Raw genomic sequence first — 60948 nt, 5'->3', positions numbered from 1 at the left:
GTTTTGTTCTCCTGCGCAACAACTACCTGCTGTGGAGAAAATGTGAGGAAGTCCTTTTCGTTTCTCTTTTACTCGGCGTCCATTGTTTTTTTTTGTTTTTTTTTTTTTTTCTTTAGCGAAGTAAAGTGAGACAAATTTTCATTTTGTACAACATTCTGTACCAGAACCAAAACGCCTCAGAATTTTTAGAATGAGTGAGAAGACGAAGTTCCGCTATAAAACTTACACACAATAGATACTGTATGATAAAATATAGAGAACAAAACATTACAGTAATACAGGAATGTTAGCTGTACCCTAAAAGCAATTGTCACTCAAATATTCCTGTTTCTGTGGCATTTTGTGCCCCGACATTTGAGAACTATGAGCCACGACGCACTTCATATCTCCTCATTCTCTGTCTGTCAAATTAATCACCATGGCAACGGTAAGTGATCGATAGATACAACTTTATTGTCATTGCGTAGTACAGGTACACAGCAACGAAATGGAGTTTAGCATCTACCAGAAGTGCAAACAGTAGAGAATTGTGCAAATGAGCAAGAACAGTTAAATATAAGAAATATACAACAAGTAAATAAATAGAATGGCAGAGAGTATGTACAGAAGCTGTTGAGCAGGTAGCACTAAGAATGTATATATATATATAAATATAGAGTATGTACAACAGTAGCAAGGATAATGCACCGTGTATCATATGTACAGATAATATACAAATTATACATACATACATATATATACACACACATACAAATGCTACACACCCCAGAGTACAATACTAATATTAAAAGACATAGTAAACAGATTTTATTTTATGTGCGTATATAATTGTTACAAAGAAATAGCTGTTGAGCAGCTGCGCGTCAGAGGCAGGTTTGTGGCTCATTCCTGGACACATTGTTAATTATTCATAATTAATAATGACTTTTATTTTGTGCTGCAGACACTTTTAAGAATCAGCTTGTTCGAGGCTACACAGCGCGCTGCCTCCACTTCCACTGTACCCACGTGTCGCTCTCTGGAAGATGATGAAGCAGAGCTGATCCACTTTTATTAGGCTTCACTAAATTGGGGACAATATTCTACTGTCAGTTTTGCGATTTTGAGTTTAATCGGCAAAATTAACAAGCAACGTAAATATATAAACTGACAAGCAACAGAAATGCATTTAACTGTGTCCGCTTATGGGCATTTATGAACTCTTAATATCTGCAGCAGTTAACTGTGGACGTTTCAGAAGACAAGTCAATAATTAAGTCGACCTGTTCATAAGAAATCAACACTCGATTAATGTTTTAATCAATGAATTCGCAGAGTGCCCGTTTATACCTGGCCTGCGACAGCGGCGCAAAATAAAATTTAAGTCAACACAGAGATGCAAATTGTTTCAGAATAAAATTATAAAGGGAAACGTCTAGTAGCCATTTTGCTTAATACATTTTAATGAATATAAACGAGTAAATGTTCTGTGATTTGTGTGAGTTGAAGCGCTGAGCACCTCGACAGCGCATCTGAGCTGCAGACGACTGGGTGTAATAAGTGCATGCGGCCACTAGGCGGAGCCATTTATCAAGGAATCAATTACAAGGCAAACGTGAACTACAAGAAGAGGTTTAAAACGGTTGTAGGGAACACATTCCGACAATTAAAGTGACGCAAAACCTTTCAGTGGTCTCCCTCGTGGGGTAACACGTCCCACATGTGTTAAAACAACACAAAGAGCCGTGCTCTTGATGAAAGGTCCTGTATTTAGAGGTGTACCTCTGTCAGGACGCATTGGCACATGTCCGTCTCCGCCTGCTGTCCAGAACGTCACCTGTTCCGCGCACACGTGTCTACGCGCGCGAGTCAGTGTGCGTGTGCGTGTGCGTGTGTGTGTGTAAAGTGTAGTAAATCGCCTGTTTGGATTCACGCTCACACTCGCGATGAATACGCTCTGCTGATGCACCCCCTGCACAACTTTAATAAAAGAACCGATTAATCAGTGCGCACAATAAAACATATTCCAAGCGCCAACGTTCCCCGCTGTCCCATTTTTTCTGGAATCATTTTTGGACGGCGGGAGATACGGTATGAGCGCAAATGTGTCCTTAAGTTAAAAAAAATAAGAAAAAATTCTGCTCAGAATGACATAATAACAGGTTAAGTTCGAAAAGACTGTCATCAATAATAATAATAATAATAATAATAATAATAATAATAATAATAATGTATCTGTTTATCTACCTCCGGCAGGTGAAAGAAGGAGAAATATATCTCGTTTCTGTACCTACTTTCTTACCTCCTTGAGCAGCACTTGACGGTTGGTAAGTGGGGGGAAACGCGCCTTTTGTTTTTACCTGGCAGTTACAGTAAAGCCCCGCGTCCAGGTGTCTTTGAAAACGCCACACAGTGGAGAACCAGCCATGTCACTTGTACAGGTAATTTTAATGAACTGCGCTCCTCACAATTCCATGGCAATTTGATAGCCAACTAAGCTTAAAAAACAGAAAAAAAACAGCAATAACTGTTTTACCATACTTACACAGTAAGCTTGTTTATTTTGTCCAAAAAATGAATATCGTATAGTATTTCTACAGTACTTTATGTCATTACTTGTACTACAAGGACAAGAACAACAACAACAACAACAACAACAACAATAATAATAATAATAACAATAATAACAATAATAATAATAATAATAATAATAATAAAGCATCTGAAAAGTACATCTGACTAATGACTCATTGTTTTACTTTCTTTTTATCAAAATAAAGTTATTGCAGATAACGACTGTAACTCCGTATTCCACATCATTTCAGCCTTTTACAAATTACATAAATAAACATTCTTTTTACGTCACTAGTTAACTGCAAAGGTTGTGGTCCTGGTAAGAATGAAAGTCAGTTATTGAAATATGGGAAAGATTTAATTTATACACAACTATATAGACAGTTCAATGGGCCTTCTGCTTTTTACACACAAAAAGAACATTGAAATGTAAAATGTAATAATATAGATGTGTCCGCGTGCCCTTAATGAAGGCATTTGTGCGATATTTTCCATTTAAAAATCCATCTTCTTACTTTCTGACAAACACATAGAAGGGATCGTGACAAATAAATGAATACGGTTCCATAAGGGTAAGAAGTGCGAAAAATCATGAGTGGCATGCAGTGATTTTCCACGTCCCATCTTTAAAAGCTTTGATCACAATGCTTAATGTTAAATTAAACTATTAGGTTTTATTCCAGTAAGACACGTATCTGTTAAAGGGAATACAAATTTTGGATTAATATTAAAGCATTTATTAAGCAGTACAATGAATTATATAGAGCTACATCCTGAACCCATTTTCCTACAAACTGACGACAGCTTCACCCACTAAATTAAGAGAATTCCAAATAAAACAAAGGGAAAAAAGGCACAGTAAGGAAAAAATGCAAATATACCTTTGTGCATATGGATCAGTATTAAAAAATAATACACACTGTGGAAGCAGCTGCCTCGGGTTTGTCAGAACGATGCAGCTCTCGTCTCATTATGCATGGACAGTATTCCTGGCAGGAGCCTCCGCTTCTTCAGCACGCGCTTCTCCCTCATGCGTACAACACTGAGGACACACACGGATATATGACCAAATAATAATAATAATAATAATAATAATAATAATAATAATAACAATAATAATAATAATAATGACGACAGAATAGATTATATATTTTGCAAGAGGCGATAAGAGGAAAAAAAAAACAGATCCGCAGTAGTCAAATTACTCCGGCTGCTTGCAGAAAAGACTATGTAAGCTAGGATTTGCATATTTTGATGCACTAATTTCCTTGATGTATTTAAATATGGCTGCGCGTGGCAGATGTGCTGCACTACGTCACTGAACGTGACCTCACTGTACGATCCGAACGTAGATTCCATCGAGTCCCACGGAGTGGCTTGTAGGGTACTTGACTTTTTTTTCTTTCTTTGAACAGTTAAGGGAAATATTGCATATAATTATATGCTTATAAAAGTTCTATACACTGTGTCGGTGGGAATGACGTTGTCATAAAATGGTGCACATGATTTGCTGTTCTGGATAAATAAATGGATGGCCTCCATCAGCAATAATCCAGCACACAGTACAAAATTGACACTTTAGTCATTTCTCCAAGGCGGATGTTTAGGGTTGGATAAAAACCACCAAATAACAAATGTAAAAGATACATTTGCTGGCAAGTGTTTATTGTCAAATGTCGTTGAGTGGTTTTATGTATTTTGATGAGAATGATGCACCTAAAATATTTCGAATTTGTTAAAGATAAATAGTCCTTATGATAATAGTGGTTGCTTTCGCTCCTTTCCACCGTGACAGATGGAATTAAGCCTTTGTCTTAATATCTTGTTGGGATAGCAGAAGTATATTGTCGCAAATGGTTTATTATATGCCTCGTAAATATTTGTCTCATCTCTCTGCTACATTCCTGTTGTATACTTTGCAAAAAAAAAAGTCCTTAAAATCTGAGGTGGTTCCATCTGCCAACACACCTTATCATAAGAGAGAGTTGAGGAAAATCCCGTATTTGCATTATAACTCTGTTTCTGGAATTAGCGAACGTGCAGCACGACAGACGATCAGTCATACCTACAGGATTTTTCCTTTTTTTTTTTTACTGTACAATTTTTTTCAGTGCTCGTGTGATCCTACACGGAGGTATGGCAGACACTTCAGTAACACCCTCCCCCGCCCCCTGCCCAAAAAAAAAAAAAAAAAAAAACTTGTAGACTCCTATAACGCAATTGTTTCCCGACTCTATTTGGTGGGGCGGAGAAAAAGGAAAAAGCGTGTGTGGAAAGTTAGTGTGTCCCCGTCCGTGTCCCTGTCCGTGTCCTCCGCCCTCGCAGTCGCTGGCCGATCGTCCGCACTCCGCACTCCGCCCTCCGCCCAGCGGCTCGAATGGCGCTCCGCTCCGCTCCGCTCCGGCGCTCAAACAAGTGCGACGCCTCCGCTCTTAGCGGCAATTTCAAACGGCCGGCTGGATATGTGGCACCGAACTCCGGCGACATTCACACACACACATCTGTGCACAAGGGACTTGTTTTCCTGGATGTGTCCTGAGCCCCAGACGGCCCGGCCACGGTATCATTTGAAGACCAGGGAGAAAATGTAAGTGTTTCTTTTTTTTGCTCCTCTTGTGCGAATTGTGTGCGAGGCTACACACCCCATCGGCAGGGTGTGCGGAGTGTTGACGGTCGCGACACACATTTCAAACATCACTTAGGAACATGTCTTCCCCGTGATTGTTTTTTTTTTTCTTTTTTTTTTTTGTATATACCATTCATTTAGAACACAGCACAACTGCACCTGATACCAGCCAAGGGTGTTACACTTTATTACTCGTGACAGCAATGCAACAAAAACAAACTCATGGAACATGCTATATTTATCTGTTTGACCCGAAAGCACTGCTCGAGCTTGTTCTTTTCCGTAAGAAGCTGAACTCAGCAGGCCATACATCACAAGTAAGGTAATCCCCAACACCAAATGTTCTCCAGGATGAACAGCAAGGTGTACACATTCATACAGCTGGCAAAAAGTGACAATTATTAGTCCTTTAAATGCATTCCCTATGAGACCACGTTGCTTTTTTTTTTATTGGGGAGCCACGGGTTTTGGAAATTAACACTTTATTAGTGCTATACTAATGTATTCTTTATGGTGTACCATATCTGCTCTGACATCCCTTCCAGAAACAGTGATTTGGTTGCGGATTTGGTTTCACAATTGACCACATAGTGCAATGACTGCCAGGCTAATACTGATATCTATTTTATGAAAATAAGCCACATTGGAATTGCAAACAAAACACTGCTGCTTTTATTCTGATCTCATAAATGAAGTTTGCTTATTTAATACGACACATAAATTCTTCCAACATATTTGCATGTATGTTTTTTAATCATTGTTTTGTAATAATGATATTTTTTTAAAGAAATTGTATCTTTTCTTAAAAAAAAAAGGTACAGCACTTTAAAGGAAAAATATATGTATTTCATGCGTGTGTCAAATTGATGTGACAAATGCTGGGGCGGTTCTTAGTCGTTTCTGCCCTGTTCTTGGGTTTATATACAGTACATGGTTATGTAGAGCATGCAAGAACCTCTTTGCATTAGTATTATGAACATGTCCGCAACATCACACCAAATCTGGACGCTTTACTGAATAACATAACATTTCTTATAACAATATAACATTTCTTAAAAAGGCTAAATGTTTGCTAATGTTGTAATGTCCTTTTAATCTTGATTTCAATATAATCACTGATGTTATCCAGCGCTCCGCAGCTAATAATCCTTTGCATTTAGTTTAACTTGATTTTCTGTAGACAATTAACTTTGTAAATGTGAGCTAACAGGCCTGAGATGTGGCACCAAGACTATAGATATGTGTTTTGCCATAACAAAATAATCATGTTGCTCAGATAAAGATTTACACGTAGATCGGCCCTAATATGGTGTTGGCCTGTATCCTGTGCTTTTCTGCGTAAGACATGGGTCAGAAAAACAGTGTCAGTCTCATTTTCTTTCAATTTTGAAGCATTTAATGAGGTCAGCACTGCTTAATGGTAACAAAATGTGCCCTTAGGTGTTGCTGTGTGAGCTGTTGGTTACTGGGTTACACTAACTTAGACACTTGGTGGGTTACGGTGGCAGTGAATGGATTTTATTTAAGTTGCACCAAAACCCCGAGCCTTTTCAGCAGTTAACATGCATAAAAATTATAACTAAGATCGCAAGGATGCAGAGGTCATTTTAGGACGAAGATGGATGGGACCTCGAATCTCAGATTTGTCATGCCAGCAATGATTGACAAATCAATGTTTTTTTTTTTTTAAATACAGTGTTAGCACTTGACACGTTTATTTGTTTAGCTGGTACATTTCGGTAAATAAGGTAACACTCCCACAAGACGATTCCACGTGTGGAACACGACACTGCACGTGCAGTCTGCAATTCCAGATTATTCAAAATTCCTTTATAATAGAGCGTGATTAGTAAGCAAGCGGCAGGAAATGAATTTAATCTGTCTGACCCATCGACTCCATCGCTTTTTTCCCCTTTAGTATTATCTATTCATGAAAAAGGTTAATGACATTATGTTGTAAGATGTGTCCTGCGTCGCGACTTTTTAAACACGGAATCCCTGTTTTGCCGTCAGATCGCCCCTCCCAGATCCCCAAAAATGGCATCAGCTGAGAAACAACACCAGCTTCGAGCCTTGACTTTTCACTCCCATATGCGAAGGGGTCAATTCGCAGTTAAACCCGGTTTTTATTGCTTCGCGGTTTAGTTTCGGTTAAATTGCCGCCGCCGCGCACGTGCGCGCGATCCGCACGCGTGCTCGCGCGCCCGCCTAGGTCTGCCTCCTCGCGCTGAATGCACAAAAAAAGCACAATTTGGTCGCGCCGAGGTAACACACTCGCGCTGATTTTAAGTGCATCAAAAAAGGTAATGTCAACACGGTAAGGCGCGCCGATGTGCAGCTCGCGCAGCCTCTTCCTCCAGCACGCGGTTTCCTGCGCAGACTGCATTATGGGCATGCAGCAAGGAGCATGCGGCATTCACCTGCGAAAGTGTGCAGGTATCGGCTGAAATGAGCGCGGCAGAGCGACGCAGCCAGCGGCCAGTGTCATGAGGCGTGGACTCACGGCGCTCTTCAGCCCAGTTCTGCCAAAAAGAAGCCCGAGCATCGCGCTCGGACCGCGGTGCCGCACAGTCGTCAGCGAAGCCCTCGTCCGTCCGTTCGTCCGTCCGTCAGTCCGTCCGTTCGTCCGTCCTCGCAGCCACTTGATTCTCCTCCGCCAATAGCACGTCTTCGTTTCGGAGCAAAAATGCTCCTTTTTTTCCCAAGCCAGGCAATAACACATATTTTTTCCGCGTTCGTGTTTTCTTCGTCCGCCTTTATGTAATGCTTGTATAGGGGGTGGGGGGGGGGGGGGAGAGCATCGATTCCAGTGCGCTTCATAATGGCGCGAGGAGAACGCGCGTTCACGCGCCTCGTGCATATAAACATAAACGTGCGATTCGGATATCTCGTGACATCATCATTACCTTGCGCTCGCGCGGCTTGAGACCTTTGACCTCATCGGGTTGGTCCAGATTTTTGGCACCGCAAAGCCCCCCCCCCGGCACCCCCCACCCACAACCCCCCCCCCCCCCCCCCCCCCCCCTTCTTTCAGTGATGGCCCTTTTTTCCTTCTTTCAGACCGTTGGCAGCAGCAAGCCAGCAGGACGGCATCTTTCCTTCTTCCCAGCTCTCCTGGCTCTCTGGCACGAAGGGGTGCAATGCTGCCTAAAACCAACACACTTCTTCCTCCGCTTCTTCTCCTTCTTCTTCTTCTTCCTCTTCTTCTTCTTCCTTTGGTGGAAGGTGCCATCAGCCCTGCCACCATTTGGCTAAAACGATCCGCGCGTGACTTGAAACGGTCGCGATCTCGTTCCTATTGCCGCTCTTCCACTTTTTTTTCCCTCCCCTGGAAGCTCCTGGCTGTCTGTGCAGGATATCGCCACCGCCGCGACGACTTAATAGAGGCAAAGGAACCTTTTTTTGTGAGTGATGCGATTTGCAATGCAAATACGGGCCTGCGCGAGGAGGACTGCACCTTTACTGTACTGTTCAGTACGTCACACCTCTGTGCTCTCGCTAAATATCCGAATATTGTATATTCCATGGGATTACGGCTCTTGCTGTTGGCAAAGAAATATATATACATATATGTATATGTGTGTTCTGCTCCAGCGGGGATATATCTGTGACATGGTGATTCAGTAGGGGAAAAGGGGACTTTAAAGTTCATACCAAACTTTAAATGGAAGTGGCCGCGTTGGTGGGATTTTAAATGTTACACATTTTTATGGTTTGCTCAGATCTTTGAGACAAACTGTCGATCCAAGAGTGTGGAACTACAAACATGACTGGATCGATTATTAACTTTTTTTTTTTTTTTTTTTTTTTTTTTAAATGAGGAATACCGCGGAGGGATGGGAAGTGAGTTGTTATCTTTGGTTATCTAGCTGTATGAGTGTGTTGGTCGTCATAAAGCTAGATAACCGAAAGTAAGAACTGCTTCGAGGAGCGTCGCCGCAAGAGCCTGGAGCGCGAAAGCGCCGCGCGGGCTGCCTTGTGTTCACTCTCTGAAAGCAGCTTCTCCAGCGGGTAAACGAGCTCAAGTTGCGCCACACGAACGCTCCGACACAAGTGCTTGTGTGTAAAGTGCCAAGTTGGCCGAGAGGTTCGCTCAGTGCAGCGCACGGCGAGCTTCTTCTTTTCCTGGCGAGATCGGCGGCACTCCGTTGCGTTTCCACGTAACGCGCCGAATTTATACTCTCTAATTTTCATCATTGCCATTATTGTTCTTTATTTCGGTGCAAGCGACGCGCGCGCGCGCGCACGCACACACGCGCACGCACACACACACACACGCGCGTCCGCCCGCACACTTGTTCGTCTGTGTGTTTAAGTTGCTTTCGCCCGTGCCCTAAAGTCACACGGAGGCTGTAATTTGGAGGAGTGTTAGTAGGTAGTCCGTAACTGTACATTTTTCTCACTGTGTTTTTAAAATAGAAATGTGTCGCGTTCCCTTAAAAAAAATCAACTTGAGAGCTCAATAAATACAATGGACACCGGGTGGTTTCTCCGTTTACAGAAATTGCCCAAGTGTTTTCTGGACTTAGCGGAGTGTCATCGCAGAAACGAGATTGACAGTTAGTGGGGGACCCACGTGCGCGCCTCCCTTTTTAGGCATGATCGCATGTGTCCGGGAAACGGCGCAGGCATTTCCACACTGGAATAATTAGGACGTATTTGGACCTGAGGAAACTGGAAAAGGGGGTGGACGGGTGGGGAGGGGGGTGGTGGAGCCAGGAGTGCGGGGCTCGGCCTTGCCTTAATTGATTCCGTTAAACGAAGTGCGGGAGATGTGAACGAGCGGACGCCCCCATTCCCACGCTCGGGGGCCGAGTGGCAGTGCTGTGTGCTCATAGCAAATATGACAGACAGTGTGCTGTCAGGGCTGGGGGGTGGAGTGGGGTGGGGTGGGGTGGGGTGGGGTGGCGACACAGGTCATTAAAAAACATCAAGTGCGACTAGACTCATCTGCATGACTTAAGAAAGTGAGGACGTTTCTCATCCTCAGCACATCCAACGGTCTGGAAGGAGTGATGTTTGGAAAAGTAGGAGCACTAATTCAGGGCGGTTAACACGTCTGAAAGGCGCGCGCACTTAGACCCCCCCTCTACAATTTGGGGAGCACAGGCAACACTCGTGTCGCTGGAATTTAGTGGCTGAAAAAAAATGAGAGTTTATATGAGCGGAAAAAAAAAAGACAACGTTCATGAGACAGGCAGCGCGTCGCGTCTTTTCTTGCACACTTGCCGAGTGTGTTTGGTCCTGGGCTCTAGATTCCAGTGGAGCATCGCAACTAGGGAACCTTAGAGGGTTTATAATGCGTTTATTACGTAATTTAATAGCAAAATCTAAATTTAAGCATGATGCACACAATATTCCCTGCAAATGAATAGGCGCTTTAATTTAACTATTAGGCGAGTATGGAATTGTGAAAGTGTAGCACATTGTACGGATCTTAATGCTATATAAATTTTCTCATAAAATACATGCATTTGTGCAAGAAAAATGGGCTCAGAGGGGCGAACGCCGTGGACGTGGGCCGTCGAGAGAGCACGTGCCAGGCCCGGACCCCCGTCGAACTCGGGTGCGCAGGAGGAGCGCAGTGTGTGTGTGTGTGTGTGTGTGTGTGTGTGTGTGTGTGTGTCTCTTTGGGGGATGATGCCCTCCCCCAGTAAACAAACAAACAAACTTGGTCATTTGATGGGATGTCCGAGCAGTCATTGTTGAGCCTTTATGAGGTTTCGTGCACTTAGGGCGCGTTAAATGTTGGCTGTTTTGGGTTCCGATCCAAACCGGGCTGAGTTTTAAGTGTCTCGTTAAAACCGCCCAATAAAGAGAGTTCAGCGGACCGCTCCAACGGGCTCCTTCTGCCTCCTGCTTTTATGGCATCTTGTAAATGATGTTCGTTCACCCTTTAAATTTCTATTTTTGAACGCGTTCTCTGCCTCCTTTATTGTGCAGTCTATGTTATGTGTATGTATGTGCATATGAAGCTTTTTATAACTTCCTTTTTTTAGAGACATCATGTGTAAAACTAACTGATTGCTGCTGAACTGTATAAGATAAGATCAGATAAGGCATGCTCGATTATATTTTTCCTCAAAATCCAGGGTGAATCGGAATGAGCTTTTGCATGTTAAGTGGAATGAACTTTGGGATTCAAGTCCAATGTTAAAAAAAGAAAAAAAAAAAAAAAAAAGAAAAAGAAAAAAAAAGGGGTAGTGCTGGATTCTAACACCATCTGGGCGAACACGTCTCTCCCCCAACTTTCTCACACCGCTCAGACAAAACTAGTGTCTCCTTTTCGCAGCGCTTGTCTGCGCAGGGACACAATGGCGGGTCATTATACGTTTGCGGAGGGAAAATTTGCGGACACAATATGGGCAGAGCGGTGAATGAGCGAACTTTCATTGTGTTCCGCTAAGTCGATTGAGCCTTTCAATGGTGACATTGTTTCCACGACCGGGGCCGCACTAAATGTCACCGCAGTGTAAAGAAAACCCTCAAGTCCGCAAATAACTCACCAAATCTTAATCCTTTCATTTTCTTAGCACGAGTATAAGCAGCGGCATCATGGGGATAAAAATACACGCTTTTTGACGCTGAGGGAGTTCTGTAACGACGCATTCCCGCAAAGGGCTTTTTAAACTGCCACAAATGATACATTTTTCAATGTTCAGAGTTTACAGAATACACTGTAAACTGAGAGAAATGCCGTATTATTAGTTGCAAAGAAAATTTTCCTCAGCAAAATTATTGTGGGAAACTTGACTGTCTCTGACTGAGAAAATAATTTGTTGTTATTTTATAATAATATTTATGAAAGGAAACTTTATATTTCGCTAGTTTATGTACTCACTGCTGGAGTGCGACTGCATGGTGGTAAAGCCTCGCTGCTTTCCCTACTGTATAATTTTTAAAAAAAGAAAGAAAGAAAGAAAGAAAGAAAAAGCTGAAGGTGTAGTGTGTCACTGGAAGAGCCCAATTGGCGACGCTCTTGTTTTACTTCCGGTGTGCGCGTGAAGCGCTGGTCGTTTCCTTTGCGCCAAGTGATGGGGCCGCGTGCAGCCATTGCGCAACATTTAGTATTTATTTAGCACCTGAGCGCTTTCTGTGCACAGTCTTTCTCTCACTTAGTGGCTGGGATGCTGCCACTTACAGTGCACGCATGACATGACATGTTGATATATTACACGTGAAATATTTCTACAGTAATTTGCCCATGTTTATTTGGAGATGTATTGAACAGCTGGATCTTTCTGTGTTTAATTCTGCGCTTACAGTACTCATTCCCTGGAAGTGTACATTAATTTATAGAGGTTTCTCTGAATACAATGGATGTAACAGCAGAAGTGCAGTAGGCTGGCTGTGGAGGTTCACGCTGAATTTGTACCAGTCAGTGCTAAGGTGCCTAATTTCACGATTGCTAAACATGGAAGTATAGGAATTTTGTATATTTCTGAAAAACTTAAGAATGAAAAATGGTCAGTTCTTACTGTACTTCGTACCAATAGGTAACACAAAAATAGTTGAAAACATTTCAGGTATGTTAGACATTTTTCCCTAAGTTGTCATTCAAGTGAAAATAGTGCTGTTAATGTTGGAAGTAATACGTTTTATCTAATATTATAATATATTGTATCTGATTCTGAATATAATTTTGGAAACAACACAAACACTTCGCTGTGTTGGGGATTTTATTTCTTCCTAATGCAATTTATTGAAATCTGAAAGGTATATGTGTTTGCTTGGTCTTTAAATGTAGTCTTTTAGCTGTGGAGGTTTCTATAGGAACTGGGATTAATTGTGTCATTGTTACATTTTTCTAGGAGTTGCTCTGACTTTCTGCTTTGCTATATAAACATGGGTTTGTAGCGTGGTAATCCGTCTGCCAGTTGCTGGATGTGAACTTGAACTTTTGACTTAACCTAACCCTAGTCAGCCCTCATCCCTGGGAAGGATCTGGCTGTCATGTGCGTTGCGTCTGCTACCATTCTGTGGAAGCGTTTTACGTTACTCTTAAATTGTGATTGTGGGGGAAACAACACTAATGTTGATCTATAGAAAACTCGCAGCTGCATATTTAATTTCTGCACTAACATTAACCACCGTTGTTAAAAATAGCAGATGTTAAGATTTTACATGATTTAAAAACGGCTTAGTGCCGCTGTGTCTCTAACTTGTGTGTTTCCTCTGAAATGTGTGTGTTTCCGTGACTCACCTTATTACAGAATTATGACGCATACTTTATTCTGTCTGGCCTGTTTTTATGAACACACAAACCAGACATTCTGTTTTAATAACTATGCAAATCTATCTTTTTTTTGCTTGCTTTGTTTAGTTTTTGGTGGATGCAACGGGCTCTATTCCTACTCTTTATCACTCCACTTCAATGGTCAGTGACAGGGTATTAGAACATTTGAGCTTTTGCAAAAGATTTTTGAATTAGATGCAGTTGTTAAAGAAGCAATCATTGATGTGAATTTTTATATCCATCTTGTCCTGGCTCAGTGTCGTTGTGCGCAGAGGGCTTTCCCTCTGATTGGTGTTACCGTGGTAACAGGAGATGAGCTCACAGTGTGCAAGCTTGCATCAGCAGCACTGGAGTATGCTCGGTTCTTGTTGTATACGTAATTGCCTGGAGCATATGCTCAGCTTCGCAACTTGTGTTATGCGACCGCATGCAAGTTGACAACGGAGCATTTCCGCTCATTTTAGCCAGAAGTGATTTCAATAATGAAGACTAGAAAATTTTTCCCATAAAATGTCACAAATTATATTCAAGATTTTCATTACTCATATTTATATGAAACATTGTCTTCCCTCACCTGGGAATGCAGCTGCACCTAAATTTGCTCTGGAATCACGTGAAAGTGACCTTCAGCATAGTGCAGTTTCGTCCCTATTCTGGAAAGTCGTGCATAAAATAAATGCGATGCTTGCCTTTTGTATATTTGCACACAACTCTTGCAGCTCACCCCCCTCAGCCAGAAGTTTGCACGTTTGCATCTCTTAATTTTTCTCATAACGTGTTATTTGATACTGATGCAGATTTTAATTGAGCATTTTTGTCTTTGCAAGTGCACCATGAACACTTACTATAGTACAGCAGCATGCTTGTTCTTTCAGGTCAGCTTGCTTGGCTTCAACCCATTTTTGTAATGTGTGTTACAATCATTTGCCAGGTCATTTCCTTGTATTTTTTTAACAGGTTCATTCAGAGCTGGCTTATTCAAATTGTTGTGTTATTTTCAGTATTTGCAGTATTAACAGTGTTTGGTTTAGAGCATCCTTCCATGCAGAGTCATCTCTATAACACAGTGCTGTTGTGTTATTTCCCATATTAGCTATTCTTAAATCAAGATTTTTATGGTGTGTAACTTGTCAAAGTTTTCTCTTCTAATGTTGATGCTGAAGTTTTGACTTCCATCATGGCACAGTGGCCGCTGTTATTTAAATCAGCTTTATGATACAAATGATAGCTGTTGTTTCCTGAACATGTTGTTGGAAATTTGTGAAATCTGTGAATCTTACTTTAAAATAATCTTTTTTTTTTTTTTTTTTTTTTTTTGCAAAATAACCTTGATAGCAGGTTGTTTTCAAGGATGCAGGCCCTTCCAGATTTTTGTTCAAGTTTATATGTAGTGAGAGCCTGAACTTTTTAAAATGCAAATAAGCCTGCAGTGATGTCAGTCATATTGTATGTTGTGGACCTTCAAATTAGATAGTTGCACGTTTATCATTGAAAAACCAATCAATTCTTCACTGAAAAAACATTTTCATGTCATTTTAAAGTGTCAGCGTAGAGCTGACTTTTGTCCTGACCTTTTTGTTGTAGCAGTTTTATTTTACCTTCTAAATTGACATCATTACAGGGTATCCCAATGGTCCATATGTCTCAATAAGACACTGACAGCTTAGAAACTGGAAATTACTGGAAATTCTTGGGATTTTTTAAAAATCTTCCTTTAAAGCGAGTGTTTTTCAGTCCTCTGTTTACATTTACAGATTATATTTGTCAGTTGTTTAATCCTCACTATAGTTTTTACTACATTTTGAGATGCTGATCAGATAGTTTCTACCTTGCTGTTTAATTCATATTCCTTTTATGAGGGATAAGGTCCTCATTTTCATCTGAAAGAAAATGTTAAGAGTCTTTCTCACCTGCGACCAATTTAGCAAACTGTGTTGGACTTGGAGGAAATGGTGACACTCCTGAATTTAGCAAGTGGCTCATGTCATGTTCATATAGTCGTATCACAGATAATGCTTTTCGCATCAAAAATACACAAGTTTATATATTGCATGCGTATTTCCCTGTACACTGTGTTCAGAAATGTTGACTTTTGTAATATTTTGCAACTGTTGTTATGATGAAAGCAATTATTAAGTATATTGCAATGTAGTGACACATTAAGAAATGCATTTTTAAATTCTCTAGGTTCAAACCAGGGAGCAGCATATGCTTTTTTGGCCCACTTGACTTTGATTATGTAAATGTGCTTCTGAAAAATAAATAACTATAATTGCATTTTAAATAGTGGAAGCCGTCAGTTGAAAGCACCTAAATAATGCATTACTTACAAATGTATTATTTATGCATACTAATTTTAAATAACTGAATGGCCAGCCCTTCCGCTTATCTTTATCCACGAAAACATTTTTTCTAGGTTAGAATATGACAATTGGTGTTCCTGTGCGATTATTAGTTTCGTGTGGAGTCATACAGAACATGCTATTACTATTCTATGGCGTTTTACCTGATCACATTACTTTTATTTGCAAACAACAACAAGCATTGTTTCAAATATATATTACTTGAAAAGACAGAACATATTTAAAATTGACATTTGAATTGCAAGAAATCAATTCGTCAAACTCAGTGGTGTTTGATATGTAATACACACGCGGTGCTGCACTCTTGATATCAAATATCAAAATATTTTAAAGCTGCAGATTAATTTCACATTTAAACTGTGTACAGTAAGCGCCACCCGTACAATAACGTTATGCAAGTTTGGTGAGAAAAGGCAGATATGTATGCGCATGCTCATTTCCTTGTTGAAAAAAAAAATTAAAAATTCAGTTTGAGGCCACTTCACCTTCACGTGTTTGCGTCACCCCCGAAGACGAGGTGAAAGGCAGCGCGGTGATTTGCCTAGAGAGGAAGCGTTGCTTTTAATGGGCCACCATCTTAAGACTTTGGCGGCAGTGAAAGCGAAGGCGTACATTTAAAATGTCTACTTGCGTAGAGCGTCCGCTTCGCATGTGTCAGTAAACAATGAGCGGCCAGGGCTGCAGAAGGCAATTATTCAATTACTGTCGTTGCTGCTCACGCATGCCGAGCGGCGTATTTACATGCATAATTTTCTCCACTGCTCTCACGGTTCTCATTCGTGGCATCCCATGCCTTGCGTCTCGAACCCTCGAACATGGACGCGCTTATCTGGCGGAAGTCAAAAGCAGTCAAGTGAATATGTTTGGGGTAGATGGGCTTTGCATCAAAGAACTTTTCAGGGACACAAATACCGTGCTCACGTGCACAGTATTTAGGTGAAAAACCACTCCTGCAAAGTGTGTGTTGGGGAAATCGATAATAGATTTGAAATTCCAGATTTGTGTTTCCTTCAATGGTTAAGGCTCTCATTGCTTTCCCTCATTCAGACAGTATAAACTGGCCATGTATTTATTTAAAATATACCATGACTTAGGGAGCACAGATTTTGTAGCGTCTGAACTTCACAGATTTAATTTTTTTTTTTTGGTTGTTCGGTGATGTAATAATTGATAGTGTATCATTTTATTGTTACATTAACACACATGGTTCATATTGTCACTGATGTTAGAAACACATTACGACCGAGAAAGAAATTCTAATAGTTTTTGGGAAGAAAACAATTAGTATGGCTCTTAGAAGGCCGTAAAGATGCTGCTGTTGTAAGGCATACGGAAGTGCGCCGTCCTTATGTTTCTTGGTAAGGCCTCACTGCTTAGGGGAATTTAAGGAGAGCTTACACATAAAAAGGAGTATATTCTGGTGCTTAGTGTATCCTGGTTCTTATCTGGTTAAGTATGAAACCACCTGCTGTATATGTTTTAATTTGTATTTCAGTGCGTTTTTGTACAGACCCCATTTGTGCCAAAAAAAGGATGACAGGCATTGCTTCCAACATCTATTTTCACAGTGTGAGTCAGTCAGTGCCATAGTTTCAACTGACACTCATCCTGGTAATTTGAGATTTTTTTTTTGTTAGTACAGTTGACCCTTGAACAACACGGGTTTGAACTGCGAGGATCCACTTATACGCTGATTTTTTTTCAGTGAATATATTGGAACATTTTTTGGAGATTCGCGACAATTTGAAAAAAACTCTCAGGCGAACTGCGTAGCCTAGAAATACTGAAAAAATTAAGAAAAAGTTAGGTATGTCATGAATGCATAAAAAATGTGTAGATACTTGTCTATTTCGTCAATTACTACCATAAAATATACACATAATACGTATAACATGCACAGTGTTTTCTATTATAAGACAATATTGATGTCAGTACTGACAGAAAAAGAGACGATTCGGCTTGTAAACAGATGACGTAAACTTACGGCATTATAAATACAGTACAGTACTGTAAATATACGTTCTCTTCCTTTTGATTTTCTTAAATTTTTTTCCTCTAGCTTACTTTATTGTAAGAACACAGTATATAATACATATAACATTGAAAATATGTGTTAATCAACTGTTTATGTTATTGCTATGGCTTTCAGTCAACAGTAGGCTATTAGTAGTAAAGTTTTTGGGGAGTCAAAAGTTATACATGGATCTTTGACTGTGTGGGGGGTCTGCGCCCCCAACCCCCACGTTGTTCAAGGGTCAACTGTAGATGCCTTATGTAGATAAGTTTAACTGCGTTACTCTTTTTACTTACCCAAGCAACACGATGTGTTCAGTCTGTAATGGATAAACAACTGATAATTTAAATGTCAGTAAAAGCTCACTAATAACTGTTATTATAAGGGATGAAAAAGTGATGATGTCAACCAGGTGAGAGTATTGATCAGGTAAGCTGTAGACACCGTGCCAGGCCACTGCAAGAACTATATCTGTTCAACAAGCTAGACCAAAATCTAGCCTGGATTATTAGCAAAATTTCTTTAAATTTACTGAATACACGCATATGTTTTATACATTGTATATATTCTTTGTATTTTCTTTGTTGTGTCGTTGAAAGTTGTATTGTGACATGGACTGGGCGTCACGTTTTCAAAGACAGATTTAAGAGAAAGAAGAGAACAGGTGAGAGAAAAGTCAGTTATACAGCTCTGGTGTTATAATTGCAGCAGCAAAGCATACACATTTTTAGAGCTCCTTAAAATATCTGAAGAGGAATTTCTTTCCAATTGAATGTTATGGAACATTGCAGAAAAGTAAAACGCATGAATTTATATTTCCCCGTATCATATGACCTCATTCCAAACTCATAACAAAAAAAAGATGTTTTGGCAGACTGATGTGTGTGTGTGTATCAGAGAGCGAGTGTGAGAACGTGTGAATACGCAAACAAACAGGGTTCAGTGGTGCAACGAAAGATTCAACTCAAGGGATTGTTGGCATGGAGAGACCTGGATTGCTGATTCGGGAAATAGCTGAGCATGATATCACAGATATTGCCTGTCTTTTATTAATTGAAATTAATTTGTTGTGTGAACTCAGCCCTCAGATTAATGAAAAGGAAGGCATAAGTGTATAAAGTGTAAATACAGAGCACAAGAGTGTAGAGTGTAGAGTGCAGTGTGGTGGTGTGAGCTGAGGGTGAAGCACTAGTGTAGCCAGTCAATGTTTGGCAATGCGTGGACATACACTCTTGCCATGATACGTGTTAAAGGATTAGGCATTGGACAGTGCATTTTGTGTGTGTGAACATAGCAAAAGAGCTCTGATCTGAAGTGTTACAGATATCAGACTGCTATTTTGTACAGTCAGAGGTTTTCCGCTTCGCTTTATTTACAGTACATAATCCAAGAGTGTGTGTGTCAGTGTCAGGTGGATATATTTATATACTGTATACACATATATATGGGGGGTTTGGTGGCGCGGAGGGTTTGCCCGGTGCCCACTGTGTGGCGGGTTTGAGGTTTCGGCCCTGCTTGGGGTGCCTTGCGATGGACTGGCGTCCCATCAAGGGTGCTCCCCCCACCCTTCAGCCTTGTGCTCTGTGTTTCCAGGATAGGCTCAGGCTCGCCATGACCCCACTTGGGATAAGCAGTTGTTGACATTGGTGTGTATATATCTATATAGACATTTTACATTTATTTATTTAGCAGACACTTTTCTTCAGAGTGACTTCCAATGAACTCATGTAGTGTTATCAGCCCCCACACCTTATTCACCGTGGTGACTTACACTGCGAGTTACACTACTTACACTGGGTCACTCATCCAGACATCAGTGGAACACACACACTCTATCTGTCACTCACACACTATGGGGGGACCTCAACAGCATGTCTTTGGACTGTGGGAGGAAACCAGAGCACCCGGAGGAAACTCACGCAGAGAACATGCAAACTCCGCACAGACTGAGCGGGGATCGAACCCACGTCCCCTCACACCACCCAGGCGCTGTGAGGCAGCAGTGCTACTTGTGCCACCATGTCATCCTGTGTGTATCTATGTATGTGTGTATTTATGTGTGTGTGTGTGTGTGTGTGTAGTGGTGAAAGTGCACCATCAGTCAGCGTGCTGTTGTTGTGAACACACAATTCTCAGTACAAGTAATGGCTTGTAGCTGAAGTACAAAAGATGCAGCTCATAAGGGACTTGGGCGAGATGTAAGAAGACAAGGCACACAAGCAAAAGTGGTGGTCTGTGCGAGTGTGAGGCTTGGAGAGTGTCTTATTTTGTGTCCTGTGGGCCGGGGGAGTTGTATTGTTATTGTTACCGGCTGGTACAGACACCCTGGGCCGCATGAATCACAAAAACACGCGAAAGCAGCTTCATCAGCAAGGAATGTCGACTATCCATGGCTTCACTTCACGTGTTTCCAACGGGCTTCCTCGTGTTTTGGTGTATCTGCTATGGCCGAGACTAAACAATTTCTTCAAATATTTAAATTGTGTAGAATGTTTATTTTGCTTGTTTCGGGGAGACTGGTTGTGTTCTGTATCAGTCTATAAAATTCTATGGCTTGTATGACCATATGTTATGTTTTATTGACTAATTGTACTTTTTTTGTAGTGTACCTAACCATCGTAATAGTACAGAATTATTTTTTATCACAAAGACACTTGTGAGTTCAAAGAAGCAGTGATTTATGTCAGAATCACTTCAATAAATACAAGTGCAACTGCTGAAATGTGCATTGATTCTTTTCTGTAAGTCCCCTGTCATATTTCGTTACGTAACGTTAGAGCACTTTCGGAAATGTTCCAGTTTTAAGATAATTAGCCTTGCTTTGTTTTCCTTCGAGCCAGATGGGATTTTGTGTCAGCACACTAAAATAATGACCGGTGCATTATTCACATGAAAAAGACCACACAACAAATCCCAGTTTACGTTTTTTTTTTTTCCGTCATTGCGAATTGCAGTGGTGTACACCAGGGATTTACCTGTTGACCTTCCGCTGTGGTTTTTTTTTTTTGTATGATATATTTTTATTTATGATATTTTGGCTGTTCGAGCTGCTTTCCATTTGCGAACGTGTGGCATTGAAGCCATTTGTTTGGTGGTGTTCTCCTGCTTGCAGCGAAAGAAATGAGGACCATGACTTATCTACCGGACGAGGGAAGCAAAGCTGACCTTTCATGACTGGAGCCAATATGAGGTGAGTTGAAGGTAGAGCCAAAGGGCATGGAAACTTACAGCAAAGTATTCCCAACAGCCTATGATTTTTGGGGTGTCTCTCTGTTTGTTTGTGTGTGTATGCGTGTATGTGTGTATGCTTGTCTTTGTTTCCATGTACACTTTGTGCTTGTGTACACTATGTGTGTGCTCATGTCTGCAGAAAGCTCTTTTGAAGGTCTGAGCAAGACTGCGTTGTATGTCCTCAAGGGACACATTAAATGTAGAATGAAACAGTTTCTTGGAATTTGTAAGGAAAATATAGGCATTTTTAGGTCTCATAACAATAACACTGGTTTTGACTGGTAGGACAGTGCTCCTGTTAAACTTCTTTGGACGAAATGTTTTAGATATGAAAATATTACCAAAAAAAAAAAAAAAAACACTGACCATCTATGACATGTGTTTGAAAAATGGGCTTTGCGTTCAGGAACATCTAAAAAGCCTTAGTATAATAAAGCTTTAATAAAAGGAATCGTGGGTCACATTCTGCTTTGAGAGGTATGTTAGGTTTCTTTTGTAACTACATTCCTTAACCTGTCAAGAAGAACCTTAGCGTTTCTGGATATTAACCCTGACTTTCAGAATGCGAGAACTAGTTTTTATTAAATGATGATTTCAAAGTAAAAACGTGGTATTTATAGGGCTACGCTGGTGGTGAAGCTTCCAGGCACCGTAGGAGATTGACCCCTGCAAGGGCAAACCCAAATGTTTTGCTCTGCTCTTGATAAATCAAATTCTTTTTTATTGTTGTGAAACGAGAGCTTTAGTTCTTGTGTCTTTCAAAAAAAGTAATAAATGAAAGTGTACAGGTATGTGGAGCTCTCCTGCTCTTCTTCTACCAATGCATCAGGCTCCTTTGTGGAGAGCTCCAGGTGGACACACTCAAGTCCATGGCTGCGGGTTCCAAGTAATCATGACCCGTGAGGACTCTCACATTTTTTAAAGACTAGACCTACGGTACATTGAGAAAATACCGTGTTGGAGTTACTGACAATGGCAACAGCCACTCACAAGGCCTTTCTGTTGTGTGTAAGAGTCCACACTGTTCCTCATGAAAGACAGGAGTCAAGAGCAAAGTACACTCTGCTGTTTGCCCCTGCAAAACCTTTTACCCTCTATGGCAGAACTAGCAGTAGTAATAAGAGCCTTTCACAACTCGATAGTTTTTGCTTATTGAATTAGTCTGCACAATGTGTACTTACAAACCCGGCCATAAGCGAAAACGCTTCGCTTAGTACATTCAGCCGCATGTAATGTGCAATAAAAAACTGACAAACTGCATCTCAAAAAGGTGCCTTGACCGTGCGAAAACGGTGACGTGTTCACGGTCTCAACAAAACGCCAACTGTGTAATGTCTGGATCTCAGGTGAGATTTGATATTTCATATTCAGGTGTGATTTGTAATGTATCTGTAGACTTTTGACAAAAAGTTAATAATTTATATTGTATGTTCCTATCTGTTTGCATATGCAAATGATCAGTATCCTTTCAGTTGTGGTCAATAGATAATGTCGCGGTTAGAGCCGTTCTCTGACAATTTGAAGGTTCCTGGTTCAGATCCCTGTCTGTTGCAATAATATCACACACTCGGCTAGAATTGCTCCTATAAAATATCCTGCTACTGAAATGAGTAAAATTGTAAGTTGCTCAGTGCAGAGATGCTGTAAGTTGCGTTTGACAAAGGCGTAAGCTAAACTGATGTTAATAATGTGCGTACAGTCCCTTTTAGATGGCAGAACGGGACTAGCGGATGGATGTGTTGCCAATACATGGAACGTGACCTTACATAAAGTGAAACGGGCAAAGAAAGATGAATTAATAAGAGAAATAATATTAGCATCCCTTCCTCATACTAAATTGGGTTAAATGGAATTGCCCTTAGAGGGTATTAGGCACCTGGTTATACTGCTTTCATCAAGAGAGGAAAGTGGGTCAGTATAAAGGTTACCTTTTTTCCAGTTCATGCAATATTTTGCACCGGTTTTAAATGTTTTAAAATGTTTTAGATGTGCAGTTTAAAAAACAGAGGCCAGCGAAAATAGACGTTGTTTGAATGACATTTTTAGCTGTTTAGTTACGCTGGCTGGTTATGTGCAAATGGGGTTTGAAAACTGTTTTGGTTTTAAAAAACCTTGAAGTAATGATGCATGTTGGGTTTTTAGAAGAGATCAGTCTTTATTGCTGTGGCCTTAAGAATACATTTAAAAACTTTTTCAAGATTGTATTTCATATATCTCTCTAACTGGACATATGGTATATACATACACTAACTGGTTCTTTTGTAGTTTTACTTGCCACTATTAATGTTAAACACTGTGCTGTACGTTTATATTATTATATTTTAAAAATACACAAAATAATGTTGAAGTTGCAAATAATATCCCATTTTTCACTTAAGTTATGAAATGGTTTGATTTATGCTTTAATATATTCGAGGCCACACAGTGTACTGTAGTTACACTGCCTTTCCTTGCTCGCACAGAGCTGTTATCTCTTCAGTATTTTTGTTTTTAAAATTTGTGAGAAGCATTGATGAAACACCGAATGAAATCAATTTTATATTCTCGGTCTCTGGACGTAGTTTACTTTTCTTTGTTCAACAAGAAAGCAATAGAGAAAAAATATACAAGTAGAAAACAAGAGCTATCTTTTTACAGGGAACAAAATCATGCAAGTGAATGCAAATCACTGGTAGCACACATTGGAATAAGAACGTGGTATTTCCCCCACGATCATAATCCCAAGCCAATCATCTACAAGCACTTCTTAAATGTTCCTGATAAAGTCATATTTCTCTTAAGAACCCAGGTGAATTTATTCCTTATTTCAAAATTTACCTTCACTTCTGTATTTATAAAGCAGCATTTAATATTCCTCCTCTAGGATGAGGTGGAGGTAGCAATGAAAAGGCTCTGTCCAGTTATTAGAATAATTACAAATTTGTCCTGTAGTGTTGCTTTTATCCTCTTTTTGCTCTGAATCAGAAAACTGAGTTGTTCTGTAAAGAAATACTGATTTGGGTGACGGCTTAATAAAAAATGCCTTGCATTTTACAAGACACTGCTCGGAAAAAAAAATAGTGATATGGTTTTTTCAACTGTATCTATAAATGTAAAACAAATTACACTGCTTTCTGATGAAACTTGATCCCACAGCTATAAACAATAAACAACCTAAGAATTCAACCTAATAATGTCGTATGATATGTTTGTTTCATTGCCAATTTCCCTAAATGCTTTCCCATTATTGGAACGGAGCTGTAAAATCCTAAATAGAAATCAGCAGACCACAGACATGTTGCAAAACCATCAGTGATAAAATGATACAGGTTAATGAGAAAAAAAAATGAACAAACAAAAAAAAAACTATATGCACATACACAAATATCTATTTTAAAATTTTCAACAATTTTAACTATCTTTTATATTCTATTTTAAGGCTTACTGGACAGAAATTATAAGGCATAGATTGCACTATTTTCATAATACTTGTAAATAAATACTAAGGGTACCATATGTATTTTTTTTAATATATCTGAAAACATGGATGTGTGCGCGTGTATGTGTGTGTGTGTGTGTGTGTGTGTGTGTGTGTGTGTGTGTGTGTGTATATACGCGTTTGTTTCGTCCCCCATCTAAATAGAGGAGAAAACAATGTGTTTTTGGACCTGTATATATTTCCATAAAGATCAATGATGTGTCTGTACTCGCACATGAAAGAGAATAGAGCGTTAAACCGGTGCCGGTGCTGCCAGCGCGGTGACATGCTTGTGGGTGTGTGGCACAGGCGTCTGGGCCTCTCGGCAGACACAATATGGTGGGCCCCGCAAACAGGGACGGCTTGTGGGGGGAACGCAGACAGACACTTACAATAATGCATAATAACGTTAACATTCCTGCATGTCTAATGGCGGGGCTGCACCCGCTACCGCGGCGACGGCGGCGGCAGAAGGCTTCCCACGACAGACGATGACTGGGCCGTCTCGGTGAGTGCGCGTGACAGGCCATCAGCATTAAGCCCAGCCTTAATGATTTATTAATATGCACCAGCCTTATCTGCATATTCTATCCTTAATGCCTCCTTTCACGGTGGGGGCACGCTGTCTGCTGGGCCGCGGAGGGCGGGAGCGCAATTCGGGGGGCGCCAACCCGGTGTACCGTCCTGGGGTGTACAGTCCACCTCGCTGGTGATGCTACCTCTGTGTAAATTGTGGGGGTGGAGGAGAGTTGAGCAGCTATGTGGGTGGGGGGAGTGCAGACCGTCTTAATGAGATGAACGGCTCCCGCTACTAAAAGATGTCCTTCTCTTGATTTGCATTTGTATGACGGCCGGTTTTTTTTCCTTTGTTTTCTCCCCCCCCCCCATGTCTATTTAATTGCGAGCTCAGCACAGAATAGAGTCCTTTTTTTTTCTTTGCAGGTATTATAAAGCAGCAAGAGGAAAGCAAAGGTGGCTCGTTTTATATACAAGGAGAAAAATTATCAGTAGGAGAAAATGACACAAAAAAAAAAAAAAAAATGTCTCCCTGAGGACTGGGTGAGGATCCTTTTCTGTGGGCATCCAGTGTGTGCCTTACAGCCTTGCCTGAAATCCTGTGTGTGTGTGTGTGTGTGTCTTGCATGGCTCCGGGTTTGTGTTATCTGTGCTTTTTTGTGAGCCGCCAATTTTTTTTTTTTTTTTTTTTTTCCCTACATCAAATGTCAAGTTAATTTATAAGGTGCTATCTGTTGTATGTTCCCTTGGTTTGTGTGGCAAGGTCCTTAACATACAGGCGGCAGAGGCAGGGGGTGAAGGTAGGGGTGGGGGATGGGCGACTGCAGACAGAGAGGCAAGAGCACATACAGTGTGTGCCAGTGGCTGCAAATTGGCTGCCTCTCCAGCGTGGCGGCAGGGTAGGGGGATCCTCCAGCTCATTTGCATGCAGCACAATCTCAGGGATTAGACTCGACTCGTATTCATAGCGGATTTATACCTGGAACGCATTACTTGCCTTGCACACCCCTTTCCTTATATATTTAATTGAAAACGAAATTATATTTTTGAGTACTTGTTACCTTATTGCTGCTGTTATTATGCCTTAACAGATGTATGTATATTGTCGGCCCTCTTGTGCACCAGCTCTCATTACTAGTGCCATAAGCGATTTCATTAATAGCAGTGACTTTCTAAGAAACGCACATTTTTTTTGCACACCGTATTAATGTGCGCACAACAAAATTTTAAGGATTTTTTCTTTTTACTATCAGAAACAAATGCTCCCGTCCTGTTGTTTTTTATTTCTGTTTGTACGTTCGTCATCTTAGGTTAACATGAACACCACGAAACAACACTGATATGTGTTTACAGAATTCTGGCCTAAAACAGACGGTGATGTACTGCACGTTTTAGCGTGCATATTACTGTATTTTTGAATGTTATTCTACAAGCGTTCCAGTACAAGAAAACGGCAGTATCTTAAACAAATGTGTACGGTCCGTAGATTAGCTGTGTGGACAGCCAATTTCAATTTGCATTTCATTATACTCTGGTAATTTAGGAGATTTTGATGCCATGTGCTCTTGTAACTACGGCAGGCTTTTGCAACAGGCATATATTTCCTTTTTGCCGTTTGCTATTTGCGTTAAATTATTTGATAAACGTTTAAAGGCACATTAATACTTGTTCCAATTCGGAAACCTTTGATGATATCTCTGCCTAGAACGGCCCACAAATAAAACACAAACAATAGCCCTATTAAATGCAGTATTTTCCCTCTGTACCACAGTAGAATGCACACATTTTTTTGTGGAACTGCTGTTCCGTACCGTTCACTAAGGACTTGCAATTTCAGCTTTATCCCTGAATATGTAACAAGTTCCTTTATGATAATATTCAGAAGGGTATTGAAGTCAAGTTCTCTAATATGATCGTAAGATGACATTCGGTAAGGTAACCAACCAGGTGACTACGGCTCTTAATAGTCACATGATTTCTAGAGGCGGGGAGAGAGTTGCGAGGGGGAAATCGTTGCATATTTTGAAAACAATGATAGAGAATTCAGACTATTCTTGTGTTCATTGCTGCCACACTGTACTAGTTATAACAGGAGTGGAGAACTGAGGTTTAATTTGTATTGATGGAAGAGATTCAATTTAGCACTGTTTCCAGTATCTATGCAAGCTAAGACTACCTAGAACAATTTAATAATACAATTGCATTTTATAATATTTACACTGAGACAGGCCTTCATGAGAGACTCTGGAATCAATAGAATATTAGTGAATGAGCAGTGTCAAATGATAAAAATTTAAACTGTTTTATATCAAATGGTCTTGGTCATTTAAAAGTCTGTTCATGTGAACTTCAGCGTACGTTTCTGATCTGCAGATGGAATTTCTTTCAGGTTTAGGTGAAGGTTTCAGGTGAAGACATCAGTAGTCGTGCTGCGCGCTCTATGTTGGTATTTAAGTTTGAGTGATCGCTCTTGAGTGCGCGCCGCAGTTGTTGATTAAAATATTATGACGGTCATATGATGTTCATGAAAGGAAATCTTTAGATGGTGTTAAACAGTGAAAGAAGCCTCTCCCATGTTTGACAGGGGAGTTTGCTGTTAGGCATGCCGTGTTCACATTTGTATTTGCAACCTTTGTTTCCGTCATACTAATTAGTTTTGTGCACATTACGAGGGCGCTGTAAAATGTGCAGAAAGGGATTATGTATTTGTCACTCCTGCTTTCACTGATATATGCTTTTGCCCTACAAATGTCACATTTCATAATCCAGAAAAATTACACCAGTCCCGTGTAATTACGCATATTCATGATGCTTGCGCACGTACTTCTTTGCGCCGTATTTATCGGTGCGGCGAGCGCCGCAGAGATGTCAGAGGACCAAGAACTTTGAATTCCCGGGCGCAAGCGCACAGCTCCGAGGTGCTTGTTGTGTTACAGTGTTTCAGTGCCTGTTTTGTTGGATGTGGGAATGCTTCTCAGAACCTCGGTTGATACCACGCAAATAGCGGCCGTATATCACACACAAAGGAAAGAAAACCGAAATGAAGAAATTGCTTTTCTCTTCAATTATCAAGGTCATTTAGAGGGAAACACCAGTGTGGTGGATTTAGATGTTTTCTCTCCTCTGCCATTTTTCCCATGATCATCTCTCCCTCTCTCTCTCTCTCTCTCTCTCTCTCGCTCTCTCTCCCTCTCTCTATCTCCTCTTTTGGTCTCACACACCATACGAAGGGTTGGATTTGTTATGCATGGATATTTCTCATGCTGTAGACGAACCGCATGCTAACCAGGGCGGGAAAGCTTTTGCATTGGAGATGAAGATGAGGACTTATCCCAATATGAGGCAGGAGGGAAAGAGGGGCAGAGGTGGGAGGGTGAGAGGGACGGAGGGATGGAGGGATGGAGGCTTCCTAGTGGCTGGTTCAATGGTCCATTGTGCTGGAGTGGAGAGCAGAGTTAATTAGAGGTCCTAGAAGTAATTAACGGCCGAGTTGGGCCTGTACCTCTGCTTGGGTAAACAGCGATTGTTCTTAGCACGGGGCAGCAAACAAGAGGCAACAATGCCAGCATTGTCCCGGGCCTCTCATTAGGGGCGACTTGCGGACGCAGGCAGAGGGGCTCGCAAGCGGGTGGGAACCTGACAGGGGAGCAGGCCTGAGGAACAAGTGTCTCCTGATCTTATTACAACTGGCTCTGGCTTTTGGCATCCGCTGTGCCAGCTGCTCTCAGGGAAGCCAAGCCTGTCATGCTATCTTCCCATCATTCACGCCCGGGAGAGGGTGTGAGTCCAGGCTAGCTTAATGAACATTGAAGAAACAAAAATACAATAGAATATATTTCGCTCCGCCAGCTATCGGAGAACTACAAGCCACCCGAACACACTACTTATCGCAGCGAATGCAAGCGGTTCTGTGCTTGCCGTTCGTTTGGATTTGATTGGTAACGCTCGCCAACATGTCCCTTACATGATAATTTAAAACGCCGCCTCCCTCATGAGGTTTGGCCGCAGCAGCAGAGTTACAGCACGGTTAACTGCCTCCATGCTGCTGTACATTTAGCAGAGATTTCCTTAAAAGTGCACCACCGATGATGCAACGCAGGAGCACAACATATTTATTTAGATTTCTTAATAAAATTACCTTTTTTTTTTCTAGCTTTCAAACACTTGTCCCATAAAAGTGCTCCCTCCCTGCTGTTCTTTAAGGCACTTTTCAACTTAGTCCGCCTTTGTATTAACATAGGCGCTTTGGTGGCGAGAATAGCGAGCCCCCATCCTGTGCTGCTTTTAATAAATAATTCCTGTGTAGTCTCATTCTTTTCTGATCTTTAGGTGTACATTTCTCTGATTACACGCCTTTAAGCGTCTCGTGTGTTGTGTGTGTACATGGGTTTGTTTAATCATATATTTAGACCGCCGTGATGTCTGACATGCGGGGCTGTCATTACGGAGGTGACGCGTCTCCAGTGGCTGGGAGTGTTGCCTCGAAATGAGGCCTCGGCAGAGATACCTCACTTCAAAGTTTCACATAGGAAGCCAAGTCAGAGAGGGAAAGAAAGCACAGTGTTTCCCTCTTAAAATGACTCTGTTCATCATTTGCCGTCTTCTCTTTATTAAACAAAAGTATGTGCACCGTTAAATAAATCCTTCGAAACTAGTTTGTGTTTGCGGTGATTTTGAAATTGAAGAAGCTAGAGTCTCTTACATCCTTGACTGAGCATGAATTTGAATAATTCCCATTTAATATAAATACTGGAGGCACCTAGAATCACAGCAAATTCCTTGTGTGCATCAATAAAACTCATTCATTCATTCATTCATTCATTCATTCATTCATTCATATCCTTTGATCTTAAATAATTCTACTATTATAGATGCTAGACATTATACTATCCGGTATCTATAAAGCTACTTTTCAAAACTGAAGTTTTGATATAAATCTGTAAGTATTACTTGGGATATTTTATTTCGGTAACATTCAAAATAGTAGCAAGGTGTGGAATTTTTCCCCTTTGTTTTTGTTATGCTTTGTTAGGACTATTAATTACAGCAGTGCACTATGATTCTCGGGCTCTGGTACAACCAACGATAAGGACCATTCATGCATTAAAAAGGCCCAAATAACTTTATTATTATCTAATTATGTCCCACTACTTACATTTATTCTTGGTTCTGGTGTAGGTTCCAGGCTTTTCAGGAGGAAAAAAATTTAGGTTGAATAGAAGCCTAAATGCACTTCTTCTGAAAGAGGTGGTGATGCCAGTGGAAATGCTGGATGGCCTGAATGAGGTTGCATGCTTCAGAGGTCTGGGTTTGGCAATGGTAAGAATTGGTTATTTTCTCTGCTCAAGGTATTTAAGGCAGAATGAGCACGAGAATTCATAAGCTCCTCAGTTACTGTTTTTAGAATTATCCCGCTGTATTTTCTTATTGTAACATCCAGAGGTCCATTTAAGTATTACTAACCTATTTACATTTCCGTACCGCTCTTCTGTACACTGGACTGTACAAGTTTTATCATCCCTGTTTACATTGAAGTGCATTGTGCTGGATTTATTTTGTAGCTGACATAAGAAACAAGTGCTTACATGGCTTGCGACAGATTCATGGAGTGTGGTGACAACACCCTCCCAGCCCCCACACGCCGTTCCAGACAAAACGCACAAAGTCGTGCATGCGCATACGCAGGTACACGCTCGTGCACACACCCTCCGTTCTACAGTCTTCGAGACGGGGAATAAACCTTTTGTTTGCATCGGTTCTCTTATTTACCTGTTTGCGCACTGATAATGTGCACTCCTTTGCACATATGGAAACATTAGCGAATGTTAAATTCTTATAATAAAGGTTCATTTACAGTCATTGCTTTTGTGCTTTGTGTTCTCTGAAGGGTCCTTTCGGTGAAGGATGCCTGCAAACTCGCTGATCTTTTAATTGTAATTGTATTGGTGCGAATGCGAGCACAAACACATTAACGCTGCAGCCTTAATGGCCAAATGGGACACGCTGGAAAGATTTAGTGATGCCTAGTGAAATATGTGTATGTGTCTGTATAGAGGATGAGGAGCTGATTAAGAGGCTCGAGGTACCTTGAACGCCAAGCTTTATTGTTCAGTACAAATTATGTGTAACAGATGTATGTGGTAGGGTTTCTGGGTGCCTGAAGTTTTATGTTGTATTGTAGTCCCTGCTCCTATTTTGGGACATTTTCAAAATATGAATACGAGTAAGTCTCTTTTTACATTTTTTTCCATTATAATGACATCTTTACGGACTGCCTCCTCAGTGACGAAGGTTATTCTAAAAGCAGTGCTGGAAGTAGAAGAACAAAAGCCAGCCTCATTGGTTCGGTCTCTGGTTAAAGCTGTATGAAAGAGAACATCAAATTCACAGTGTTGGCTCACGATGTGAGTTTATGCATTTATTACAGTCCCTCTCCATCCCCAGTCTTTTTGTTCTGTCATTTTCCCCTTCTTTGTTTCCTTTTCTTGCGTCTGATGCTGCTGCATCCCACCCCCATGCTTCATACAGCCCGAGGCCCACTTGTGAGCTTGCACTGGTTTCTGATGTCTTTTTAACTTAATTTACTCCTCAGCCACATAAAATTAACTATTAATTAGCACATGGAAGCTGTGCGATTCGTGTGAGGCAACAGGGGCACAGTTGTGGTTTAATGTGAATTTGCAGTTGGTCTAGTTATGGGACCAGATTACATTATTTTTAAAGAAGATGTTGGAATTACATTTTTAAATATATGGATCTGGTCATTCATGCCAACTGTATGTTCTGCAAATATTAAAATATTTATTGGATCAGTTTTGATACTACATTTTTGTTTGGGCCAATAAAGGCTCAACTTTTCATTTTCTGAACCAAGAGTATATCTGGAGTCAGTATTGATAGAACATTGTAACTGGTTATTCGGCACGTGTTTATGAATATGGGTTTGGCCGTATGAGTATCAACATACGGCAAAATCCACTGGAACGTGTATTTTATAATCAGAAAGGGATTTTGAGAAGGGCCAGTATAATAGTTACAAATAAACTAGAAAAACATTAATAAATTTGACACATTTTCCTTAGTATGTAGTTTGTATTTGTAAGCATCAGAGAAACACTACTTAAATTGAAAAAAAAAAAAAATTGTTCGAAAAGCTCATCTTTGCCAGCTGTATTCTCTGTTATTCTGCTTAAATATTTACCAAGCGAGTGACCACAGAGTAGTTGTGTATTCCCATAGTAAAATTACTCTGGTCACCAAACAACGCACTGGATTCCCTGTCCTATAGTAATATGCGTGTTTTGGAGTTCAGAGGAGTAAAACATGAAGACAAACTTAAACTTCCACACCACCCCATTTCAGCCGTTGAATTACACCATCATGCGTGAAAATGTTCTCATAATCCATTCCTGTCAAATTCTTAGGCAGATCAGCTAGCGTTTAAATCATACCCGCTCCTATTCGTAAAACTAACCCCAGACAGGATTATTTACCCTTCCTGCGGTAACTGCGCACAAACTACATTCAGCGGCAACAGAAAAGCTGTTTCGATGACTGCTGTCGGACTTGTATTTCTGCACTTTGCTCTGATGTTCCTGCCTGCTTCATCGAGATGAGGCAAGATACATTTCCTTGACACAGGACCCTAATGATGAGAGCGAAGTGGGGACGGAAATCTGAGATGAGTGCAGGACTTCATTTGATCTGCGTGGGAATATATCAAGGCCGCTTTTTACAGGGTTGCTTTTCTCCTTTATTATTAGTTCATGTTTGCTGCATATAAACGCAGTTCTTTAGGTTGGTAATATTTCTTAACTATACTGTTTCCACACTCTTTTTTTAATCATAAACATAGCAAACCCGGGGGGGGGTTCTGCTCTTCCTTTGTGCACCGCAGCCTTTCAGAGTGCTATGCAGGGACGTGCCGGGTATGGTGGTGCCATTCATGGATTTGCTCCACCTTTTGACGTGTCCTTTGCGACCCGCTTCGGTGGAAATCCAACGCTCTCGCTCTCCTCCCAGCTCAGATGTTGCTGCGCTCGTTGACAGAATGCAGACGCCTTGGTGTCAGCGAGTGTTTTCGGAAACATGGAATTAATTCTGATGCATGTTTTCGAAATGTAACGTTTCTCTCGGCACTTGTCAGGAAATTTGGTTTCATTCTGGTTTTATGCTCCCAGTCGTTAGTTTCTCTAAAATACCAAATATTTTCCATAGAGGTAATTGCCTGCCTGGTAATATAGAAATAACAATTAATTACTCAAAAGCACACACCAAGTTTTTCTTTCCTAGAATAACTCCACATCTGCCAGAGCATACATGGAAATAATTACTGATAATATTTAAATTTGCTTTTGCATTTACATTTATCTATTTAGCAGACACTTTTCTCCAAAGCGACTTCCAATGAACTCTATGTAGTGTCATCAGCCCACACACTTTATTCACCGTGGTGACTTACACTGCTAGATACACTGCTTACACTGGGCCACTCATCCATACATCAATATAATAATAATAATTTAATAGTCTCTTTTGACTCATCTTCCTTAGCCATAATTTCTCTGGGAAAGGCAATTAAATATACACTTTAAACTATTATTTATGGACAATAATTGAAATTAGAGAAAACATTAGCGTGCACTCTTTTTTGGTGGCGCAAAAAACGGCACGAACGACTGCGTGATGAACGCCGCCTTGGAGAGAAGCGTCTGCGTAATGAACAAATGTAAATGAAGAAACATTTGTGTTGCACCTTTGCAAGCGCAACTCCTGCACGGGCGGAGTTCGTATCCTCCACGCTCTCAAACGCTGCCAGCATCACCTCTTCCCGGGACTCTCTTTGTTTAACGCGGTGTTTAGAATTGCACATATATTTGGAAAAGTGCAGACACGGGGTCGAGAATGGAGGGCGAGAGCAGTGTCGGGGTTCCACGGCGCAGCACAATAAGAAAAGGCAGCTGTGATGTCTGAACTTAGCCTGGATGTGATCGCACCGCAGCATACGAAAGGCCCTCTCATGTGCAGCGACAGCGAGCGGCGTCAGCCAATCAGCTTTCTCTGGGGTCCTCGCCACCTCCCCTGCAGCACCCGATCTCCCCCCCAGCCCCCCAGCCCCCCAGCCCGACCTCGCCCTGCATTCCGCGTGTCGCTTCTGCTGTTCCATGCCGACATCAAATCCTCACAACCATATGCGGAATCAGGAAGCACCCGCAAAGCAGCGCACAGGGGCGGCTCGCAGCAAAGGCCCAACCTGTCTGCGTTATTACACGCACCTATTGTTCACTATCCCTTACGGAGCGTCCCCAGCTACGCTATAAACTACGCTTCAATATTTGCACCGTACCCAAAATGGCACCCTAATCCCCCGCACGGCACGCTGATTTCCCTCGTTTTGTGACGTGCCGAAAGATCTTTGGCTAAAAGAAGGGAGCGAAAGTGAACTAGTTCTCCTCCAGCGTTTTGTTTTTAGCAGACGCTAGATTGCAGTTGTCAAATATAATGAGTTCCCGTATTGTCACCCCACGTTGTCAGCGCTGGAGCGGCGGTGGGTGAGGCTGGGTGGTGGTGATGGGGGGGGGGGGATCTCTTAGAAGACAAACAGAATAGGGACCCCAGGCGATGGCTGCTGATGCAGAAGGCCCAGCTGCGGGCGCATGCAGCCAGTGGCGTCAGAGCCATGGGAAAGAGAGCTGGTGGGGTTCAAGGTCATCGCCAGCGCTCGGCTGCCTTGGGCCGCATTGTCCGCTGGCCACCTCCGCCTTCGCGCTCTCAAGGGCTCTTCCCTGGGACAAGAAAGGAGCCAGTCGGTTGACACCATTGCACCCCAGCCGCACACAGACGCTCACCCAGCGAGACGCACGGTGCATCGCGGAGCCGCAGCCTTACAATGTGCTCGGCGCGGTGAAAAAAGTGACATGAAACAAAATGAGATCTGGCTGGATTGCGGTATTAAATGATGAAACACTTGGAAGGGACACGGGGGAGGGAACATATGTTAGTCCACAGGGTTCTGGGAGAGCCTTGCAGAGCGCTGAGAAATGATCCGGCTTGGAGTCGTGGAAAGAGGGAACGCGTACGTGGGTCAAGGAAGAGCCTGTGATTAGCTCCTTTGTTGGAGGTCTTTTGTGCTTCATTGATCCCAAAGAATGCCCCTCTAATGAGTCCATTCAGGCCTGGCAGAACTTTGTATGGAAGACAAACTAAGTTGTGGTGGTCTTCCGAGGCACTGTAGTCGGGAATAATGATAAAGAAATGCTGGCACATATGGTTGCCCCCTTTGGAGATGCAAGGCAGTGCTTTCTCATGAGCGAACTTTGCATTCTGTAATCAAACTGGGGCAGATAAGGCAGAAACGCAGCCGTACGCTCCAGCTTGGCAGCGTTTCCCAGCTGAGCTCTCCAGAAGCCGACCATACTTCATTTTACACCTGTACTAACTGTGTTCCTGAAGGCTTTCGCATGCCAAATTGAGACTGTAAGGAACGTTCCTACGAAGGCTACGCTGAACTCAACCGAAACTGCACTCTACATTTCATGTTGCCATAAATGCGACGACTAAATGTTCTTACATTTTTAAAGGACTTCACCGCATTTTTAAACACAGAAACGCATGTGTGCAGCTATCAGTGTGTGTTTGCTGTTTAGGGTGTGTGATGCTCAGTGAAACAGACACTTCCCCCAGTCTGCTGGAGATGAAGCTCAGGGCTAACCCTCTGCCCCTGCAGCAGAATGGAATGAGCTCTGACATGTCTCAACCTCTTTAGAAAAGAAAAGGGGGGAAATGTGTAAAACAATGGCCGGAGATTTTTAATCTACCCTCCACGCAATATGAAATCGAAACTTCCCAAATTCTGCCTGGCTTTCAAAGTCCTCTGCAGAGGACAGGGATGAAAGGAGGGGGACGGAGGGATAAATCGAGTTCAATTTGAAATCCACGCCGGCACATTAGATGGCGCAGCCTCATTGTGAGCGGGGGTCGACCCCATGGCTTCCTGCGGTTTGAAGCTAATTGTTTTCGTCAGGATGGGAACGTCTGGAAGTCCACTGCAGTGTCCCACCAGCGAGGCTTCAGTAACTGAGCCGGCCCGGGGAGAATGGGCCCACTTTGTAGCAACACAGCAGGCTGAAACGTCACCTATTCTGCCCCTCAAACTGTCATGCATAACAACTTTATTGTGCTAAATTGAACTTGAAAGCAAGCGAAGGCTAGAAGAGGGAGAGGCTATGAGAAAAGCGTGCTGGCAGTGCCGGAAAAACGGCGTCCTGGAAAGCCAGGCCCGAGACGGAGGAATAAAAGAGCAGGCCCTGAGAGCCCAGCATGTTGTTTCATTTCTGGGTATGATGCCCGTACTCGGGGGGGTGGGAGGTGCAGTGGGAAGATTGTAAATTGTAAATGTAAATTAATTCAAATGAGCGTCTTCCTTGCAAAAAGTTTGTTTTACCCTGCCAACAGATTCAATTTATTGCGCCCCGCACTTTCAATTTATAGCGCCTTTATTATTGCCGGGCGTCAGTGATTCATAAAATGATTACGATTATGTTAATAATTAGTAACAGAGCTCTTAATGTGCGCTTGGACAGAACAATGTTAAGCAGCCGTGACACCCTCCGTCATCTGAAAAATGTGCCGGAGTTGCTAGTCTGTTGTGGACAAAGGCGTCTTAATTCTATCCAGCTTTCATCTTGAATAGGTGGGTTTGTTATTCATGCATCAGCTTTGCAGGTTTCTCCACGTTCTCGTTGTTTTCTTTCAGTTGTAAATTCATTTGGGGGAAAAAAAAAAAAATTATATGTGAAATGAAAACACTTGCTGGATTACCCAGTGTTCCTCACTGGGCCCGTCAGCAGGTTGTTAATGGCGGATCTTTAGCTCTGCGGATCATGTCCTCACCCCGGTTGCCTGGAGGGATGAGTTCACCAATCGCGTTAAGTTAGACACAAGTGTGATCCCAGAAGAACGGCAGACACAAATGTGAGTCTTGTCCGCGGCACCGCGAGGGCCGACAAAGGGCCAGATCTGCCCATTGTGTCCTAGTGTGTTTCCCACGAAAGGCCTGCGGTGTGGAGAAAGTATCAGATTTCCTGTCATGGATAATTTTTGGAGGACTGACCCGGCTAAATGAAACACATTCAGTGAACAGCTTGTAGTGTATAGATGCTTATAAAAACAACCGAATGCTAAATATTTCGCTATGCATCATTCTCAATTTTTTTCGTGGCTTTGTTTATCGGCAAAATTGTAATTCTTGAAGGCGTTTATTTAAAATCGATTCTTCTTCCTCTTTTATGCAATAACCATAAGTCAGACAAATGGTCTGTTCTCCGGTTTTCGTAAACCTGTCCTATTTATGGGATTAATTACTTTAAATATGATTTGTATGACTTAATTTTTCTCACCTTCAAATTCTACAGCCTTAACAGATTTGTTCAAGTGTGACTTTGAAAATCAGGTTATTGTAAGCAATTCATTTTGAGATCCTTTGACTACATTTAAATCAAGTCACTGTATTAATCTTTAAAGCGAAGAAAATTATTAACACAAATCTTGGTGGTTCTTCGCTTATTGTGGCCATTGTTAAGCTTTGTGCAGCATTTCTTTGTTAAGATTACGAAATCATAATTTTATAGCAAGGAATATATACAGAATTCTAGATTCCGTGCAAAATACAGAAGAAAAAGCCCTCGAGCCAATATAATGACACTTTTGAACCATTTTGATAATATTAAATGAGGAAAACCAAGCTCCAGGCAGAGAACCTCAGCTTTAACTGAGTTTTAATACCTACCATTATCCTGTGGTAACCACACACCCCACTGAAACGTTTGATCCTCTGTTTGGAGATGAAAGCTTTTTCTGGTGAGAGGTAAACTTGGGTCAGAGGACAGGCTCTTTCCTTGCAGGGTGCCTGGGACCTGACTCTTTTCGGGGAAAACATCTGTTTGGGCATCTAGGGTGAATGAGGGGGCATGACATTTGATATTAGATGGATGTAGGAATGTGAAGAGCAATACGGCTATTAGAGGTATCAATGTGTGATATCAGCTGCGTGCAGAACTCCTCACATGACTATTGCTTTTATTTTCATACAAAGATTTTATAAGGCTTTTAATGTTCTGGCATGCTAAGATTGCCCTTCAAAAATACAAGTCAGTTTGTACATTGGATTTATTCATTTAGCTGACGCTTTTCTCCAAAGCACCTTAACATTACAACTATTTACCCGCTTATACAGCTGGGTAATTTTACTGGAGCGATTCAGCGTAAGTACATTGCTCAAAGGTACTACAGTCTGAGGTGGGGATCAAGCCTCTAACCTTCAGATACAAAGGCACTACCGCTAAACACTACGCTACCAGCTTTCCCAGCTAGATGGCCAATGAAAATCAGAAATTCACAGAAAGTACTATGTCGTTGATAGTCGCGGGCTACAGCATTCACCTTGCCTTCGAAAGACTCGGGTTCAAAGCCCTGCTCCTGTTGCAGTACCGTCGACCAAGGTGCTTACCCTGAAATTCCCTGCAAAAATGACCCGTTTGTATAAATGAGTAAACGGCCATAAGCAGATGAATACCGAGACCCGGAAAGGTGCGTCCCGTTGGACAGAAGCACTGTTCGTGCAGTTTATTGTTAACAATTATGTACGTATTTAGTGTTGTGTTGGGGCTACCGAGGCCTTGGCCAAGGTGCTTACCCTGAAATTCCCCGCAAAAATGACCCGTTTGTATAAATGAGTAAACGGCCATAAGCAGATGAATACCGAGACCCGGAAAGGTGCGTCCCGTTGGACAGAAGCACTGTTCGTGCAGTTTATTGTTAACAATTATGTACGTATTTAGTGTTGTGTTGGGGCTACCGAGGCCTTGGCCAAGGTGCTTACCCTGAAATTCCCTGCAAAAATGACCCGTTTGTATAAATGAGTAAACGGCCATAAGCAGATGAATACCGAGACCCGGAAAGGTGCGTCCCGTTGGACAGAAGCACTGTTCGTGCAGTTTATTGTTAACAATTATGTACGTATTTAGTGTTGTGTTGGGGCTACCGAGGCCTTGGCCAAGGTGCTTACCCTGAAATTCCCCGCAAAAATGACCCGTTTGTATAAATGAGTAAACGGCCATAAGCAGATGAATACCGAGACCCGGAAAGGTGCGTCCCGTTGGACAGAAGCACTGTTCGTGCAGTTTATTGTTAACAATTATGTACGTATTTAGTGTTGTGTTGGGGCTACCGAGGCCTTGGCCAAGGTGCTTACCCTGAAATTCCCCGCAAAAATGACCCGTTTGTATAAATGAGTAAACGGCCATAAGCAGATGAATACCGAGACCCGGAAAGGTGCGTCCCGTTGGACAGAAGCACTGTTCGTGCAGTTTATTGTTAACAATTATGTACGTATTTAGTGTTGTGTTGGGGCTACCGAGGCCTTGGCCAAGGTGCTTACCCTGAAATTCCCCGCAAAAATGACCCGTTTGTATAAATGAGTAAACGGCCATAAGCAGATGAAAACCGAGACCCGGAAATGTGCGTCCCGTTGGACAGAAGCACTGTCCGAACAGTTCACTGTTAACAATTATGTACGTATTTAATGTTGTGTTGGACATAAACTGACGAAATTGAAGTAACACTTTGCTTTCAGGCTTTTCTTCTTTTGCTGCTTTAGTGGCACTGGCTGGATTGCTTGATGAGACAGTACGGTTTGCCTCCTCTCTCTCTCAAAGTGTTGAGCGTGAGACGGATGGACGCACTGCCCTGCTGCAAGTCCCGTGTAATGTCTCGGAGCGTCACGCTGGCTTCCGGAAGCCTGGCGTCTTGACACACCGCCTCTCCGTCGGCGATTCGTACTGGTTGTGCACGGGGTACGAAGAGCGAAGCCCTCCACACACCTCACGATATTTTACAACAAAGCCTTGACAACCAAAGGCAAGAATTGCTCATAGTCACCTTTATGGAAAGGTGCAATTTCCGTCACGTTGTCTGTGATACGTTGGATTTTACAAGGGTGGGGAGGAAAAGCATGCAAATGTCTTCATTGCATCATACGGTGTGTGCTTGTGACTGACGGTTTTATGTTGCCTGGGACTTAAAAGGGGGCAGTGCTCATCTGAGGTTTCTCTACAGCCACCGGTATTATGAACCTTGGGAAATGTGACAAACCCCCTGCATTTACATGAGAATAATTGGCACATCAAATTTTCCATCCAGTGACAAAGGATTATTTGCGTGGAGTGTGCACAAGCAGAGAATGCAGCTATTTTTGAAAAATAAAAAGGAGAGAGTAGGAGAGAGAAGAAAAACAGGAAGTTTAACCCTTTAGTCACTTGTTGTCATCAGGTGGACATAGCTGATGTTGCAGTTTTTTTTAACCCACAAAGGCAAAATACTTTAATAATAGTGTTTCGGCCTATTTTGCTTAATAACATTTAAAAGCATAATACATTATAAACAGCAATGTATTGCGTGTTTATTTTTTAATCTTTTGATGATTTACCCTGCAGACAGATTCCCCACACTTTCAGTTTATAGTGCCTTTATTACTGTAGTGCGTCAATGATTCATAAAATGATTACAATTATCCTGCTTTTTAGGAAAATCAAGTATATACAGTTGCATTATTATGGTTCTTTAGTACAGTATTACATTCTGTTACTAGGTCCTTTTTCTTTGTTTTACCTTTATTAACTCTGCTAAATTTAATTCATAATGTATACTTATTTTTCCACGTAAGTACATAGTACATCTTTTGAGAACCAACATTCACAGCAGTGCTTCACACCATGCTGGCTCTAACGCACAAATGAGGCGGTAGTGATGTCAGGTTCTGTATCAAAATTAAATAAAATGTTTTGCTCTGTCAAACTACATATATAGCCATAAGCAATTGGAGGCCTGTACATCGAAAGCAGTCAAACCGCATTTATTTCAAATCCATTTCCAGTTACCATGACCCATTTTTTAAGAAACATTTTCCAAGTCAAATACTTATATTTAGTGTTCTGTGTTGTCAAATGTTTAACAGCTTTTTTCCGTCTGTCTTTGAATTATTTATTCATATGGTGGAGTTTCTTTTGATAATTTAAGCACTCCTGTGGTGTTCTATTTAAGTGCAAATCAAAGAGCTCTACAACAGGCACGGTTAGTTTTTAGGAGCTTTTTTACAGATCGTTTTCACAATGATTTAAGTTATGCTTTGTCTCTGCCAAAGAAAATATAATACCTACACATAAAGCATGGGTATGTTTCTGTAATTAAACACTGTTCTTATTGAACAAATTGGTAAGAAAAACACACAATCCTAATCCTTTTGTCCTTCTGCTACGAGTGACAAGTGTTTTATTCTTTACAACAGCATTACCACTTGTAGCACATCTGTTTTTTGGACAGAGGCACATACTGGGGATCTTAGACCCAAAGTTTTTGTCTCTTAGTGGTGCCAGTCTGGCCATTTTCTGTCTAAATCTAATGAATTATGCTGGAAGATTGACTGCTAGAGTACAAGTAGGGTTGGAATGGTGTTGACTACCAGTGTTGTGGTTAAAGTTGCAGAGTTCTGCTCAAGGACCCAAACTTGAATTTCACTTCTTGCTGTAGAGGCTTGAGCAAAGAGCAGTATAGTGGCACAGCAGGTAGTGCTGCTGCCTTATGGTACTTGCTTATGCATGTGGTTGTGGGTTTGAATCCAGCTCCCTCTGTGTAGAGTTTTCATGTTTCCTCTGGGGGCTCTGGCCTCCTCCCATAGTTCAAAGGTGTATTTTGGGTCAAATAATGACTTTAATTTGTCTAATAGCATGTGAGCATGTGCTTTGCTGTATAAATTGGTAAATGATTGCAGGGAGTTTAGTGTGGTGTATCTACCATTGTAAAACTTGCCTTGGAAAAAGGTGTCAGCAAAGTACTAGTTAACACTGATCATTGTGTATTTCTTTGGAGAAACCTGCCAACTAAATGAGTTTGTTCGCTACACAATGTAGTTACCCTGAAATGTTCAAGTAAAGATTACCCAGCTGTATGAATGAGTAAATTATTCTGAGTTTCTTTGGAGAAATGTGTTAGCTAAATAAATTAAACAAATGTTGATTTGTCTGTTCTTGTTATACAGGTACTGAATGGAGACATATTCCTTCTAGCAGTTTATTGACACGGTCACACTTCTTACATAACAAAATCTATTATAAACTTCACACTTCCTTTCCGACAATCTCAACCAGTCACTACCACTGATTAAGGCAAATATAAACTGATGTCAGTACAGGCAGTCCTCGGATTACGAACGAGTTCCGTTCCCAAGTCTGTCTTCAAGTCGGATTTGTTTGTAAGTCGGAACAGTTAGGTATGGTGGGTATCTAATGTCAATTTGTCAAATGTTTGCTCTTAGTAAAAATTATATTGTGTACTTTTCTAGTTCAAAGGCATGCTGTTCAGGTTCACCTGTAGTGTGTGAGTGACACAGAGAGAGTGTGTTCCACTCATGTATGGATGAGTGACGCAGTGTAAGTAGTGTATCTAGCAGTGTGAGTCACCTTGGTGAATAAGGTGTGTGGGCTGGTAACCCTACATAGAGTTCGTTGGAAGTCACTCTGGAGAAAAGTGTCTGCTAAATAAATAAATGTAAATGTAGTGATCTAGTGATCAAATGAAAGTGGTGCTGTGTATTTACACAGTGCCTCTAAAGACATAGTGTCTAGTTGTTTTGCAAAGTGACATGTGTTGGCAGGGATATTGTGAAATTTATTTCTTTACATTCATGAATCAAATGATTAAAATGTCTCCATTGAGGGTGGACTCTGCCTCACGGCCTGTGTTTCCGGACCTCCACACCTCTACAATAGTGCAATGGACAAGCGGGGAGAACTGTCATGGTTGAGAACTTGGAGGAGGACTAGATTAGAAAATGAGTCCAGCAATAAATAATTAATAAAAGCTAATAAAAAGGATTGAACTGGTGGATTATTCACAGCTCTTGTATGGCTTAAAGCAAATCCACTGTCTTTCAAACAGCAGTCTTGGCATAACGCTGAAGAGCCAAGAGGCAGTCTTTTCTTCTAGTGATGTAACAAGTGTTTCTTTTTTTTTATTGTTAAATCTGTAATGTCTCTTTTTTAAAGACATAAAGAAATAATAACAGATTGATGGGTAAAATATTTGTAGAAGACATGAAAAACATCATTATATATATTAATATTTATACTGTAAATTAATCTTTAATAAAATAATACATCTTAGGCTCAGTGTAGTTTCTTTGATTGCTTCAATGTGAGAATTTCTGCTGTACACCTGCCAGCTGATAACACATTTTTGATCTGTATTTAATGACAATATGTTCATATGTAAAAAAAGCCAAAGCCCATTTTATATGTGGTTTGGTTACCTTGTTGCATTGCATTCAGCCAATGAAGGGCAACAGGCTCTGTGTCGACCCTAGACAGCCATTCACTTCTCTTCTGATGGTGTCTCAGGGTAGCCATGACAACGCTCTGGCATGCCAAGGATATACCAATACTATTCTGCCAAGGGCAATAGAGGGTTCAGAAAAGGAATAAACTAGAACGAACACAAATTATTGTTATTTATTTATTTGTATGGATGGTAGGCCCAGCGCAGAATTTGTGCTAACAGAGGATACTTGTATGCAGGTGCACTGCACGAGTTTTCTCAATTTAATATGGCATTGCCTTCTTAATTTGAATTCAGCAAATGTTCTGTGTTTAGCCATTTGATTGTCACATGCCTAGTCCAATATATTGTTTCTACAGTGCATCCTCTTCCCCCTCCCCAACTTGTCCTCTATTTAAGAAACCAACTGTGTACACAACAGGACATTGGACGTAGCTGTGCCATTTTCAGGTTTTTATTCACAGTCTAAAATGTCAAAAAACAAGGAAAAAATCAACCAGAAAACACAAAAATACTGAGGTACAACAACCGACAGAAGAAAGGCGAATAAAAATGCTTCTTCCAGTTATTACATAGTAGCCAGATTGTTCCTATTTCACCTTGGTCTCTGTGGAGTCGACTTCAAGCAGTTTTTAATTGTCTGCACCTAAACATGATGGTGCTAATGAGCCAAGTCAGGTGTGCCTGTCGGGAGAGCAACGGAGCACAGCATTCCTGCTCCTCTCTTTATATGTATTTTTAGTATGTTTAAAGCTTGCCTGTTATGTCATTTTAATCATACAGTATACTGTACAGTGTTTAAGATGTTCAGGAATGCAACTTTGCCTGAAAATAAAAACATCCTTTGTATCCTTCTCTTTTCCTGCCTTAGAATGAAAGTAGGTGTTGGGCAACACCTTGAACAGGAAAGGGAAACCAAATGCATGTTCACACTTCATGTTCTTTTGTGTTCCAGGTGACAAAGAAATATTAACTATTTTATTTCTTCTCCCGACTCTATCATAATTACTGCATAATGTGGATTTCCTTCGGGTGCTCTGGTTTCCTTCCACAGTCCAAAGACATGCTGTTCAGGTTCACCCATAGTGTGTGAGTGACAGAGAGAGTGTGTGTGTTCCACTGATGTATGGATGAGTGACCAAGTGTAAGTAGTGTATCTAGCAGTGTAAGTCACCATGGTGAATAAGGTGTGTGGGCTGATAAATCTACATAGAGTTCATTGGAAGTCTCTTTGGAGGAAAGCATCTGCTAAATTACACACACACACATTTTCTGAACTGCTTGTCCCATTCAGGGTCACAGGGAGCCAGAGCCTAACCTGGCAACACAGGGCATAAGGCTGGAGGGGGAGGGGACACACCCAGGACAGGACGCCAGTCTGTCGCAAGGCACCCCAAGCAGGGCTCGAACCCCCGACCCACCGGAGAGCAGGACCCGGTCCAACCCACTGTCCCCCCATCTGCTAAATTAATTAATTAAAATAATTTTAATGGTATTAAATTAGCACCATATTGGCGTTATGCAGTTTATGTTTCCTACATAACTCATGCCATGAGTGACGTAGGATGAAAGAAGGAAGTGTTGGGCATCGCTGTGCTTTTTCTTATCCACTGTGCTTGTTTTATAAGACCTTGTTTTTTTTATACCGCCATTTCTGTCTGCAGTGCAAAAATACAACTTTCTTATTATTGTGGGCTGCAGATAAAATTTTTTAACTTAAGCAAGGCCCTGGTTGCTAGTTTGTCTTTGAGTTGGCCAGGAAATACCACCAAACACAAGTCTCTCAGATTGCACATGTTGCAGTCTCATTGTTGCTAAACACAGTTTTTCTCTGAGTTGTGTTGATGTTTTGTAAAAAATGTCAGTTTTCTGGACAGGCAGTCCCCGGATTACAAACAAGTTCCATTCCTAAGTTTATCTTTAAGTTGAATTTGTACGTAAGTCAGAACAATTAGGTACGGTTTCTATATAACGTCAGCTAGTGAAATGTTTCTCTTAGTATATAGGATATAGTGTACCCTTCTATGTATAAAAAAACATTAAATGAACACTTCCAGATACACTAAAACATCTTTAATATAGCAATAATAATAATAATAATAATAATAATAATAATACATTGTAGATACATTATATTACAGAGCAATAATAATACATTGTAATGATGTAATGATAATAATAACAACAACAACAACAACCATAATAATAATATAATAATAATAAATGTAACTACAGTATTTATAATAGAGAGAGCGAGAAAGAGAAGGAGGAGAGAGAATGTATGTGTGTGTGAGTGTGTGTGTGTGTAGGTATAAAAACATTAAAGAAACTTTAGTGTTCACTGGTGTTTCACCTTTTTCCGGTCACTTTATTGTTTCCACTTTAGTTTCAATCGTGATCGTTTTATTTTACTTTGATGCATCACATTGACGCTTTGATACCATGTTAGGAAGGTAAAAAGAAAAAAATTAAAGCCAAATACAGTAACACACACAAGACACTGTTAACAGCAACGTGACTGAAAAGAAGGAAGTCTGTCCTACCTTCGACTCAGACGCCAACATACCACTGTAGATGCGTAATGTTTTTTTGCATGTCACAAAGTAGCGCCTGTTTGTTATTACGAACCATTGTATGTAACTCTAATTTTTAATATAGTAGGCTTTACGGGGGGTGGTTCGTAACTACGGGTTGTACGTAAGTCGAACGTTTGTAACCCGGAGACTGCCTATACAGCTTTAAATCTGGCTTTTGACAGCGGTTAATTAGCAACAAACATACAGTATTTTGCACCCATATGAATAAACATGGTAAAAATGCCAAAGCCTGGAAAATTTATTTGCTGGTATCTCTGTTTTGTACGGATGTCTATTCTGAGATCTGTTAGGTAGTGCTAAGCCTGAGTTTGTGATACTGATGTTCCCCTGTTTTCAGTCAAAACTGCAGTAAATGTTAACCTGCACAAACAGGCACAACTTTCACATTTATTCCCACTGAGACTGGAATTAGGTTGAAGGTTAAGGAAGGTGAACCCACAGAACTCCATCCTCTTTCTTCTCCTCTTCTTATACCCAGCTACAGTGTACTGATCCAATGAATGCAAACAAATGTAGCACCATTAATTTTATAAATGAGGCCTTATTGATGCCATGCAACAGATCAACAGTATTCACACACTTTGTGGTTTGGGATTTCTGTATTTATATGTATTGGCATTTCCTAACTGAAAATGTTTTTGCGGAAGGATGAAAAGACAGCTTTGTACAGAGTAGTATTTATTTTCTTAGCTGATACTTTCCTCTGAAATGACTCACAATGTTAATCAACTTACCATTGTTTACCCATTTATACAGCTAGGTGATTTTATTGGAGTAATTTAGGGTGCATACCTTGCTCAAGAGTACTACAGGTAGAGGTGAGGCTTGAACTTGTAAACACTGGGTCCAAAGGTAACAGCTCTAACCCATTTACTACAAGCTATCCCTATATGTAGCTAGCTCTATACAAAGTTTATATATATATATATATGTGTGTGTGTGTGTGTGTGTGTGTGTGTGTGTGTGTATTTTTATATATATATATATATATATATATATATATATATATATCCATTTACTAGCTGAAAGTGCATTTGCTGAAGGGTTAAAAGAGTGAATAGGAAGTTGAGTAAATTATTTACAATAGCTGAAACTCTTTCAATGTACTCCATATAGGTGGGGTGGGGAAAGAAAAAATCCTTCTTTCACATTCTTACGTATTGTCAGTTGTGTTGCCCTTCTTTTGGCCCTTATTTCATCTGTTGGTCCTGGGTGAATGAATAAAGCCAAAGAAGTAGGTCAAGTCATTTGCCCAAGGTCAGACGGCAGGATGATGTCTGATCCAGCTTGTCACATGGAAGTGTCCTCATCAAACAGATCACCTCTCACCCTGACATCTTTTAATCTGTGATTATTTCATTTTGTTTTTTTCTTAAGGGAAAGACGTGTCAACGAGGGCGAAGCAACTGATGTGTTAATTTGACAGGAAGTTTGATGCCACCATTTGTTAAGGTTAGTGAAATATTACATGCCTAATGATTCTTATGGTCATTCTAGAAGGGATGTACAGTTGACCCTTGAACAACATGGGTTTGAACTGTGCCGGTCCACTTATATGCGGATTTTTTTCAATAAATATATTAGAAAATTTTTTTAGAGATTTGCAACAATTTGAAAAAACTTGCAGACGAACCGCGTAGCCTAGAAATATGAAAAATATTAAGAAAAAGTTAGGTATGTCATGAATATATGAAATATACAGGTGGCCCTGACTTACGATTGTTCAACTTATGATTTTTTGACTTTACGGTGGTTAGCCGGCGAGAGACATTCAGTATAAATCGTACTTTGAATTTTGAATTTAGATTTTTTTCCCAGGCAAGCGATACGCATAGCAATACTCTTTCGTGATGCAGTGCAGCGGCAGCAATCTACATCTCCCAGTCTGCCACGCAGAGGTGTGTATTAGGTGTATTAAACGCATTTTCAACTTACGATATTTTTGACTTCCGATGGGTTTCGCGGAACGTAACCCCATGGTAAAGCGGGGACCACGTGTATGTAGATACTAGTTTATTTTATCATTTACTAGCATAAAATATACACCAATATGTAGAACATCTACAGTGTTTTGTATCATGAAACACAATATTGATGTAGGTACTGACAGACAGACAGATGATTCATACATGTAAAATGGGTGAAAATAATAGCTCTGTGTCTTTATTCACCGTACGGCACAGTTCCAAATGTTGTGACTGTGCTGCAGCACTTTTCTTACATTGCAGTTGCATGTTTGTAGTTGCAATTACATCTGTTCTTGTAATGCAGCCATTGTAATATGCGCATGGGGGGTAACATCTTGTCCTGTGTATCTTGAGTGAATCTACGTTTATGTTTGTTGCAAACAACCAACAAGTCTTGACTGCAGTAGCTTGAATCAGCTTTTTATCATGAAAAACCTTGATGTATCTCTTTATTACCCATTTCCATATTCCTCAAAACGTCAACAAGAGCATTGTTTATTCCTCCAAAGCAACAAAGTCTTTGCCTGCTTTGCTTCTCTTTCTTCAACAAAAATAGGCAGAACATTAGTTTCTATACTGACAGTTTGGTGCACAGCAGGGGAGAGCATGGACCAGTATTACAGTTATTAAACAAGTACCACGATCACACACCAAGGACTCCATTTGCATGGGTTTTTACTCTGTATGTGACCTGCTTTCTCATTCCTTGTCGAACGAGTGTAGCTTTTGCACGACACTCAGTAGCGGAATGCACTTTGGAAAAAAAAGGCTTTACTTTGGGGGTACTTACCTCTGTGAAGCAAAGTAAAAGTGATATGGCTATTTCTGGCGGTATTAATTTTTAAAAGCAGCACACAAAAGCATAGTTTGGTTCCCAGTGCAGTGATAAGATTTTTTCTCTTTTTTTTTTTTTTAATGTAACCTTTGTTTCTCACAAAAAACCTTCAGTTGTGGCAAAAAAAATTGAAGGAAAATGGATTAACATGAGTGGAGATACAGAAAAAGACATACATGGTCATAAAAATGAGTCAGAATATTACCAATCCCCATTTAAAGACTTTTTGTGTTTCGAGTCTTTTCCTCTCTCAATAAAAGTCCCCTCAGCCTCTGACTGACAGAAGATCGCCTTTAAAAATTGGTGAGTCAGTAATCTTATACATGAATAATCTTTGTCTGAACCTACAACTCTTAGAAATTCCCATCACCTCGGGATTTTTTTTTTTTTAAATATTTCCATAAGAAGGTATATGCTGTAAAGAACTGACCTGCAGCTCATTTATGGTAATATGTGTTTTTATTGCTGCAACTAAAGGAAGATGCATTACTGTTGACATCAGTGCCTGCAGGAATTCAAAAGATGGTCAGTGGTCTCCCCAACGATTACGTTTGGAAAACTCAAAGGCCTTTGCCTTCCACTGTTAAAAATGATGTCATTAAAATCAAATCCCAGACTGACATTGAGAAAGTGACCCAACCATATCAAAAGAAATGCACTAATGCAGTCACAGTGTCATAATAATTGTCTAATGCCTTATGTTCTCCGCACTAAGTTTAAATGACTATTACTCTTTACCTCCATTTACATGTGCATTTACTTATTTAGCAGACACTTTTCGCCAAAGCGACTTCCATTGAACTCTACGTCGTGTTATCAGCCCACACACCTTATTCACCGCGGTGACTTACACTGCTAGATACACTACTTACACTGGGTCACTCATCCATACATCAGTGAAACACACTCTCTCTCTCACTCACATACTGTGGGTGGACCTGCATGTCCAGCATCTCTTTGGACTACGGGGAGGAAACCAGAGCACCTGGAGGAAGCCCACACAGACACGGGGAGAACATGCAAATGCCACATTGTTTTACCTGTATGTAAAACTCACTGGAAACAATTGCTTGGAATTGTATGAATTTCTCTCACTTGCAATACCAACTACTGGAACTAACTACTGCATCAACTGTTGTAGTTGTTCCACGGCCTTGTTGACAGTATGCAATTCCAATACAGTCTTCAGTCAGAACACTGTAGATGTTTCTCAATAGCTTCCAGTACATGAGGTAACCTCCGAGTAAAACTGGCTTGCCTGATAAGTGCCTGGTATTCATAAGAGTTGGAGCTAGCCAAGACCTGCCAGTGCTGTATGAATTTTATCAACACAATTAATTTCAAAATGAGTGTACAATTTTAGGTATGAACATAATAATATTGGTTTGGTTTAAAAAAAAAACAAAAAAAAGACACTGCTGATGAGGCAAAAATTAAGCCTAGGATCCAACACAGTCAAATTCAACTTTATAGTCCCTTTATAGTCCCTTCCACAATATGTTTAGAACATACATCGGAGTGAAATAGTGTTTTTCCTGGACCACAGTGTCACACAGGGGACAACATACTGTATACAACATATACTATTACTACTATAGTACAGTTCACAATAACTAACTCCTACACTAAAAACACTGGAAGAAAAGTGCAATGATATTGTCGGTACAATAAATAGAAATGTAAACAGATGCAAAAGTGGTACTGCAAAAAAGTGAGGTTTTTTGTGCAATAACTGTTTGGAAGAGAGAGGTGACCTAATGTGCGAGCTAATGTAGGTCGATGTGGAATGTACTAAAGAAATACAGCAGCTGTACTTGGGATGGATGCCAGTTCAAGTGAGGTAGGTTTCAGCGGAGACTGTCAGGGACCTGAGAGGACAGTCTCTGTATAAGCAGTGTATAAGCAGAAGCTTCATGATGCAATTGTATATCCAAGATCTGTCATTTTCGTCTAAAGTTGCTGGATTCTAAAGCTATGCTCACATTTAAGGAACAAAAATCTGTCCTGTTAGAGACACTGCATATGCACTTTCTTATAGGTTCTAGCCATAATACAGTAGAATGGACTCTTTCTCTTGTCCTCAGCTTCTATAGTTTCTCGTAACCCAATATTATAATACCGTGCTCAACAAAAAAGTGGTATCTGATAAAGTGTCCCCCTGCCTTGCAAACTGTGAGAAAATAATAAGTAACTCTACAGACACTCCCGGGTCTGAGCTGTGTAAAAAAACTGAAAGGTCTTATCAGGTTATAAGGGTATCGTGAAAGGAAATACACGTGAGAATGGTTAATGAACAATAAAACTAAAGTATGGCATGAAATGTGTTGCTACTATTGTGATTTGCAGAAAGCACAATCTGAACATTTTTTTTTGTTCTCTTTCAAGCAGGAAAAAACTAAAATATGCACCATATGCATTAAAACATGCAATATATATGTAACGTAAATGTTTATATGTGTCTCAAAAAAAAAAAAATTCTAGGAAGGTGATCAGGAATTGTGGATATTTGGATAAAGTTTTATGCAGCTACTCGTGTGATGAACATTGGTTCATATGGTGAAACAAACAAACTAACTGCACTTAAGAATCACACGTCTGCATCTAAGTGTCTCTTCCTGCTACTGTAATGAACACATTGTATTTTCTATGAGATGTATGTCGCTTTGGAGAAAATCATCTGCTAAATGAATACATGTAAATGTAATGTAAATTTATATATGTATTTGTGTGTGTGTGTGTGTGTGTAGATATAAGGGTATAAATTCCGAACTATCAGGACCAAGCATTTAATCCTTTTCTTTTCAGCATCTTTCATGTGATGGAAATGTTTGCAAGTCAAGAGGTTGACACAGTGATGGAAGTAATTATATAGCCACGGAAATACGGGTTGAAATTAAATGTCTCAGATGCATATTTTGCTCTTTCAGGTGCAGGATCACCTTGTATGCATGATGACAGGAATCCAAAGAAATGAAGCCATGATGACTGCAAGTGTTTGCTGGAATGGAGCAGCCTTTTCACACTGGACACGCTTGTTCGTAAAAGCACCCCGAACTTGGAAAGGAAACGCCCCCAGTTTGCTTCCCTCGCACATCGGATGCGGCTAGAGTGCACTTGAAAATGGGCCGAGGACACTTTCATCTTTGGAAGTGCAAGGAGAATGCTGACGTTGTCTTTCATACTACTGGGTGCTGGGAAAACACACACCGCTTTTCTTGAACTGTTCTTTTTTTTGCCTTTATCCACGAAGAACAGGAGCAATGGTAAAATGACTGTTTCTTCACCTGATTGGAAAATGTTTCTTGAATTGTACTTTCCAGGATGGATTTTCACTTCCTCCCCATAGTCTCTTTTTGCCTCAGACATCGCATTTTGACTCGAACGACAGCGGAGAACTCACCTGCACATACAACAAGTGTTAGTTGTAAGCAGAAACGGTGTGTACAGGTAACTCAGTTGATAAGAGAGCCACCTTTTCAGTGTCCTGGGGATGTTGGCTTCAATTACCTCCAGAAGATGAAGCCTTTGCCTCATTCTGAAAGGCAAATTTTTCCTGAAACAAGGTGAACTTGGGCAATAAATTCAAGTTTTGTGAATAAAACACACACCTTCAACATATGTCATCCTTTTCCTTGAAGATTTGCATTTTAGTTGTAACAAAAAAAAGAAAACAAATCCAGAACTGATGACCTACAAATAAAGCATAGACTGTACACCCAAAGGATTTATTTCAACTCTTTTTCTTCAAAAATAATATTAACCAAATCAATAGTCAGCCCATTCTTCTCCATATTTCTCTTTGTTGCTGCATTGTTAAACCTTACTTGGAGTCATTCTAAAACATATATTACTATAGATTGTGTGTGCATTTTGAGACAACAAATGATTTATTCATTCGATTTGTTCCTTTGCACAATCACAAGCCTGTTGACAATGGATACCAGTCACTCCCTTTATAATTATTTTTATTATTTAATAAATATTATTTATTTATTTGTTTATTTATTTGACTCCTTTCTCAAGTTTTATCATTCTAAGCAAACAAAACCTTTTTTGTAATTCCTTCATATGAGGCTTGCCTCTACCACATTTACTCTGTGACATTGTTTTCCCTGCTATTTAGACCTGTTCTGAACAGTGTGTGATCAAAGTTCTGACCTGGAGCTGCTGTCCCATTTGTATTAGTTGGTGTGTCAAAGAGGCTCTTTCAGATGTCACATTTGAGTGTGTCTGCTTCTGTCCCGTATCATCGCATTTCATTAATTGCCACAAATCATGTACAGGACTGGAGTGGTACTACGTGAGAGAAGGTCCAGGCATGGCCCTCATCTTGCATGTGTAGCCTTTTGAGCTCTAGGCTTATCGTAATTTTACTATTGGGTTGAATTGAGTAAAAACTCTTTTTTAAAGACAGGGGAAGATGAAGACTGATGTGATTAGTCATCACTCTTGTTTTATCCCTCCAATTAAAGTTCATAACAGGTGAGACACCAAGAAGCCTGTATTTCTCTAAAATTAATCTTTATTTCTATTAATGGAAAAATACAGTATGTACACTGACACTTGTATCGTAATAGGTTACATTAAGAACATGGAAATGATAGCTATTGTCCTCTGTATCTGCTCTCAGGCATTATACTTAGATTGAAAAAAAATTAGTGAACTTGTGTTTATTTACAAGGGATAAAACCCCGTCCTGTTGACAGATTTTCGTCCAGCCAACCATTTCTGCGATTGTCCCAGTATAATAGCCACTTTCAAGAAAGAGCTGAAAACCCAAAATAATTTATGAAGAATATGTCAAAATTATTACAGTCCAGTTTCTAAGAGACAAGAATGCCCATATGATGGGAACTGAATTAAAATCTTGGCTGACAAATGTCTACTGAAATTGTATGAAGATTTATTGAACACTTAATGCCATAGATCACGGATTTAAAGTAAACCTTCCTGGAACTGCAGCGATCCCTCCTGCATCTTTTACGTACAATTGAATTGAGGCAAAAGCTCAGACTAGCACTCAATGTAGAGTCTGTGTTGTGAAATCACTTAGGATTGACCTACAGTATGAGTCTGAAGAAAAAAAATCTAAATTCCTCTTGTTGACGTATGAGTCTTTTTTCAAAGTGCCTCTGATGAATGTATGTGACCTTGGCGAAGGGAAGGAAGGAGTATCTAAATTATAAACTATATTCTATTTTAAATGATTTTACAAACATACTGTCTTTAGGGACAGTTGCTACTGGCTTTGGACCCAAAGGTTGCAGGTTTTAATCTCACCTCCAGATCTAATCCTCATGATCAAGGTGTTCACCCCAAATTGCTCCAGTAAAATTATCCAGCTGTATAAATGAGTAAATAATTGTAACCTTAACACTGTAAAAGTCGCTCTGGAGAAAAGCATCAGCTAAATGAGTTTCAAATTTATTTTTTGTAGTTGATTATATTCTCACTTCAGTGATAACAAATGGTTATATCACTGTTTCCCATGTCAAGATATCAAGCACTTCCAAAGGAGAAAACTTCTGCGAAAGAAAGGTGGAGTAAAATGTATGAGCTTTGGCTAATTTTTTCCTAAAATGCAATGCACAGTGTTCCGAAGGCTAGTAAGCAAGCAAATGTGTTAAGTTGCTTGGTTTTTCATGTGTATCTCAAAAAAAAAAAAAAAAAAAGAAAAAAAAATTACTAGGAAGGTGATCAGGAATCGTGGATATTCTGATAGAGTTTTATGCAGCGACTTGTGTGATGAACATTGGTCCGTATGGTGGAAAGAAACAAACTAACTGCACGTAAGAATCACACGTCTGCATCTAAGTGTCTCTTTCTGTTAATGTAATGAACACATTGTATTTTCTATGAGATGCACGTTGCTTTGGAGAAAAGCGTCTGCTAAATGAATACATGTAAATGTAAATCTAAGTACATAAGCTTCTGAGATAAAGGATGGCAGGATGACAATGCGTGATGTAAGAGCAGCTAATCTTCATCTCTTTGACATTAAACTTAAGAGTTTAATACATGCGTGTTAAAATATCGTCAGCAGTTCTTCTGAGACACATGGTAAATCCATTTTTAGTTTAGTATGACATTTTAAGCAGCATATTGGAAGAGCAGGTAATGACAGTGCCCAGCGATGTCTGAGCTGACCATTCCGATATTGCTTTGAGCCCAGCTCAGTGCGTGCAAAGTTTGCATGATCTCCCTGTGTTAGAAAGATGTGCATGGAGGAAAGCAATGGTAAACCACTTTTGTACTGTCCCTTTCCAAGAAAACCACGCGACTGGTCGCTACGAGATTAGATTAACTTGACGGCACTTACCCTTATTGTATTTTAAAGCATAAAAAATAAGCAAAAAAAAAAAAAAATAAAAATACGGTAACCAAAACTTATTTCAAATATTGAAATGCACTGAAGAAAATGCCTGAATGCATTATCGTCTTTTTTGTGTTGTCCTGATCTTGACATCTTCCATATCAGAGGAAGAACCCCCAAAAGCCCATATCACGTAACACATCACAAAGCCCAAAACCACACAAGACCAGAGCCCTCCCTTTCTCCAAGGTTTTGATTATGCTGCTGTATCGAATCTGCTCTGAATCACTTACCTCTTGAATATTGAGTTTGTTGTCACATTCAGAACTGATACTTAAAAATTGCTCACATTGTCCACAGCGCTGGTTCTAGAGGGTCACGAAATATGTTGATATTTGCTTTAATTCTCTCAGACTCTCAGTTGAATTAAGAAGTATTGATTGAAATAGTCATGTCCCGTTGTGTTTTACATGTAAATCTCGTGCCAATAAAAGTTATTGTTTCAAAAAAATGGATGTGAGCTTTGCGTGGTTCGCACATCTGGAAGAGAGTGAAGAGCTAAGCTGAAGTTCGTAGGCAGCATACCGGCCTTTGAAGATCAGGAGTTTGTCAGAAAAGCTGATGATAAGAAATTGACCAAAAGGTTTTTACCTTCGATAGCCAAGTGCACTCTTAAACAAGGTACTTCACCCGAACTGTCCAAATAAAATATTTACCGTACGAAAAGGCGAAATGTATAATTACGATGCTTTTGAACAAAAGCTTCAACAGCTCTTGACTAAAATGACAACTAAATAGTACAAAACAAACACTATGCTTGTGTCATGTGATGTAAAACACTGAACGAAACATTTTATTTTTCCTTTTTTGAAAGATCAACACTTTCACCGCTTAAGGGGCAAAATAATTGCCGGAATGGCAAGACCTCAGAAGCTAGCTGCCGAGTGTGTTGTTCGTTCTGTCAATTTAAAAACTGGAGGATACAGCTGCTATCTTGTCTGTACTCTCTGTGCAGATCCAACACCAAGGCCATAATCGCTGCCTCCGAGTGCTCAGTTATTGAGCATTGAAAATGCATGCGCTTTGGCTGTCTGATGGACTTGGAGAGGAAGCGGAGGCAGGGGCACCTCTTTACGTCTTCTGTATTAGCAGTGTCACGTCTCACTGTTTAACCCGCCTGCTCGGGAGACTCTTTTATTTTCCTGGAGAGCCCTGCAGCTCCATGGTTTAAACAAGTGAAATACTTTCTGCCTTTCAATTAATATGCGCCCTGCAGCACTGTACCTACACAATTTCAGGGTTAGGCAAGACTGAATGTTAAGGCTCCTCTGCCAAGATAACAAAAAGCCCGCTCCCCCCTCTGTTTTTTTTTCTACATATTTTTATTTTTGCTTTCCATATTTGCACACAGTTTTATGTCCCGTCCTATAAAAAACATTTCAACATTTTTGATCATATCGGTGGCAGAAAGTAATAACAGGATTGTCAGTTTTTATTATCTCCACAGATATTTTGCTTATTTCTGCTGGATTTTACTGTAAAAATGTTTCTTATAAAGCATTAGATACACACACATGCACTCTTTCCTTTAAAGCTGGTGGTTAGGCTGAGGCTGGACCCCACGCCACATATATCTTTGTGTCTCAGCTCTAGAAAAGAATGGCACGGTGTCCAGGCGAGGTTCAAATTCATGCATTCTAATGATACAATGAAGCAGAGAGGAACAATAAAGGGCTGTCTAGACACTGTCCTATCACTCCACCCAAATTTGCATGGTATTCTCAAAGGGGATGTAATGTGACTGCTCTGTTTGCAGCATAACTGGATGTACAATACTAAAATAATTTGTCAGTTTTAAATCAGTTTTCAGACTGTATTTTTCCATGTGATATTTAACATTACCTGTACTGCACATAAAAATATGTGTAAAATCCAGAAATAGATTTTAATTTGTTATTGAATATTCATCATATATTTATCATTTTCAGCATTTAAAAAAAATCATTAATCCACATATGATATTTGCATTAACAGTGATGTTCTAAAATTAAATGACTGGGGCCACATCATTAATATTTTGATAAAGCATTTAAATATGAAAAATGAACACCCAAAAACACACACATCCCTGCAAACCGTAGACATAAAATGATGCTTGTCGACTCTTAAACCTGGAGGGTGATGCAGTGATTTGGGGAAATGTAATTGGCTGGAAAGGCAATGCAGATTATAACAAAGCCTCAGACATGCATTAGTGAAAGGTACAAGAGTAGCCCACTTCTAGTGAATGACCCATATGGCAACACTGACTAGTGCTTGTCTTGCACACACAAGGACAATACTGACAAGCCTTCACAGTGTCTGCCTGAACAAGAGACCCTTGTTGGGCTTGGAGCTCGTCCTAATAGTGTTCTTCACTTTCACATTTTACCAGCTTATTGAGTGTTCCTGTCCATCCTTACATGTTTCTGTCTCACCCATTCATTACCTGTAGTATCTTGAATGTCTGCACCTATGTCAGGTCCACGTGTTTTTAAATTATCATCTTCATTTGCAAAACTGTATAGTTCTGTAATATATATATAAATACACATATGTTAATGATATACTGTATGATGCATTAATCCAGCAGGACAGCTGTGGTTAGAAATATTGGAACCTCTGCAAATTTTTCACATAATGTAATATTTCTTTGAGAAAACTGTTGTAATTTAAAAAATCATTTGGTATGCACATGTATATAACTAGCTTTCAATGGAACTAAGCAAAAAAGCAAAATAATATACTAAATCTCAGCTTTTCTTACAAGAAATCCTGAAAAATGCCCTGAATAATATTATTGGCACCTTCTACAAGGAGTTAGCAATAATGAGATTTCAAGCAGGCAATGCTGCTTTACTATAGTATGAACTCATCTGTTGTGAGTTGCAGGTGCCTGCAAGATAAACATCATTCTTCCAACCAGTTTGAACGGAGAAAAGGACTTACCATGTGCACAATGAGCATGGATGAAAGAAAGAAACCCAAATAATTGTCTGAGGAGGTCCAACACAAGACTGTAGCCAAGCATGGATGATTTCAAGTCTACTAGTCTATCTCCAGAGACCTTGATGTTCCTGTTTCCACCATGAGTAAGTTTATCAAGAAGCTTAAGGCTCACAGCACTGTAACAAACTTCCCTGTCTGCAAGACAAAAAAAAAAAAAAAGAACTTTATTAAAGATTGTGACAAAGAATTGTTTGAAAGGTGGAGAAAGCATCTCAATCAACTGCCACACAGATTCAAGCTGACTTTCAGACACAAGGAATAACAGTTTCAATTCACACCATCTGTCAGAAACTCAGTGAAAGGGGGTTAAATGGTAGGAGACCCAGGGAGACACCACTGTTGAGAGCGACATAAGAAGGCCCAACTGCAATTTTCCAAAACACGCCTAACATGCCAAAACCTTTCTGAGAGAATGTCCTGTGGACAGCTAAGTCCAAATTAAAGCTCTTTTGGTAAATCACACCATCTGTGTGTTTATAGAAAACTACAGTTGACCCTTGAAGAACATGGGTTTGAACTGTGTGGGTTCACTTATACACTGATTTTTTTCCAATACTGTATTATGAATATGACTGTAATACTGTATACCACAAAAATTTTATAGCGATTCATTCATTAATGTATAGGCTAGGCTACTGTGAAGCAATCGTATCGATTACACTAGGCTACCATAAAGCAATCATATTGCTGCTTCTTCGTTATCAATGTATGAATCGTTATACCCGTGAACAAATATGGATTTCTTTTTCACCTTATCTTTTCATTTTTGATGTCTAATGTTAGTAATACATATGACGTGCAGTGTTTTGTATCATATAAGACAATATTGATGTAGGTACTGACAGACAAACAGACGATTCATCTTGTAAACAGATGATGTAAACTTATGGTATCGATAAATATAGTAAAGTCCTGTAAAGGTATTTTCTCTTCCTTATGATTTTCTTAATATTTTCTTTTCTGTAGCTTACTTTATTGTATGAATACAGTATATAATACATATAAGAGACAAAATATGTGTTAATCAACTGTTATATTATCGCTATGGCTTCCAGTCAACAGTAGGCTACTAATAGCTAAGTTTTTGGGGAGTCAAAAGTTATACACGGATTTTCGACTGTGTGGGGGTCGGCGCCCCTAACCTCCGTGTTGTTCAAGGGTCAACTGTACATGAAGCTTTCAAAAAAAAAAAAAGAAACTTTCCTACAGTTAAACATGGAGGAAGTGCAGTGATGTTTCAGAGATGCTCTGCTGTTTCTGGCACTGTATGTCTTGAAAATATGTATGGAATCATGAAATTAGGAGAATACCTATGGATTTTGGAGTATATCATACACTGGGTCAGAAAGCTGTGTCAGTGAAAGGTCATGAGTCTTCCAGCATGACAATGACTCCAAAACACTCTTCAAATAGCACCATGGAATGGTTCAAGACCAAATGCTGGGCTATTCTGATACTGGCCAGCAATGAGTCCAGATCTAAAACCCACTGAAAACCTATGAAGAGATCTGAAGACAGCAGTTGGGCAAAGGCACCCTTCAAATCTGGGAGAACTTGAGCAGTTTACACTAAAAGAGTGATCCAAACTGCCAGTACAAAGGCACCGGGAGCTCACTGATGGCTGCAGAAAGCGCTTGATTGCAGTTATTTTGACCAAAGGCTGTGCTACCAAACACCGAGTCTGTAATGTCAATACTTTTATCAATGCAATTTGCTTTATTTCCTGACAAAAAGGATAGATTGAGCTCTGAAGCAAACACAAAGATTCTGTATTATTGACAGTGGAAAAAAGAACTGTGGACACCAAAAATTTCAGTCAATTTCAACTTATTTTTACAGCAAATTGTGAGTAATTTGCAAAAAGTTCAAGGGTGGTACTATTTTTGGCTAAAGTGTATTAGCTCAGTACTTACAGATGAAGTAACGTGTAGCCCTTACATGCCGTCATTCACATGGCACAGTCTGGGGACCAGCGCTCAGCAACTCATCATATTGGCCCAGACACCTATGTACAGCACAGCAGGGTTGACATCATTCCACCATGGCAGACAGAATTACTGCACGATGTGATTACATCACTTTCTCTTAGGTAGAAATATGGCTTCACACTTTTTTTAACCTGTCAGAAAGTGAAAAGCTGCCCCGAATTCTCTCACCACATTCACAAGAATGGAGTGTATTGCAATATTCTGCTATCATTTAGGTAGTGTGGATAAGTGTACTGTAACTGCACTATGTTGAAAGTTGGCATCAAGCTTACACTAAAACTCTTTCCCTCCTTTGCTCATTCTTCTGCTTTTAAGCAATAGAGATGCCTTCACTGACCCCAAAATCACCCCTGAAAAGTTTTCAAATCCATGCTGTCGTATTGTTCAAATTGTTACAAAACCTATGACCTAACAACGTGTGTACCTTTCGACATCTGTTTATTTTCTTATAATTTCAGTGATAAAGATGACAGAAAAGGTTCCTGCATTTTTTTTTTTTTTTTGCATGTAAGAGCTCTGTATTCAACAGTGGCACAGCAGGTTTGGCTGGGACCTGCTCTGTGGTGGGTCTGGGGTTTGAGTCCTGCTTGGGAGGTCTTGAGATGGACTAGCGCCCCGCCCTGGGTGTGTCCCCTTCCCCTTTAGCCTTGTGCCTTATGTTGGTAGGTTAGGCTCCAGCTTGCCATTACCCTGCTTGGGACAAACTGTTGCTGTTGTGTGTCTGTGTGCTCTATATCCTACTTAATGTATCACACTTTTCATATGGAAAATAAAAATGTTTTACCTATAGCACAAAACAAAAAAAAATAATAATAAT

General features: G+C 40.4%; 1 long non-coding RNA gene across 3 annotated transcripts; it reads left to right on the top strand.

Annotated features, from left to right (window-relative positions):
* The first annotated feature begins 4778 nt into the window (after positions 1-4778).
* LOC108938590 (uncharacterized) lies at positions 4779-52728 on the top strand. 3 transcript variants are annotated; one of them, XR_001966435.1, is made up of 4 exons: positions 4779-5140; positions 20905-20982; positions 47358-47432; positions 51710-52728. It is a non-coding gene; the product is annotated as an uncharacterized LOC108938590 (long non-coding RNA). The 3 variants fall into 3 exon arrangements; XR_001966437.2 differs by lacking the exon at positions 4779-5140 and adding an exon at positions 8225-8583; XR_001966436.1 differs by lacking the exon at positions 4779-5140 and adding an exon at positions 9114-9190.
* The last annotated feature ends 8220 nt before the right edge of the window (positions 52729-60948 follow it).

This window comes from Scleropages formosus, chromosome 17, assembly GCF_900964775.1.
Source record: "Scleropages formosus chromosome 17, fSclFor1.1, whole genome shotgun sequence".
NCBI lineage: Eukaryota > Metazoa > Chordata > Actinopteri > Osteoglossiformes > Osteoglossidae > Scleropages > Scleropages formosus.
The sequence above is the reverse complement of the archived record's forward strand: the minus strand, read 5'-3'. Positions and strand labels throughout refer to the sequence as shown.